The sequence below is a fragment of the Miscanthus floridulus genome, chromosome 16, assembly GCF_019320115.1.
Source record: "Miscanthus floridulus cultivar M001 chromosome 16, ASM1932011v1, whole genome shotgun sequence".
Lineage (NCBI taxonomy): Eukaryota > Viridiplantae > Streptophyta > Magnoliopsida > Poales > Poaceae > Miscanthus > Miscanthus floridulus.
In genome coordinates, this window is record NC_089595.1 from 92,723,720 (window position 1) to 92,794,274 (window position 70,555).

A 70,555-nucleotide genomic window follows, 5' to 3' on the forward strand; every position below is an offset into this window, starting at 1 on the left:
ATGAGTTGATGTGAGTAGCTTGCTCTCTATAGTTAGTGGTGTGAGGTTAGTTAAATAGCTATTGGTGTCTATGTCTTGCATAATCTTGTGTTTGTCTTGAATGTTTATGTGATGCATCTTGTGTTACAATTCATCACATTCATACACACGCATCTTGCATCTCATCTAGGTGCGCTAGATGAACCATGTGAAGAACATGATGTTGAAGCCGAACCCGAAGACGATGTATGGAGGATCTATCCTGAAGATGGAAGGACTAAGCAAGTGCTAGGACCGAAGATGTCACCATGACGGTGCAAGCTAACGGAACTGACTTGTGTCGGATCCCAGGCAAGCCCCAGAGCATTCTAAGTCTCCTACTTTATAAAAGCAATTCTTTCTATATATGAGTTATATATTGTTGCATTAAGTTGTAGGAGTTGATTAAAACCGTTGATGCATTTATTACTATCCTTGCCTACCTTATTACCTTATTACCCTGTTAGGTCAGGATCGAATAACTGCTTAGCCTTGCTTAGACCGTTAGCGATCGGTGATATCCGGTCACCTACATTATAGGTGGTTACTGGAAGAATTTAGCTATGGAAAGAATGATATCCTAGAATTAACCATGTGTGATGGATAATTGGAGACCGGACGGAAAAAGTTGGAGGCAACCAGACAGGGTTCTGGGGTTCTGTTAGTTTCCGTCTGTGTCGATTAAGGACCGACCGTTGTTGGGCCTCGAGTCATGTTGAACGCATGCCTTACATTTAGCTGGCCGGATAAAGTACCTTCCGACCGCGAAGCTGGGAGATTATTCGGGCCGAGTAGATTGCCCGCAGCGCACTGTGCCAGAGCAGGTGTGGTAGGACACGGGGGCGAGATGATAAGACCAAAGTGCAGTCGGTCGGCCCCTGGGTACATGTGGTTCCTGGCAAACTCGAGATACCTGGATAGTTGACTCGGTGATCAATACCTCACTTTAGCTGGTGAGTGAGGTTTGTGTAAGGAATAAATCACCAGCTGGTTAGGAATCGATTCGAATCGCCATCGCTCCTGGATAGTGAGCACTTGACTCGAGTTACGGCATCATAGTAATTATTATGGAACAATGATGGTTATCTGGATGGTATGGGATATGCTAAATCTAAATTGGTAACTGGATGTTATTGGTTAATCAAGTGATTGCTATAGTACAGGTGCTTACCTATATGGATAGGTCATAATAAAGATGATGCAAAGTACTTAAAATGGTTTCTTCATGATAACTTATGCTTTTCGCAAACCAGTCAGCTAGCCCACTAAAGAAAGCCGTGCATAATCCTTGGTGTCGCTTTATTTTGGTTTAAGACGGGTAAGTCTGGCTGAGTACATTCGAGTACTTAGGGTTTATCCCACCTTGTTGCAGGTGATGTTCTCGACCTGTTGATGATGGTGGCTAACCGCCGGTGGGCTCGGTGATTCTATACTTACTTCTCATCTATATGCTTTTGTCGGATGATGTCACTATGCTAGCAATATATTTGGAACTTATATTAATGTAATCATTTGAAAGCTATGTTGTTTTCACTAAGCGGTTTTGAAACCCAAACTTGTACTATTATTTGTTAACCCCTTTGTAATATTATTTCCGCTGCAACCCGATGTATGTGATGTGTATTTGCTTAATCACGCGATCTTGGTTGTGATGTTGATTTACCGAGGTCTTTCGGGACACTCGGCGGACTACCGGGTTTATATGAGTGAAAGTATGGGTGTGTCAACATATTAGCAGTGACAACCGTACTTGATCTTGTATAAATTGGGCGGTTCTGTCACAGCAACTTATGTCATTTTCGTTGGATCAGAAAGGTGCACCACACTTAAGGTTAAACAAGTTATCAGTCAGATGATAAATGGACCGAGATATTATGTGCATGCGGATCGCACAGTCGAGATCAACCATCTCTAGTGTGACCCCTTGCCTGCTGACTTTGATGGCGACCATCTGTTATGCGTCAATCACAACTATTGTTGGCAAGAGTGCAGATTTAGAACTTTTAGTGTTGAGAAACAACTAATTTGTTACCAGTAGGAAAGTTAGTCTTCAGTTAGGTAGCGACTATTTGGTAACTATGAAGGCCAGATCTCATAGAACAATGTTGATCAAGGAAACAGCAAACCTGGCCCCGCAATGCAAGTGCTACTTCTTCTCCAAATGTGCTATCAAGTCAATTCCATCTTGGACAATCACGTATATAGTACAAGACGTTGTATCGGCTAGGTAGGAGCTAGCGAAAGCACGTCCCTAGTTTTAGTCAGCATCTTTATGCCCCAAGGTGCCACTAACACATGTGTCCGGACTCTATTGGATGAAGTGCTGAAGGATATATAGGAATGGTTCCTTGTCAATGTAGAAATGCCCTACATGTGGAATAATGTTTTGTGCCCTGCAAAAACAGCCCACAAGTCCAATGCTTGTGCATAGTCAAGTTGGTGTCTAGAACGATGGTTGAAGTGTTACTTGAGAAGCATGTGAGGAAAACTCTAGCCTCCATCCTCAGCTAGAGAAAGACTGCTGCTGCTATGAGAAAGGTTAGAGAGTGCCAAACACACACCTCAACGTGTGGTGCGAAAAAAAGGGAGGACACGAAATCTGTCCAGATTTTGTGGCACTAAACCGGTTATCTTCAAGCCGGCAGTTAGTGACTCAAACGAAGTTGGATTGACCCCAAACTTGGTGATATCATTCCTTGCTTAGGGCCCTTCAATGTCTTAAGTTGGTTTGAGTATTGGTTGAGTAAAACATCGGATTTGAGAGATATCTTGTCGGCTCGGTTTGCTGCCATTTCAGAACACCACAGTTTTGGTAGATGAATTGTTTGGATGGTCAAACGGTGTCCGTTTGAGTTGAATTTTGGTGAGTATTTAGAAGACTCATGGATCTGTATGCCTACCAAAATTCATGCATAATGGAGCTGTAGATTGTGAGTTACAAACAGCAAACAAAAGGGTATAGAATCTGCAATTTCTCTGTTGACTGTGATCATCCTTTACTTTAGAAAGTTATGTTTGCAATTGACGTCAAGATTAGCAACGCAGTCAAGGTGTTCTAGAAGTCAAAATTGTGCCCTTGCAATTCGAAAGTAATTGGAAAGGTGTCTAACCATATATTTTTCTTGGATTATGGTTTTCGAGATATTGATTGGCCTAAGAATGGAAGCCTCGATGTCAAATATAGTTCAAGAAAGCTGGTTTTGCTGCGATGTAAGTCAACCTAACTTATTGTGCAACTGCACCCCGAAGGCAAATTGTGCCCAACCTGCTTGGTAGTGAACTAGTCCCTAGTTTTGTGATTACTTGCAACTTGTGTTGTCCTCCAAGCCTCGCTAACATCCTTCTACGTCAATGGTTCTCCAATGCTAACATGCCTTTGGTACCTTATATGTGTTTTTACCCAAGAGGTTGCATCAGATTCCACCCAGAATCACTGTTGCAACTTAGATCCAAAGGCTCCCTAAGGAATGATCATCGAGAATGTTGAGCCGACAGAGTCAGCTACTACGTTTACCACTCACTCAGCAGACTCAGACCATACAATATTGTTATCAAAGAAAGAGCACTGCACACATGGAATATTATGTAGCTTTCCATCAGTTGACATCTAAGTGATTGCACCGCTACAACCAGTTTGGATATTGGTTAACTAGCTTCTCATACCCTCAAAGGATGTTTACCCTGTCTATGATCACATCCTTTATGAAAAGTTGTGCTCAAGCCACTTTTGTAGAGAACTGCTTTTCAAACCTTGGGAACAAATATAGCACCGTTGCAAGGAATATCCGTCAACAGGCTGCGGTCTAGTGCAAAGTCCATATGGTCTGTGCTATATCCACTTGGGAAGTAGATGCTACAAGTATTTAGTCTACATTTGTATCGCTCTTCGTACAGCGAGGACGAAGTACGTAGGACATTGCTATCTTGGATTCCTCCCAAAGTAACAATACTTCATGAAGGTCAACGAAGGAAATTCTTCAGACAAAACTTACTACAAAGGACAAGTATCAGAAAGTGTCTTGACCAAATTAGCCTCTCTTATGCTTGAAGCTAGGTAGCCTAAAGCCATGGCTGATATTGGAAACTGGTAGCATGTCTCTCTTCCATAAAAGTCTTTCGTCCTGAATATCGGGACGCGATTCTTTTAAGGGGGGAGGGTTGTAACGCCCTAGGTGTTTGCCACCAGTTAAGCAATGGGTTTGAGCTCGAACATGGCATTTTAAGTGATGATGAAGATGTCAAGGTCCAACCTATAGAAACGAGCCCCAACCTAAACTTGGATATTGCACCCTTGCTTTACATATAGGCCCTTTTCAAGATATATGCTTGGCTAGTGTTATTGAAATATCTTCATGTGTCTCACATCAATACCCATCTATATTGATCCATGGAAAAGTTTCGTGAAGTTTGGAATCAAGAAGTCACATGAAATGACGAGTTATGTCCTTGCTTGAATTATTTTATAAAGTGAAGGGAATTCTCGATCGTCAACCAAATCTTGCAACCATGCCCAAATGACTCTAGATGAACTCTACAACAAAAGTCATGAAAGGTTCATGTTGGGCAAATGCCAAGAAAATGCTCCAATGGATCAAAAAGGATAATTTAAGCTTCATCGTGATCCTACTTTGGTCAAAGTAGAACAGCAGGTTCTATACCAGTTTTGAGGTTGGACCTTAAATGAAAGTTGTAGTCCATATCATGTAGAACAAACTTTGTTTTTGGACCAAGAGCTAGATCAACTTGGAAATAAGTCAAACAGAGGCTCGAAGTTGGAACCTGCTGCTGATTTCAGCACTTGGAAATATTCTAAGTCTAGAAATTCATCGACATCGGCATTGATGTCTCGCGTTCTCCAAATTTCGTTAAGTAACTTGACTTGAACCCAAAATAGAAGTTGGAGCTAAGTTCATGGAGAAGGGCATGTAAAAAGATGGCACCAGTTTGACCTCGTTTTCACCATCAATTTGAATGTTTGCTTGTCGCTGTCAATACGCTGACACTAGCAGTTTGTGGCTTAATTACCCACTGTTGAAGAGCTCTAATGACCTTGGTCTCTAAATGAAAAATGAAGAGCAGTTCGCGGGCTTCAAACTTCATTTTAGGCCCAATGTCCAATTCGTAGCCGAGCCAGCCCAAATTGGCTCCCCACCATGTCAAATCCGCAACGCGCTCCACACGTGCTCGACAGTTTTGTCTTCGTGACGCCATGCAACCGGACGCGTCCCGCATGGCACGCTCGAGTCCTATAACTCATGCCCGTGCGGGCTGAAAAACGCCCTAGCTCCTCCATAATCGAGCGCCAGATACTGCCACCAATCGCCTCACCCTTCCCTTCTCGCTCTCCACTCTCCTCGCTCGCATCTGGCCGCAACCAGAGCGAAAGCAACATGGACGGTCCCGGCCAGCTCTGCCGCCACAGATAACCCAACTTTCTGCCTCGCCACCCTTCCTTGGCCAGAGCCATGAGCTCAAGCGCCTCGCCTTCACCCTGCCGTGCACAGTCGAACCCCCTAGCCACCTCCCTCCCTCGCCGTGTTGCTCGTGCGCGGAGCCGCTGCCGCGCCGCCGGTTGGCTCCGTGGCCTGCACCACCACAAGCCGCTCCTCGGGCCGAGCTGTGGCAGCCCTAATGGATGCGCGCTAGGCTCCTGTGTGCTCCTCCTCCACTCCCCCGCCGCCGACGAGTCTCCTCCGGCCGACATCGACAAGCTCCAGTGCCTCCTCTGCTTTGAATTCACGTGGAGGGCTTCGCGCAACAATTAGGAGAAAGGGAGGGTCCTATATGCAATGTTATAGACTCATATGAATAGTGCAATAAAGGATCTGTTCGTTCGGGTTTTATTTGTGGAAACTTCAGGGACCCCAGTGCAAGATTTAGATTCCTTTTCTTTTGATTTTGGCAGATTTGAATGCTCCACTTTGAAAATTCGTAGTAATTTGTAGAAAAATCGTAAAATAGTAAATGAGGACTTTTTGGAATCCTTGTGAAATTCTCTATGCACTAGATCTATAATAGGGCATGTTTTAGTTTAAATATTTTGCTGTAAAAATAGATCTATGCAGCTAGGTTCCTGTTACTTGCCATGTCTTGTCTTTTTCATAACTGCAGTTTTTATGCTCAAATAAATGTGAAATTTTTGTGGAGTGCTACTAAGGTGATTGTTGTTGTCTGGTAAAAATTTCAGGAGTTTAGGATTTATAGTTTAAGAGTTATAAAAATAACAAATGCCATGTATTGCTTTGCTTATACTCTGAACAGTTCTGCATGTTTGAATTAATTGGCTCAGTTAAGTTATGAATCATGACTTGGTGAAAATACATAAGTTGTGGTACTTTTCTTAAGCTTTCCAAAAAGTTAAATATCATGATTTTTGGCTAAGTAAATCTTGAGTTATACTTGCTTAAATCTCTGTGGCTGTTTCTGCCCAAAACCAGAGAGAGTTTCCTTGTTCTTATTGTGGGGCCTTCTTGGTAGTATAATTAGCTTTAGGTGTTTACAACAAAGTTGTTTAGAATTTGCTAAGATTTCTAAAAAGTCTAGAACCACATTTATTGGACATGTATGACTCCATTTATAGCTGTTTAAAGTGGCATGTCAGTTTCTGTCTATGTTTTGGACAGAGATGTAATTATTGCATTAGTTGACCCTTCTAACTGTAAAATCATCTTAATATGAGAATAACAAAGTTGTAGATAATTCATGTATCTAGCTTCTGTTAAAATTTGGTGGTATTTGGCCTTGTGGTTTGTGAGTTATGCCTGTTTAAAGTTGGGTTTTAGAAATGGCTGCTTTCTGTCAATTGTGGACCAGTTTCTATAAATGGGTATAATTGACTTAGTTAACTTGAGAATCATGCTAAGAGGATTAAAGATGAATTGTAGAAAATTTCATAAGCTTTCCAGATTGTCTTGTTGTATGTCTTTTGGATTAGTACAACTCCTGTTATGGGTAAAATTAGCTGCTGCTGTTTGCAGCCTTGACTCTATGATTGCCGTGAATAACTGGTTTGTCTTGAATGCTTATGTGATGCATCTTGTGTTACCATTCATCACATTCATACACATGCATCTTGCATCTCATCTAGGTGCGCTAGATGAACCACGTGAAGAACATGATGTTGGAGCCGAACCCGAAGACGATGTATGGAGGATCTATCCCGAAGATGGAAGGACTAAGCAAGTGCTAGGACCGGAGATGTCACCATGACGGTGCAAGCTAATGGAACTGACTTGTATCGGATCCCAGGCAAGCCCCGGAGCATTCTAAGTCTCCTACTTTATAAAAACAATTCTTTCTATATATGAGTTATATATTATTGCATTAAGTTGTAGGAGTTGATTGAAACCGCTGATGCATTTATTACTATCCTTGCCTACCTTATTACCTTATTACCCTGTTAGGTCGGGATCGAATAACTGCTTAGCCTTGCTTAGACCGGTAGCGATCGGTGATATCCGGTCACCTACATTATAGGTGGTTACTGGAAGAATTTAGCTATGGAAAGAATGATATCCTAGAATTAACCATGTGTGATGGATAATTGGAGACCGGACGGAAAAAGTTGGAGGCAACCAGACAGGGTTTTGGGGTGCTGTTAGTTTCCGTCTGTGTCGATTAAGGACCGACCGTTGTTGGGCCTCGGGTCATGTTGAACGCATGCCTTACATTTAGCTGGCCGAATAAAGTACCTTTCGACCGCGAAGCTGGAAGATTATTCGGGCCGAGTAGATTGCCCGCAGCGCACTGTACCGGAGCAGGTGTGGTAGGACACGGGGGCACGAAGATAAGACCAAAGAGCAGTCAGTCGGCCCCCCGGGTACATGTGGTTTCTGGCAAACTCGAGATTCCTGGATAGTTGACTCGGTGACCGATACCTCACTTTAGCGGGTGAGTGAGGTTTGTGTAAGGAATAAATCACCAGCTGGTTAGGAATCGATTCGAATCGCCATCGCTCCTGGATAGTGAGCACTTGACTCGAGTTACGGCATCGTAGTAATTATTATGGAACAATGATGGTTATCTGGATGATATGGGATATGCTAAATCTAAATTGGTAACGGGATGTTATTGGTTAATCAAGTGATTGCTATAGTACATGTGCTTACCTAGATGGATAGGTCATAATAAAGATGATCCAAAGTACTTAAAATGGTTTCTTCATGATAGCTTATGCTTTTCGCAAACGAGTCAGCTAGCCCACTAAAGAAAGCCTTGCATAATCCTTGGTGTCGTTTTATTTTGGTTTAAGACGGGTAAGTCTGGCTTAGTACATTCGAGTACTCAGGGTTTATCCCACCTTGTTGCAGGTGATGTTCTCGACCTGTTGATGATGGTGGCTAACCGCCGGTGGGCTCGGTGATTCTATAGTTACTTCTCGTCTATATGCTTTTGTCGGATGATGTCACTTATGCTAGCAATATATTTGGAACTTATATTAATGTAATCATTTGAAAGCTATGATTGTTTTCACTAAGCGGTTTTGAAACCCAAACTTGTACTATTATTTGTGAACCCATTTGTAATATTATTTTCGCTGCAACTCTGCGTATATGATGTGTATTTGCTTAATCACGCGATCTTGGTTGTGATGTTGATTTACCGAGGTCTTTCGGGACACTCGGCGGACTACCGGGTTTATATGAGTGAAAGTATGGGTGTGTCAACGTGTTAGCGGGGACAATCGTACTTGATCTTGTATAAATTGGGTGGTTCTGTCACACCTGCTGAGACAACATCCCCAACCGGCTCGGCCCGAACTGCTTGGGGCTCGGGGGCTACACCCACGGGTGCGCTCGCGTGCACCCGCCGGCAAGACAAAAATCCCCCAGACGATTCTGTCTGAATCACCCGGGGGCTCAGGGGCTCCTGTCGGGTTCATTAATCCGGGGTCCCTCGGGGACCGGCTTCCACGCCAAGGCTCGGCCCAGAAGAACGTCATTTTCTTCTTTTGGACCGGCCCAAGAGTCTGAACTCAACAGACCGGAGCACTCGCTTCAGGCCCAGGCCGCCTTCGGTCCATCTCTCCGACCGGAGCGCTAGCTTAGGCTCAGGCCGGCTCCGAACGGCCTCTCCGATCAGAGCGCTGGCGTCAGGCCCTGGCCGCCTCCGCACGGCCTCCACTCGGAAAGCCTGATCCGAGGACCGCCTCCGACTCCGACCCCGTGTCTCTGACCGGGATTCATAGGAAACTCTGCTCATCGCTATTCTCCGACTGGCGCGCCAAAACCGACCGGGGACTCCCGCTCGGAAAGAACCAGAAGGCGTGCGGAGAAAGGCAAGACATGGCTCACAAGTCAACACCACTGTACTAGGGACCATACCCTGCACGAGGCAGTGCTCTGCAGCCACCCTGACACAAAGTATTGTAGGGACCGCTAGAAACTCCCATATGGTAAGCCCCCTCCGCGTGTCTCTGGACACCGATTGCGGTATGGGCTCCAAGATTTGCCATACCGGGTGAACATAGCACAGCTCCTCACATGCCACTAGGCATCCAGAAGTATTCTGCAGGTACCGGCGTCATCCTTCCTGAAGAAGATAGCTCGTCCTTCCGTACACATCTGACATCCTACAGCGACATCGACAGTATTGGGAGGCTTCAACAATTATCCAGTTTTCATCACCGTATGCAGCAAGACTTAGAAATATCTATACTCTCCTCTCTCACCTGTAAAGCCATCCCCTTCATCTATAAAAGGGGATGCGCTCCCTCCCCCGAAGGGGAGATCGATTTCTTCAAGCCCAGACTCACTAGATCGACATCAACGCTCCCAACCACAGGACCGCCAAGTTCCGACCGCGACCCTTCCGGTCGGAGCCGACCGAACCTCTTGTACACCCCCTTCTTCCTCATTCTCGTTTGTACCCCCACTATAGACTTTGAGCACCTGGGCTCAGGAATAAAGTCGCCGACCGACCCCGACTGGACGTAGGGCACGTTGTCTGAACTAGTATAAATCATGTGTCATTGAATGCTAGGCCGCCTCCAATCACAACGTACAACAAAACTACAAATATTCACTAGTTGGTCACTTTCTGCACCGACACTTATTTTTTAAGATGTCGTTTTGTGTTACGTTGTCCTTCTGCACTAGCTATTGTTTTCTTCGATAAATGTCAGATTATGAGGTACTCTTTTTAATTAATTAATTTATTTATTAGAAAACAGATATATAGATCTGGAGTGCTCTTAAGGAACATAATCAACGTTTAAGCTAGTGGGACGGGTGTTGCCTTGCTTTCTTGTTAGTTGTTAGCTAGCTATAAACACTGTTTGTATAAAAGATGTTTCTCTATTTGAAACCTGGCCCTCATATATGTATACATATGGTTCTTATCACAGACATCAACGGAAAATGTGAAACCATGGATTGGTCACCACTCTCAAGTCTCAACGCACGGCAATTAACAGTAAGTTGTTGCGTGCTCTGTCTCCCCTAGTCCACCTCTTTCAACACCACGTAACCGTCGGAGCCGGAGACCATCCCGTTTTTGCACTTGCTGGTGCAAGTGCAGTCGAATCTAAGCTGCGCCGCCAGGACCTCCTGGACGTAGTTGGCCACCTCGACCGGCGACCTCCCGCCGCCGCAGGTGAGCTCCCTTGGAAGCTGATTCAGGAACGTGACCTCGTACGTCGGCCGTGGGTTCATGAAAAAGAAGTAGGGATCCATTCTCGTGAGCCCGCGCGCCGTGGACCCGTGGAACATGCCCTCCCTAGCGTCGATGGCCACGGGCACGATGCGGTCGGTGACCTCAGCGAAGAGCGCGCCGAACCGCAGCAGGAACGGCTCGCGGCAGATGGTGCCCTCGGGGAAGATGATGACGTCGTCTCCCTCCTCGAGCAGCCGCCGGATGCGGGCAGCGGCGCCCGCGTCGTCGCTCTCGCGGCTGGGCACGGGCAGCGCCACGCCTGTCATGACAGGCGACCCGGGCTCCGAGAACCTGCTAGAGGCGCCGTCCGTGACCCATCTCACCTTGCGGCCCAGCGCGACGGCCACCGCGACAGGGTCGAGCGTGGTGCGGTGGTTGCACACGAAGAGCACCCCCGGCCGGCCGCCCTTCTTGGACGGCGGCGGCCGGTTGCCGCGCACCACCAGCTTGACGCCCATAAGCTTATAGGCGTAGGAGAGGGCGCGCACCGGGAGGAGCAGGTGGAGATGCACGCGCATCAGCGCGAGCGCGAAGCCGAGCGGCATCCACAGGAAAGTGAGAAGGGTGTTGGTCGCCGTCGGTCGCCGGGCCAGGCGGCCGTCGTGGAGGATGACCCGGCTCTGAAGCTGCTCCCGGGGCAGCGCGCGGTACTTCTGTCGTGTTACCATGTACGCCTCCTGCACTCACGCGACACCATTAGCACAACGGACAGTGCATGCATAGCGTCATACAGTAGCGATCAGCTGTGACAGCAATTACCCAATTACCCATTTCCAGAAAGTCCTGCAGGACCAGTGACAGCACAGCGTCCTTATCACGTGCATGCGGACAACCAAACCAACTACTATTTGTACGTACAATTGGTGCATGTCTCATCGATGTCTGAGATTGCAATTTGCAGAATTGAGATCTAGTGGTCGAGGCATCGCATGGTACTTACAGACAGTACTCTAAAAAAAATCGTACGATCACATCTCATAATTCCTTCGGCCGTGTGCATGATGCACTAAGCAGTCATCCAGCTTTGTACAATTTTAGCAGCAAACTGTACAGTAGAATGCATTCAATCAGAAGCTGAGAACACACGCAGCTGAAGAAGCTATACTCTACCTTGCAGATAGACATGAAGTCGAAGTCGCTCTCGCGATCCCCCATGCCGACGTCCGGCAGCGCGTCGCCGAACTCCCTGACCACCGCCCGCCTCTTGTGCTCGCCGACGAGCACCCCGGGCCCGGCGACGAACCCCGTGGCCTTCCCGGACTCGCCCACCTCCATCTCCGTCCCGATGACCACGTCCGCGCCAAGGAACGCCCTGGCGAACGGCTCCACCATCACCCGCGGGCTGGCGGTGACGACGCACCGCCTCCCGAACGAGCGGAAGACGCGCCAGCCCTCCGGGTGGACGTCGCCGGCGTAGAACCTGGGGAGCACGGTGCGGGCGACGGCCTCGATGTCGCTCGCCTCGAGCCCCGCCACGGCGACGTAGAGGAACGCGCGCACGGCCAGGGTCTCGGACACGGCGACGTAGGTGAGGTACACCAAGGGCACGGACAGGAGGAGCGCCAGGGCGCGGAGGAGGCTGCCGGCCTCCAGCGCCACGAGGAGGTAGTACGGGAACGCGCTGCGGGACAGGAGCAGCGTGCCGTCGAGGTCGGCGGCGACCGTCTGGCCCGACCGCCCCTCGGTGTCGCACTGCTCGATCGGCTCGAACCTTCGGGTTCGGGACACCATAGTTGCCTTACGTGAACAGAGATGAGTGCAGTGATTGGTGAAGGTGGAATCCTCGTCGCGGCAGGGATGGTCTATATGTATATGGAAGAGGGTTACGAGTCAATCTGGTACGGTGAATGCTGCAGATAAAAGATGGGGATGGTTGAACCATGGATCGAACTGGTGCTGATCCAGCGATCCATTTAACGTACACGGGAGCAGCGGTTACTCCTCTGTCGTCGCCTGTGCAAGACACGCCTTCACTGATAGGACCGCCCGTTGCCGCGGGTGCTGTGGCGCGTGGGGAGGATGGTGAGGTCTGGCCACCTGGGTTCGAGCCATCCAAGCATATGGCGGGTACTTCTACACCGACGCAGGATGGCCATTAGGTCGGCCAAGCCACACCCGACCCTTCTACGCCGACGAAGGACGGCCAGTCGGATAGCTAAGTCACGACCGACCCCAGCAACGCGACGCCCACGCCGCGCGAGGCCGCTCGGCGTCTCGCACGGTTTACCGAGGAGGTGCAGCTCAAGCGAAGGTCGCCCTTAATCGCCACTCCGCCACGGCAGAAGGCGGCAACCAAAAGGTCCCTGCCAATCAGGAGCAGACGGATTGCCGCGCAGCCATTGGCGCACATACCGACCTCCAAGCGGGGCGAGGTACTCCTCATGCAGAGGATGGGCATTGTGCCGCCGACAGCTCCAGTGTCGTCTGCATCTAAGGGAACATACGAAGCCATATTCGCAGGAAACTTGACGCCAAGCCACGTGGCAGCTTTGGACGAGCTGTTCCCAGCTACCAACAGTAGAGCGGGTAGAAGAGCGCCCTTCTCGGATGGTGGAGGAGGGTCGTGCAACCAGCAGCGGCGATGCCTAGCTCCTTAGGTTGCAGCGGAGCTCTTAGTTCGGTTATATATCGTTTATGTAATATCATAGTTTGTAACAGTTTGCTAGGTTGGTCCAGTATTAGCCGTGAGACCACCTAGCGCACTCTTCAGAAGCGTGTTGTTTGTACGGTTAAACTCTTCTTAATTACAATGATACCTAAATCTTTTACGTATTCGAGAAAAAAAAGAAATACAGTCGGCATTGACTTTGCATGCTTTTGATTACAGCCGGCATTTGGAGAGTCATCAGACAACAACTGAGCAAAGTTTTAATGATAACACTAGTAGGCCCCGTTCACTGGTCTGAAATTTGGCTGAAAAATACTGTTCCGGCTGGTTTGTTGTGAGAGAAAAATATTGTTCGGCTGGTTTGATAAACAGTAACGCGTGAGGAGACCAGCCGACTGGCTGAACCGTCCAGACCAGCGAACAAGCCCGTAGTATCTATGAACTCATTTATCCATCATATCTCAGACAACGTTGAGTTATATAGACTATAGAGAGACTCGTAATTTGAATGAGTGTAGTACAGGGAAATATGGCATAAATAGGGAATGTTTAAAATATTCCATATGATATTCGGCATAAATAAAATTAAAATTGATGGACCGCAGTCAAAGTTCTATCAGCTCCGTGAAATCAAGGTCTTTCAGTTCTATTTCCCCTACTTCCTCCTCTCTTATCCTCTGCAACAGAAACCTGGCCAGTGATAAATTCTTTTGACAGTTATTTCCTAGGCATGTCAAAATAAACAGTACAAAAACGAAACTACTGCATGATTGAAAAGATAAAGGCTATGGAGTATGGACCCATAATTACAAAAAAGACATTTCTTTCAGAGTTCTGCGGCTCTTGTCCTCTCAATAGGGCTGTTGTATGCGCAAGGAGGTCAAAGTCATTCTTATATACTCACCAACCCATTGGGATATTTAGGAAACACAAATTTAGTGGCACAACCCAGTTAGTCTGTAAACATGGCAGAGAGGGGATCTAGGAACTCAAGCCATGCCCATCAATAATATTTGAGCATGTGTTCAGAACTGAATCAGTGCAGGTAAAGACATCTATGGTGCGAACGAAGCTTCCCAAGGGAAATGAACTATAACGGTGAAGTTCAGTGGATGCAACATCACTGTTTTCTCTGAGATAGCAGACAACTAAGACATCGATAATCTACATGCAGTATAATATAACATTGCTTTTGGTTACACTAGCAGTGGAAAATATCTTAGATGGCCAACCTCATGTTTACTGGTAATAACAATACTGAATATCAGAAAACAGATACACTTGTATCAACCTAAACAAAAGATCAAACAACCGTAACCTAAACAGATTCACTTATTCTCAACAGATTGCAATATTGCTGCACTTAATCCAAATAGAAATGATCTTTCAGGAGTTTTCCCGTCAGCTCTTCAAATGTCCCAAGAACTAGTATTCATTTATCTTGCATATAATTAATTATCCGGAAATTTGCATCATGGTTAGCAGATAAGTTGCCATCCCTATTCGTCACATTCTTATGCACAGTTCTTATTTTGTACACTAATTACACAGGTAATACAACACATTAAGCGTGTGACCACACGGTCCTTCAAGTTGGTCCTTGAGTGACCTGGAATAGCAAGATCTGTAGAGGAGATGGCCGTGAGAAGAAGTTGCCAGACTCGTCGTAGAACTCTTCTGGCGCCGAACGTTCTTGCTTAATTCTTGATGACACCTGGCATATTAAATTCAGTGCGGTGATCCTTTTGTATCTTTTGCATTGCGCTGGTGTGTGGTGCCTGGCGGCTGGCGGGTACTGTGACCGTGAGATCCAATCGCTACATTCCTGTCCCCTTGCACTGGATTGGATCCAATCCTGATCAATTCAGGACAGAACCGCTAGAGATGCTTGGAACAATCTACACCCTGTTCGTTTGGCTGTGGCTTGCCGTAAATAATTATAAATTTTCAGCTGGAACAATATTTTTCTCTCACACAAACCAGTCAACGGTACTTCTTCACGAACCAGCAACGATACGAACCAGCCAAACGAACAGGCTGCTAAATTAGGCTGGCAGATTTAATTCAGAATGAAAACATGGTCCCGGCCTCCCGCCTCCCGGGGGACCTTACTCATGACCACCAAATTATCTTCTCGATCAGTCTCCTCGACCTGTATCCGACCTTTGTAATTGTATGGGCTTATCGGCGCTGATGAGACAGGGAGCATCTCTTAATATGAATCCTGCACCCAAACCGCGGGCACCAGCCAGGGCCACGTCACCTGTTAACTGGCAAACCGTTGGATCCGGCGGAAACACGATATGGACCATTGGATCGGGCTCGTCGCGGGTCTCCAACCCATTAAGTCACGAACCCGGAAGGTCGCGATTGTTCGCGAACCCGCTCGGCGGACAACCCGTCCCGTCCCCGGCGCCGGCGCGTCTCCCTCCTCCCGCTGCTCCATCGTCCCCTGCCCCTCCTCCCTTCTCCCCCGCAGGCACTAAGGCACAGGTTGAGCACGGTGCCGGCGCGTCTCCCTCGTCCCGCTGCTCCATCGTCTCCTGCACCTTCTCCCTTCTCCCCCGCAGGCACTGAGGCACGGGTTGAGCAGGCAACGCCGGCAGCACTTGGAGCGGGCAAATCGAGTGGGGCACGGGCGGAGAATGGAGCGTGGGGCAGCGGTGCAAGCGCCGGCTAAATGGCGGCGCGAGACACGGCGACCTCGCCCGGCCATCCAGCCATTGCCGCTGCACCCCCCGCCTGGCCAGCGAGCTGCACGACGGCGACGGCGCCACACACGCCCACCCCCTCCGCTTCTCCCTGGCTCTCTCCCTTGCGCCCTCGCCTCCTGCATGCCCGCGCTGCCTCCGGTCAGCGGCATGTCCGCTCCAGGTCGGCCAGCGTCACTGCACTAACGCCCGTCCTTCCTCTCCTCCCCCGGCCCGGCGCGTCGCGGCGTGGCAGGCTGCGCCGCCGGACCTCCACGGCGTGCGCGAAGCTTCGCAAGGGCAAGCACAAACCTGGCGGCGCAACGGTGCAGGTGGCACTGTGCGCTGGTCGCTACCACCACTTCAGTGGCCGTCGATTTCGTGGGTTCGTCTTCGTCTTCGCCTGTGCCTGCCCTGCCATCGTCTCTTCCCTGCGTTCTCCTTCCTCTCCATCACTCCATGGTCCCCAACTGCTGTCTCCTCAGCCCTTGCTGTTTTGTGCCATTGCAGTGCTCGATGAAATGTCCAAAAGGAGTATGCTTGCTAATACTGGTTGCTATGCTAATACTACCTACCCATGTTTGTAGGCTTCTGCCGCCACGACCTTGACCTGCGCCACGTATCCCATCGTGAATCAATAGTGTCAGATACCATAAAAAGGGATACCCTAAGCAAGAACCGAAAAGATTGCTTAGACCTTACAGATATCAAAGCCGAAGGACAACCACGAGGCCTCGGCCGATTCTCCGATTCGCCCCGCCGAGGCCCTCTCGCCGAGGCCTCGGCCGATTCCCCGATTCGCCCCGCCGAGGCCCTCTCGCCGAGGCCTCGGCCGGGTTACCGATTCTCCGATTCGCCCCGCCGAGGCCCTCTCGCCGAGGCCCTCTCGCCTCGGCAGTCCCTCTGGCAGGCTGTCCCATCCATTTAATGCGCCTGACTGCACCCGCTACGTCAGCCACGACCAGCAGGGTACAGCAACAGAAGCGATGGGACAACGGTCAAATCTCCTTTTTTCCATCCCTTACTGACGGTGCAGGGGTTACCATGCCCTGTGGCCACACGCCCTGCACTTTTCCACCTAAACCGGGTATGACGCTGACCACCGAGGCCCCCGCATCATACTCAGGTCACTTCCCGGGCCTCGGCAAATCAGGCCTCGGCGCGGTCAGCCACAAACACCTGCCAGGCCTCGGCGCGCCACCAAGTCAAAAATTCACAAGGCACGGCATGTCACCTACAGCGGAGGCCATGCTGACTAAACGTCAACGAGGACTCCTACGACTTCAACAGCCTCGGGCAATGGCCGGCATGACGCACTAGTGATCAAGTACCAATTGCCATTCCCGACACTGTGCTGCTACAGGAATAGGCCACAGTACTAGATCTTCCTTCCTCGCTAAGGCTCCACATGTAGCTCTCTCATGTACTCCTAGCTCCCTCCTTGCAGCTATAAAAGGAAGTAGCCAGGGCCATTTCTATAGATGGAGACCACGCCGGCCCGCACAGCGCAAACTGCACTCACTCAATTCACGCACGCTCCCCCGCTACCTGAGAGCAACGTCTCAAGCAGCCCGCACCGCTCCACGCCGAGACCTGGGACTAGCTCCCTCTCTCACCCAGCTTGTAACCCCCTACTGCAAGCACTTCGGTGCAAGGAATACAAGATCGATCTCTCAGACGGGACGTAGGGCACCGATTGCCTGAACCAGTATAAACCTTGTGTCTCTTTGCATCACCATCCGGGATTGGGAACACGCAGTATAAATTTACTAGTTGGTTGAGGACCCCCCGGTCTAAACACCGACAGTTGGCGCGCTAGGTAGGGGCCTCTGCGTGTTAGCTTCGTCATCCCAACAAGTCCCGGATGGCAGACCCTGTACGACCACTGCGTCTCGGCACGGTGATCTGGTTTGGGAGCCTAGAGTTCATGTCTCTAGGCCATGAGTACGACATGGTACTCCTCACACCCCGAGCCCCGCTAGCCGACGGCGACATCACGCACCCACAGCCCAGGCACGGGCGGCGCCCGGGCCGCCGCTCTCGTCGCGCTCGCCAGGCGCAATGTGGGCGGGACCACCCCGACACCGTGCAAGTTCAGGGCGATGATCCGCGCTCCACCTGATATCCCATGCCCGGCTGTTGGCATAGAGTCCCTGGCTAGGGACCTGTATAGCTTAAGCCTGGGCAAGGGAAAGCAGCAAGGTGGCACGCAGCGACGCCCCATCATCAAGCTCTGCCCCTACCACCTCCTGAGGAGCCGAGTTCTTTCATCACCCCATTCGACATGTACTGCTATGTGACTATGCCATTCGGTCTCAGAAACGCAGGGGCCACGTACCAGCGGTGCACCACCCAGGTCTTTGGCGAGCACATCGGGCGAACCAGTCGAGGCCGGCGTGGACAACATCGAGGACAAGTCTAGGAAGGCCAGTGACCTCGTCGATGACTTGGAAGTTGGTGGCCCGCCCAAGTACTAAAGCTCGGGACCTACAAGCTAGCCTACGAGAAGGGCGAAATCCTCACCAACACTTGGAACATAGAACAGATACGTCGCTTCTACCCTTAAATTCCCAAGCGTCATACAATTTTCCTCGAAATACAATAAAGAAGCGTTCTTTAATTGTTCTAAATTTTCGAGGAACCCCCCGAGCCCATCGGTACGGGTTCGGCGTTACGATAACGCTAGGGGGGAGACTCGACTCTGCCTCTGCAGAACCGAGCCTCCCTCGGGGGCTAGGGGGGAACCTCCCCCCCAAATCCCAAACTCTGTCACGAACTCTGACAAATCGCTTGCAAAAACCTAAGGACCAAAAGTTTGCCTCGAGGCCAAAAGGCCGGCCGAGCCGCGAGACAGCCTACGCCTCTGGGCTACGGCAACTCCCTCACCACCTTTCGCCCGAGGGGCAGCTTAGGCTCCAAGGAAGTTTTTGCAAAGGACTTGTCTAAAAACGAGACAGGGGGACACCGTTTTTTAGTCGTCTTTTCGAAAATTTCCTACGCCAAACTCTCTCACGTACTCTGACAAATCAATTGTAAAAAACCTAAGGACCGAAAGTATGCCTCGAGGCCAAAAGGCCGGCCGAGCCGCGAGACTGCCTACGCCTCTGGGCTACGGCAACTCCCTCACCACCTTTCGCCAGAGGGGCAGCTTGGGCTCCGAGGAAGTTTTTTGCAAGTGATATGTTCAGAAACGGGGCAGAGGGCAAGGGCTGGGAAACATAATAGAAAATGATTAAAAAGCATATATACACAAGTACTAAAAGGCCTCGACGGCCACAAACGTTATGGTACAATGATGTATGTCCTAATCTATTACATGACCCCTTTGGCCCAGGTCAGAATATGGGGTCGCCAGCGTCGACGGACGGCGTAGGAGGAGCCACCTCCTCTTCGAACAGCCAGGCCAGCGACGTGCCAGGGGCCTCAGCCGCCTCCACCAAGCTTCATCACCTCCTCCTCGGCCTTCTCATCGTCCTCTGCCATGACGTAAATCGTGTCCGAGACCGGCAGGGAGGTCCGAGGGTCGCACAAAAAGCCAGGGGAACTCCTGATCGCCCTCTCGCTTCGTGCAGAGGCTCGGGGGCTCTTCCTGCAACCTTGCCGAAGCCCAGCGACCCGAACTCGCACTCAGGGGCCTAGCAAACGCAATAAACTCCTCACTCAATAGGAAAAAAGCCCCTGGAGGAGTAAATCCACTCCTCCAGGGCCTCGGGGGCTACACCCGACGGGTGCGCTCGCGCGCACCCACCGGAACCTCAAAAAACAAAACACAATCCTGACGGGAGCAGCTGCAAGCCAAGTCTCGACAAACCCTCAGGGAGAGTGCTCGCACTCCCCCCGAGGCTCGGGGGCTACTATCGGATACCATAAAAAGGGGTACACTAAGCAAGAACCGAAAAGATTGCTTAGACCTTACAAATATCAAAGCCGAAGGACAACCACGAGGCCTCGGCCGATTCTCTGATTCGCCCCGCCGAGGCCCTCTCGCCGAGGCCTCGGCCGATTCCCCTGATTCGCCCCGCCGAGGCCCTCTCGCCAAGGCCTCGGCCGGGTTACCGATTCTTCGATTCGCCCCGCCGAGGCCCTCTCGCTGAGGCCCTCTCGCCTCGGCGGTCCCTCTGGCAGGCTGTCCCATCCATTTAATGCGCCTGACTGCACCCGCTACGTCAGCCACGACCGGCAGGGTACAGCAACAGGAGCGATGGGACAACTGGTCAAATCTCCTTTTTACCATCCCTTACTGACGGTGCAGGGGTTACCATGCCCTGCGGACACACGCCCTGCACTTTTCCACCTAAACCAGGGTATGACGCTGACCACCGAGGCCCCCGCATCATACTCAGGTCACCTCTCCGGGCCTCGGCAAATCAGGCCTCGGCGTGGTCAGCCACAAACACCCTGCCAGGCCTCGGCGCTGCCACCAAGTCAAAAATTCACAAGGCACGGCATGTCACCTACAGCGAAGGCCATGCTGACTAAACGTCAACGAGGACTCCTACGACTTCAATAGCCTCGGGCATGGCCTGGCATGATGCACCAGTGATCAAGTACCAATTGCCATTCCCGACACTGTGCTGCTACAAGGAATAGGCCACAGTACTAGATCTTCCTTCCTCGCTAAGGCTCCACATGTAGCTCTCTCATGTACTCCTAGGCTCCCTCCTTGCGGCTATAAAAGGAAGCAGCCAGGGCCGTTTCTATAGGATCGAGACCACGCCGGCCCTCACGCGCAAACGTACTCACTCAATTCACGCACACTCTCCCCGCGGCCTGAGAGCAACGTCTCAAGCAGCCCGCACCGCTCCACGCCGAGACCTGGGACTAGCTCCCTCTCTCACCCAGCTTGTAACCCCCTACTACAAGCACTTCAGGTGCAAGGAATACCAGATCGATCTCTCAGACTGGACGTAGGGCACCGATTGCCTGAACCAGTATAAACCTTGTGTCTCTTTGCATCACCATCTGGGATTGGGAACACGCAGTACAAATTTACTAGTTGGTTGAGGACCCCCCGGTCCGAAACACCGACAAATAGCTTCTCTCTCAGTTGCCTTTAATTTAGTGATTCCGAGTTTCCAGCCATTCTTCGCAATGCTGATTACGATTTCATTTCGATTAAATAGTATTTTTACTATCTTTGTTAGATACGAATTCTTTTCCCAATTCACAGAGCAAACATTCCATAATCTTAGCAGCATATTATTATATTAGTTTTTGGTGTTGGCACCATTCCATCAATTTTTGGGTGTTCCTCAATCCTCTAATGCAGGAGACGCCGACAAATCACTTGGCCTTGCACAGCCGCTTAAATTGTAAAGGTCGGAGGGAGGCGAATGATAGCGATTACAAGTGCCGGTGTTTCGTACCGAGGGGTCCTCAACCAACTAGTAAATTTGTACTATGTGTTCCCGATCCCGAATGGTGATGCAAAGAGACACAAGGCTTATACTGGTTCAGGCGATCGATGCCCTACATCCAGTCTGAGAGATTGATCTTGTATTCCTTGCACCGAGGTGCTTGTAGTAGGGGGTACAAGCTGGGTGAGAGAGGGAGCTGATCCTAGGTCTCGACACGGAGTGATGGGGGCTGCTTGAGACGTTGTTCTCAGACAGCGGGTGAGAATGTGTGTTACAGGGTGTTGTTTTTTTGTGTGTGTCTGTCTCCCCCCCCCCCCCAAAATGGCCCAAGTCCTCTCCTTTTATAGTCTGAAGGGAGGACAAGTACAGTACATGTGCTAACTATACGGTGTCGTGTGAACAGAGGTGGCATGTCTGAGCCCTGTAGCCCGTTCCTGTGGCGGTGTGGTCGTCAGAGTGGTCCGTCCTTGGAGCGCTAGGGCGATGTGCTGATCACATCCGATCCTATGCGTCATGGGAGCTCCTGGGCTGCCTCGGAGCGGGTGTAGCGGTCAGCGTGCGGGTCGCTGTGGATTGACTGTGCGCGAGGCCGAGGCTCGGTCGGTGCCGAGGCCGAATCGCGATGGGGGGTCTCGGCAGACGTGAATCCCGAGATAGCTGAGACCCTGGTGCAGAGTGCCGAGGCCCGGAGGGAGCGGTTGATCTGGTGTGCTGGTTCAGAGGCGATGATGACCTAGGCTAGGCTGCCCATGTCGTGTTGTTTTCGAGGTGGGGATCGCGGGGCACAGTGTAGTGCAGGCGCCGATCGTGGGCACAGCATTAGAATACAGTTGCCGGTAATCCCTGCCGTGCTCTGTCTCAGCCGGTATGGCGCTGATGTGACCTTGTGTCCCGTCAGCCACTCCGCGGTGTCGAGCCGCCGTCCGGCTGAGATTGCGGGAGTGGTTGACATATTAATGGGACGTGACATGCTATCGGTAGGACCGGTCGAGGCGAGGGCGATGGGCTATCAACAAGCCAGCCTCGAGCGATATGGAGAATAGCTTTCTCATTCAAGGTTGTATGCACGGGGCCTCGGGTGAGACGGAGATTGGGCTCCTTGCTAAGGCCTCCCGTGAGAGGCCTCGCGTGAGGCGGAGATTACGTCAGGACGCCGAGACCTCCTGTACGAGGCTCGAGGCGAGGTGGAGAGCCTGGTGGGCTCGGACGTGGCCGGTGATGAGCCCATGACTTACCCTCTAGCTTTGTTTTTTGATGGGATTTAAGTGATCCTTTTGGTGTACGCTCGGGGTAACCTGTTCTATGGTACCCGACAGTAGCCCCCGAGCCTCAGGGGGAGTGCATGCACTCTCTCTGAGGGTTTGTCGAGGCTTGGTTTGTAGCCGCTCCCGTAGGGATTATGTTTTGTTTCTTAAGGTTTCGGTGGGTGCGCGCGAGCGCACCCGCCGGGTGTAGCCCCGAGGCCCTGGAGGAGTGGAGTTACTCCTCCAGGGGCTTTTTTCGTTTTCGTGTTTGAGTGAGGAGTTTTTATCATATTTGCCGAGCCCACAAGTGTGAGTTCGGGTCGTGGGGGTCTCGGCGAGGTTGCAGGAAGAGCCCCCTAGCCTCCGCATGGAGCAAGAGGTCCATCAGGGGTTCCCCTGGCTTTTTGTATGACCCTCACGCTTCCTTTTCGCTCGGAAGGAGGGGTGGAATGTGCCAGGCTACCCTCAGTGGGCACGAGCGTTGGCACTTCCGGTGAGCTGTTATCGGGTAAGTCCGAGTGGAGGCCCGTGCCCCGTTCGCTAGGGGACGGCTAGCGGTCCAGAGACGCACTCCAAGAGTACCGAGGGTTTCTCTAGTGGGTGCCAAGGTCGTTCGCTGGGCCTCGGTGGCTCGGTGCCTCCCTACGGTGGGATCCCATTCGGAGACCTCCCTGCCAGTCTCGAACACGACTTGGGACGCCCCGAGCAACTATTTGCTCGGGCCTCATCCATTCGTAGGCTCGCCCCAAAGTCATCCCTGACTCTGTTGCCCTGGGGTGGCTGTCGAAACCTCAGGGGGCCTAGCCTTCAAACCCCTGGACCGTAACGGGCTCGGTCCCCTTTATCGTATTTGTAATGAAACTTCTAGCACGGACTTAGATCATTTGTCTTTGTCTTGGGTGCAGGAGGAGCCCCCGAGCCTCTGCTTAGAGCAAGAGGGCAGTCAGGGGTCCCCTGGCTTTTTTATTCGACCCTCACATATCCTTTTTGCTTGGACAGAGGGTTTGTTTGCCGAGCCCATTCGGGTGCAGGCCGAAGCTGCTGGGTCTCAGCAAGGTTGCAGGAAGAGCCCCCTAGCCTCTGCATGGAGCGAGAGGGCCGTCGGGAGCTCCCCTGGCTTTTTATACGCCCCTCGCGCGTGAGGGTTTGTTTGTCGAGGCCCCTTTGGGCATGAGCCTTGGTCGCGGGGTCTTGGCGAGGTTGCAGGAAGGGCTCCCTAGCCTCCGCACGGAGCAAGAGGGCCGTCAGGAGCTCCCCTGGCTTTTTGTATGACCCTCGCGCTTCCTTTTCGCTCGGCAGGAGGGGTTGTTTTGCCGAGCCCCCTCGAGTGCAAACCGGGGTCGCTAGGTCTCGGCAAGATTGCAGGAAGAGCCCCCTAGCCTCTGCACGGGGCAAGAGGTCTGTCGGGGGTTCCCCTGGCTTTTTTGTACAACCCTCACGCTTCCTTTTCGCTCGGAAGGAGGGGTGGACTGTGCCAGGCTACCCACGGTGGGCACGAGCGTTGGCACTTCCGGTGAGCTGTTATCGGGTGAGTCCAAGTGGAGGCCTGTGCCCCATTCGCTAGGGGACGGCTAGCAGTCCAGAGACACACTCCAAGAGTACTAGAGGGTTTCTCTAGTGGGTGCCGAGGCCGTTCGCTGGGCCTTGGTGGCTCGGTGCCTCCCTACGGTGGGATCCCATTCGGAGACCTCCCTGCCGGTCTCGGACACGACTTGGGATGCCCCGAGCGACTGTTCGCTCGGGCCTCGACCCCATATAGGCTCGCCCACGGTCGTCCCTGACTCTGTTGTCCTGGGGTGGCTGTCGAAACCCCTAGGGGCCCAACCTTCGAACCCCTGGACCGTAATAGGCTCAGAGCCCGAGTCCTTCATCTGAAAGGAATACGGCGGGGGGAATATCTTCCCCATCAGCTCGGCAACGGGTGGCGCGCCTTTTGAGGCGGTTTCCTAGGGAGGCGAAACGATGCCTGCTGCCGTAGTGACCGAGCGCGACGTGGTGGATGGGACATAACTGTTCCCGCAATTAATGAGAAAGAAGTGGGCGCGTGGGCGGTAAAATCGGATCATGGTTAACCGTACCGGATCGAGGGGAAACTTCCCCGATTTCATCGCCCGACCGTTTCGCCTTCACCCTGCGTAAATACTCAGAGTCTTGCCCCTCCTCACCTTACCTTGCTTGCGTTAGCTCTGCCTCCCTCGAGCCGTCGCTAGAGCAGCGGGTGCTGGGAAGAAGAAGGGAGAAGAGTGAGCTAGGGAGAAAGCGAGATAGAGTGAGAGAGTGAGAGAGAGAGAAAAACTCACCGCCGCATTCGATCCCTCCGCCGCATCCATGGCCGGTGACATCGTTGTCATCGAGGTGGACCCCTGGGATCCGTCGGACGTCACCGAGGAGATGCTTCAGTCGCTTGTCGACGGCGGACTCCTTCGTCCGGTGATGGACCCCAATAGGCTGGAGTGGATCGCTATGTCGGGCGAGCCAGAGCTGAGGCCCCACGACGGTTACGTCGTGAGCTTCATCTCCTTTCACGAGCGCGGCCTCGGCGTCCCGGCGGATCGATTCATGTGGGCGCTCCTGCACAACTATGGCGTGGAGCTCCACAACTTCAACCCCAACTCCATCGCACAGGTGGCCATCTTCGTTGCCGTCTGCGAGGGGTACTTGGGGATTGCTCCCCATTGGGAGTTGTGGCTCCATCTCTTCCGGGTGGGGCACACCACTAAGCCGACGAGCACATCGGGCACGAGGAAAGCGACGAGGGCCGGCGGCTGCACTCTCCAAGTGCGCCAGGACCGCCAGCACCTCTACATCTCGGCCTAGCTTGCGTCATCCAACCGCCGATGGTACACGAGCTGGTTCTACCTTCGCAATGACGACGGAGGACTTCCCCCCTACACTGGGCAGATTGTGGGGAGCTACCCGGAGAGGTGGAAGTACGGCATCCCGAGGGACGACCAGCCCAAGCTGCAGCCGCTTCTGGAGGGGCTGGAGAGGCTATGGGGCCGCGGCCTTACCGTGGCTGTGGTCGTGGCTGCCTTCCACCGCTGGAGGGTGCTGCCACTGATGGCTCAGCGGCGGCGGCTGTTCGAGATGCGGCCGGGTGAGCCTATTGAGGGCATCCGGATGTTCTCCTCCGCCCTTTCCGACGAGGAAATTCTTCGTCGGGTGGGGGAGACGGTAGAGGCGAAGCTGAGGGGTGGCAACCTGACCCCCATCGCGATGCGACCGTCGCGGGGGTTCCTCCCGCTGGTAAGTCATGCGCCGCTGTAGCCCCCGAGCCTCCTCTGTTTCTTCTTACTTCTTGTTCCCTTATGCGCGTTCGCCGTTCCTGCAGGGGATGAGGGACGTGCGCTCCTCTCCACCGCCCGTTCCCGAGGACGCGAGGCAGCGGGCGATCAACCGGGCGCACGCCGAGGCATAGAAGAAGAAGAAGAACACCAAGGCGGTGAAGCGTACGAAGCAGATTCTCGCGCACGAGAAACTAGATGAGCGTCGCCGGCAGCAAAGGAAGGATGGCCTCCTGTTGGAGGAGTCCCCGTCGTCGTCGTTATCGATGGATGCCTCAGACGAGGATGACGAGGGCGAGCTGGGGTGGGGTCCCCTGGACCATCTCCCTGACGTAGGGGAGACGGTGCCTAGGGCATTGGCAAGCAGCTCGGCGCCCCCAGGAGGAGGAGGAGCTGCCCCGGGGTCGGCGGTTGCCCACCTTGGGGCCGGGGCCAACACGCCAGAGGAGCGGGCATTGGGCAAATGCGCCGTCAGCCCGGTGGGCTCGGCGGCAGTGGTGGAGCAAGTGGCGGCGGGTGCAACGCTACCGCCCCCGCAGAGGATCGAGGGAGCGCCGAGGCCCATCGGGGACCGGCCGGCGCCGGCGGATGTTGAGGCCGCGCCCCTGCCGCCGCCACTGCCCTTGCAGACGAGGGTTGCAGTGCTGAAGCGGCTGCAGCCTCGCTCGTGGTAAGCGCATTTTTTGGGTAGAGCCGTAGCGCTTTCTGTTCGCTCTTTGGTCTCGTGCTGACCCTGTAGTTGATTTTTCCCTAGTCGGAAGCGACCTGCGGACGAGCTTCCCTTGGCGCCCCTCAAGGCGCTCAAGGTGAGCCCCGGCTCCTCCGCCCACTGGGTGGCGGAGGCGCAAGCCGCCATACAATGCGGCGTGGTGTCGGTGAGGGCCGACCCGAAGGAGCCGGCCACCCAAGGAGGGGCTACCGAGGCGACCCCGACTCAAACGGGGGAGGGAGCGCTTCCGCTCCGCGAGGGCGAGGCTCGTGAGTTGGATGGGGCCGAGGCACCCTCAGTTGTCGAGGCCACCGAGGTCGAGGCCCTCGGGGTCTCTGAGGCTGAGGTGACGGAGGCTGGGGTGCCCAAGACCGCCGAGGCCGCAGCGGCGGGGGTTGGTGTTTCTACGACCACCGAGGCCACGATGGCGGAGGCCGGAGCCCCCGAGACCATCGTGGCCATGATTGCGGAGGCCGGAGCCCCCGAGATCACCGAGGCTGACATGATGGCGGCGAGGCCGTCTGCCCAGGAGGCGGAGATGAAGGCGGCGGAGGCCTTGGTGGCGCCCTTGGTTCAGGGCTCGCCGTTGTTACGAGAGAGCACCCGGGAGGCGGAGGTCTATCCAATCTCCTCCGACGATACTTCCCGGGCGTGGGAGGTGGTCGATGCCAAGGAGACCGGCACCGTGGAACAACCGGCTCTGACCTTGGGCGAGGGAAGCTCGGCCCTCATGCGGGTGTGACCCGAGCCTCATGGTTAGGATCACCCGTGTGTACTGTAGCAGAGCCAGGATGACCCTGAGGGGGAGCCTCTGTTCACCCTCGAGGACGCAGCCAAGGGCGGGCGCTGGGACACCTTCGAGCAATACCGCCAGCTCGCGGAGCGGTCACTACGGACGGCGCTGTCCGTGGTAGCTGACGAACTGTCCGAAGTCGCCCAGGTTCGCGTTTTCTTTTCTTGTGCGATGTTGTCTTTTTCTGAGTTTTGTTGCAATCAATGACCCCTGTTCTGCTTCCCCAGTAGCTCGAGACCCGGTCCCTTGGGAAGTCGGTCTTTCTCCGGCGGGAGAGGGACGTCTAGGACCAGCTCTAGCGGCAAAAGGGCCTGCTTGCGGGTGCCAACGAGCTTATAGCGGCGCAGAGCGCGGAGGTGGAGGACCTTCGACTTCGTTGTGCCGACGCGAAGGTCAAGGTGGTCACGGCCCAGGAGCAGGCCGCCCGTCTGGCGGCACGGGTCAAGGAGTTGGAGGAGGAGCTTACCCGCGTCACTAGTGATCGGGATGCCTTCAAGTCCTGGGCTGAAGAAGCGACAGCCTCGAGCAAGGCCCTTGCTGGGTAGCTGGGGGCGGAGCAGAGTGCGCACCAGCTGATGAAAGGCGCCTTGGACGAGGCCCTTACGGCGATTGAGGCCTCCCAGACCAAGGCTGTGGTCTAGAGGGGAAAGGCCGAGGGTGAGTACTGTCCCCCTCATTTTCTTCGTTTTTCTTGTGTTCGCCTCCTAACTCCCTGATGTGATGTACAGCTGGGGAGAGAGGTCTCCAGGGCTATCGAGGACTCTCGGATCGAGGCCCAGCGCCTGAAGGAAAAGGCCGAGGCCTCCATGGCCGAGGCCCAACACTGGGGAGAGAAGGCCGAGGCCTCTCGGGTCGAGGCCCGTCGATGGGAGCAAAAGGCCAGGGGTGAGTTTCGTGGGCTTCCGTCCCTTTCTTGGCTCGCTTTTTCTTCACACTCAATCTCACTCCGTTTCGTTGGGCGCAGAGTTGGAGGCGGAGGTCACCCGGGCGGCCGAGGCTTCCAGCGCGGTGCAAACGGTGCTCGAGACCGAGATCGGGGAGCACGAGGCACTAAAAAGTGCCACCCTTTCTGCCTGCGAGGCCTTGGAAGTCAAAGGGGTTCAGTCAGGCAGCTCCCTTGGGAGCCATTTGATTGCGCTGAGCAGCCAGATGCGTGAGCGGCTCCGAGGAGCGCTGCACACGGGTGTCAAGCGCGCGTTGGCCATCATCTCCTCTCACTATATTGGCATCGACCTCCTGGCCATCAGTGATGGCTATGTCCTGCCTGATGATGACGAGGAGGCCGACACGGCGGTCACGAAGCTGATGGAGGCGGCAGAAGGCCCTGGCACGGCGTTGGCAACGCTGTTCGAAGAGGAGGTGGTCCCTCCCCTACCGTCTGCCGATGCTGGAGGCCCTGAGCCTTGACCTGGGCTCAAGGGGCCATGTAAAATAGAGTAGGAATTATCTTTGTATCGTAACGCTTGTGGCCATCGAGGCCTTTCTTTTTGAAGTATTTGTGTTTCTTAGTTGTTTTTCTCGTGTTTCCAAGCCTCTACACTCTGTTGCTTTTGATCAGATTTCTTTTGCAAAAAACCTCCTTGGAGCTTAAGCCGTCCCTTGGGCGAGAGGTGGTGAGGGAGTGCCGTAGCCCGGAGGCGTAGGCCGTCTCACTACTCTACCGGCCTCTTGCTTAGGAAACAAACTTTGGTCCGTGGGCTTTTTACAACCAATTCGTCAGAGCGTGCTAGAGACTTGGCGTAGGAATTTTTCAAAAAACGACTAAAGAATGGTGCTTGAAAAATGGTGCGTGGGACTCAGGGGGAGTCCCCTATCTAGCCCCCGAGGGAGGCTTGGTTCTGCAGAGGTAGAGCCAAGTCTGCCTTACAGTGTTATCGTATTGCCGAGCTCACGATGGGCTCGGGGGGGTTTCTCGAAAATTTAGAACAACTAAAGAACGCTTCTTAATTATATTCCGAGAAATAATATATACAATGCTTGAAATTTTAAGGGTAAAAGCGACGTAGCTGTTCTATGTTCCCAGCGTTGGTGAGGATTTCGCCCTTCTCGTTGGCTAGTTGGTAGGTCCCGGGCTTCAGTACTTGGGCGACGATGTACGACCCTTCCCATGGTGGGGTCAGCTTGTGGCAGCCCTTGTTGCTCTGTGTTAGCCTCAACACCAGGTCGCCTACCTTCAAGTCTCTGCTTCTAATGCGCCGAGCCTGATAGCGCCGTAGGGCTTGCTGGTACTTGGCCGAATGTAGCAGCGCAACATCTCGGGCTTCCTCCAGTTGGTCGAGGGCGTCCTCTCGGGTGGTGCGGTTGCTTCGTTCGTTATAGGCCTGTAGCCTTGGGGAACCATATTCCAAGTCAGTGGGGAGGATGGCCTTGGCCCCATAGACTAGGAAGAAAGGCATGAACCCCGTGGCTCGGCTTGGAGTGTTCCTCAGGCTCCAGATGACCGATGGGAGTTTGGCGAGCCATTTCTTACCAAACTTCTTCAACCGGTTGTAAATTCTTGGCTTGAGGCCTTGTAGGATCATGCCGTTGGCACGTTCTACTTGGCCGTTGGTCCTTGGGTGTCCTACGGCCGACCAGGCCACACGGATGTGGTGGTCGTCGCAAAACGTCAAGAATTTTTTGCCGGTGAACTGTGTCCCGTTGTCGGTGATGATAGTGTTAGGGACCCCAAACCTGTGGATAATGTCAGTGAAGAACAGCACTGCCTGCTCGGATTTGATTCGATTGATTGGACGAGCCTCGATCCATTTGGAGAACTTATTGATTGATACCAGTAGATGGGTGTAGCCCCCGAGGGCCTTTTGTAGAGGCCCGACCATGTCGAGCCCCCACACGGCGAACGACCATGTGATGGGGATGGTTTGAAGGGCCAGGGCTGGGAGATGTGTCTGCCGAGCATAGTACTGGCATCCTTCGCAGGAGCGTACTAGCTTGGTGGCGTCGGCGACCGCCGTCGACCAATAGAACCATTGACGGAAAGTGTTCCCCACGAGCGTCCGAGGCGCCGCATGGTGCCCGCAGGCCCCTACGTGCAGGTCCCAAAGCAGGGCTCGGCCTGCCTCGGTGGTGATGCATCGTTGGAGGACACCGGAGGGGCTTCGCCTGTACAATTCGTCGTTGCAGAGGACATAAGTCTTGGCTCGGCGCGTAAGCCGTCGGGCTTCGGTCCTGTCAATAGGAAGCTCCCCCCGATCAAGCCAATCAAGGAACGGGATTCGCCAATCCGCGTCTTGGTCAGTCTGGGGAGGCTCGGTGCTGACTTCCATGACTTCGGGCTTGGTTGAGAGAGTCTCAGCGGTAGGGGGGCGTCGAGCCCCGTCGTGGGTTCGATAGGTGGGCCCTCCTCTACTACCAAGGTGTAGTCAATGGAAGGTTTGTAGAGGTCCCTGGCAAAGACGTTCGGGGGGACCGGAGCCCGTGCTGAGGCCTTCTTTGCCAGTTCGTCGATGGCCTCGTTGTACTTCCGCGCAATGTGGTTTAGTTCGAGACCGTCAAACTTGTCTTCTAGACGACGTACCATCTTGCAGTAAGCCTCCATTTTGGGGTCGAGGCAGTTTGACTCCTTCATGACTTGATCGACGATGAGCTGTGAGTCGCCCCGGATGTCGAGACGCCATACTCCAAGCTCGATGGCAATCTGTAAGCCATTGACGAGGGCTTCATACTCGGCTGCGTTGTTGGAGGCGGCGAAGTGGAGCCTAACCATGTAGCGCATATGTACTCCGAGGGGCGAGATGAAGAGCAGACCCGCGCCTGCCCCGGTCTTCATCAGGGACCCGTTGAAGTACATGGTCCAACAATCCATCTGAATTTGAGCAGGTGGCAGTTGGGTGTCGGTCCACTCAGCCACAAAATTGGCCAGGACCTGAGACTTGATTGCTTTCCGAGGCGCAAAGGTCAAGGCTTCACCCATAAGTTCGATGGCCCATTTGGCTATCCTACCCGAGGCCTCCCGGTTATGGATTCTCTCCTAGGGGGAAAGATGATATTATCGTTACCGGGTGGGACTCGAAGTAGTGGCGCAATTTTCGTCGAGCCAAGACTACGGCGTAGATAAGCCTTTGGATGTGGGGGTAGCGTGCTTTGGTCTCAGAGAGCACTTCGCTGATGAAGTAGACAGGTCGTTGGATGGGTAGAGCATGCCCCTCTTCCTGCCTCTCTACCACTACGGCCGCGCTGACCACTTGAGTTGTTGCGGCGACGTATAGTAAGAGGGCCTCATCCTTCGCTGGTGGTACCAAGACAGGAGGATTGGTGAGCAACGCTTTAAGCTTGGCGAGGGCCTCTTCGGCCTCGGGGGTCCAAGAAAAAGCGTTCGGATTTTCTCAAGAGGCGGTACAGAGGCAAGCCTTTTTCGTCGAGGCGCGAGATGAAGCAGCTTAGGGCCGCAAGGCATCCCATGACCCTCTGTACTCCTTTGAGGTCTCTGATTGGTCCCATGCTAGTTACGGCCGAGACCTTTTCTGGGTTGGCTTCGATGCCACGTTCTGAGACTATGAATCCCAAGAGCATGCCTCGGGGGACCCCGAACACACACTTCTCGGGATTGAGCTTGATGCCCTTCTCTCTAAGGCATTTGAAGGCTATCTTCAAGTCGTCGACGAGATCCTCGGCCTTTCTGGATTTGACTATGATGTCGTCCACATAGGCCTCGACGGTTCGCCCGATGTGGTCGCCAAAGACCTGGGTCATGCACCACTGGTAAGTGGCCCCTGTGTTTCTGAGGCCGAAAGGCATAGTCACGTAGCAGTACATGCCGAATGGGGTGATGAAAGAAGTCGCGAGCTGGTCGGACTCTTTCATCTTGATCTGATGGTAGCCAGAATATGCATCCAGGAAAGACAAAGTCTCGCATCCCGCAGTGGAGTCAACGATTTGATCGATTCGAGGTAATGGGAAGGGGACTTTTGGACAGGCTTTGTTCAAACCGGTGTAGTCTACACACATCCTCCATTTCCCAGTTTTCTTTTTGACCAACACAGGGTTAGCTAACCACTCTGGATGGGATACTTCCCTGATGAACCCGGCCGCCAATAGTTTCTGCACCTCCTCGCCGATGGTCCTGCGCTTTTCCTCATCGAATCGGCGTAGGCGCTGCTTCACCGGTCTGGAGCTGGCCCGGATGTCTATGGCGTGCTCGGCGACCTCCCTTGGTATACCCGGCATGTCCGAGGGACTCCATGCGAACATGTCGGCGTTTGCACGGAGAAAGTCGACGAGCATGGCCTCCTATTTGATGTCGAGGGTGGCGCTTATCCTCAGCGCCTGTTCGTCGAGGCAGGCGGGGTCGACTGGGACGAGTTTGATGGCCTCCGCGGGCTCGAACGTCCTAGCTCGACGCTTGGGCTCGGGCAGCTGGCTGCCAAGCCAATCGAGGTCGACGATGAGGGTCTTGGCTTCCACGAGAGCCTCGGGGTATTCGATGCAGTCGACGTCGCAGTCGTACGCATGCTCGTACGTGGACTCGATCGTGATGACGCCGTTGGGACCCGGCATCTTGAGCTTGAGGTAGGTGTAGTTGGGGACCGCCATGAACTTGGCGTAGCACGGCCGCCCCAGGATGGCGTGGTAGGTTCCCCTGAATCCGACCACCTCGAAGGTAAGTACCTCCTTGCGGTAGTTGGACAGGGTGCCGAAACAGACGGGAAGGTCGATGCGCCCGAGGGGTCGCGTGCGTTTCCCCAGCACGATGCCATGGAAGGGCGTGGCGTCACCCCAGAGCCGCGAACGGTCGATCTCTAGGAGCTCCAGGGTGCTGGCGTAGAGGATGTTGAGGCCGCTGCCTCCGTCCATCAATACCTTGGTGAGCCGGGTGTTGCCGACGATTGGGTCGACAACAAGCGGGTACTGCCCGGGATTCGGGACATGGTCGGGGTGGTCATCTCGATCAAAGGTGATTGCTTCCCGAGACCAGTCGAGGTATCGAGGAGTGGCCACCTTGACTGAGAAGACCTCTCGGTGCTCCCTCTTCCGCTGGCATGCTGTGAGGCACGCCGAGGGCCCGCTAAAGATCATGAAGGCGTTGTGAACCTCGGGGAACCCATCGTCCTTGTCATCGTCCCGGTCGCCGGCCCCTTTTGGTTTGGTGTCATCGTCGGGGGGCCCGAGCTTGGCATAGTAATGCCAGAGCATGGAGCAATCCTCGAGGGCGTGCTTTACCGGGCCCTGATGGTATGGGCAAGGTTTCCTAAGCATGTCGTCGAAGGGCCTAGGGCCCTTGAGGCCTCAGGGATTCTTGCGTTCTGCGGCCGCGACCAGATCGGCCTCCAGGACCTCCTGCTTCCCCAGGCGGCCCTTTTTCTTTCTCTTGGGGAGGTGGGAGGCTGAGGCCTCGGGGGCCTCGTCCCTCCGCTTCCCCTTGGCGTTGCTGTCGGGGAAGATGGCTCCAACAGCTTCTTCGCCCGAGGCGAAGTTGGTGGCGATGTCGAGGAGCGCGGCAGCTGAGCGCGGCATGTTTCGACCTAACTCTTGGACCAAGTCACGGTAGGTGGTGCCGAAGAGGAAAGCCTGGACGATTTCTGAGTCGCCGACGCTGGGCAATTCGGTGCACTGTTTGGAGAAGCGCCGGATGAAGTCTCGAAGAGACTCGTCCGGTTTCTGGCGACAGCTCTTAAGATCCCAGGAGTTCCCAGGGCGCGCGTATGTGCCCTGGAAGTTCCCGACGAAGATCCTAACCAAGTCGCGCCGGTCGTGGATTTGTGAGGGAGGAAGGTGCTCGAGCCAGGCTCGTGCTGAGTCTGACAAGAGCAAGGGGAGGTTGCAGATGATGAGCAGGTCATCGTCCGCGCCACCTAGCTGACAGGCCAGGCGGTAATCGGCAAGCCAGAGTTCAGGATTGGTCTCGCCGCTATACTTCGCGAGATTGGCTGGTTGTCGAAACCGGGCTGGAAAATGTGCAGCGCGGATGGCTCTGCTGAAGACCCGAGGGCCTGGCGGCTTAGGAGAAGGACTGCGGTCCTCCTCACTGTCATAACGACCACCTCGGTGTGGGTGGTAGCCCCGGGCGGGCCCCTCATTGTCGTGGCGTCGTCGCCTGCTGACCACCTCATGGTCTCCCTGCACCTCGCGTCGATTGCCGAGGTGGTCAAGAAGCAAGGGGACCCTGTGGGCTATTGGTGCTCGAGCGGGCTCGGGACGAACCGAGGCTTCCCTATCCTGTCGAGGCGGTGCCGCGGGCAGGTTTGAGGCGCTCCCGTGCCGTCGGGAGGTGGAACTCTCGGCCTACTGTACCGCGGCGGTCTCTAGGAGATCTCGGAGCTCGCCGCGAACCCGTCGCCCCTCCGTGGTAGAAGGCTCAGGCATCGCGTGAACCAGCATTGCCGCAGCCGCGACGTTCTGGCTAGCGCGATTGAAGACTGGGGGTTGCTCACTCCCTTCGTCGTCGTGGATGCGGTGATGCACATCGCGTGCGGGTCGCTGTGGATTGACTGTGCGCGAGGCCGAGGCTCGGTCGGTGCCGAGGCCGAATCGCGGTGGGGGGTCTCGGCAGATGTGAATCCCGAGATAGCTGAGACCCTGGTGCAGAGTGCCGAGGCCCAGAGGGAGCGGTTGATCTGGTGTGCTGGTTCGGAGGCGATGATGACCCAGGGCAGGCTGCCCATGTCGTGTTGTTTTCGAGGCGGGGATCGCGGGGCACAGTGTAGTGCGGGCGCCGATCGTGGGTACAACGTCAGAATACAGTTGCCGGTAATCCCCGCCGTGCTCTGTCTCAGCCGGTATGGCGCTGATGCGACCTTGTGTCCCGTCGGCCACTCCGCAGTGTCGAGCCGCCGTCCGGCTGAGATTGCGGGAGTGGTTGACGTATTAATGGGACGTGACATGCTGTCGGGAGGACCGGTCGAGGCGGGGGCGACGGGCTATCGACAAGCCGGCCTCGAGCGATACGGAGAATAGCTATCTCATTCAAGGTTGTATGCACGGGGCCTCGGGCGAGACGGAGATTGGGCTCCTTGCCGAGGCCTCCCGTGAGAGGCCTCGCGCGAGGCGTTGATTGCGTCAGGACGCCGAGACCTCCTGTGCGAGGCTCGAGGCGAGGTGGAGAGCCTGGTGGGCTCGGACGTGGCCGGTGATGAGCCCATGACTTACCCTCTAGCTTTGTTTTTTGATGGGATTTAAGTGATCCTTTTGATGTACGCTCGGGGTACCCCGTTCTATGGTACCTGACAATAGGTAAAAAAATAGCATGCCACATACATATTTACTGGACAAATATTTATTGAAATTATCCCTTAATTAACATTCCACAAGGAGACCAGTCCATCTTTAGTTCTTCACAAGCATCGTGTGGCCTCACATACTTATCTACCATATACACATACTTCATTGCTTACTTTTATATTTATATGCTTGGTTCTATATACGGTGCAGGCTCAGTGAGCTTGTTCTACAACTCCTGGATGTCATATGTGATAATATGCAAGATTATACCTCAAAGAAGGTAGGAAATAAAGAACTATTTTTTTTTTAGAATTTGCACTTAACAATATGTTATTGATGCCGCATCCCTTCTGTATGTACCGAGCATTATAAACATGTCATAACAATGAACTAGGTTTTCCCTGTTTACTGTATATGCCTCACGTACTTTGAATATGCTAAGCATTTCGCCACCTAACATATTTTTTTATGTAGTTGGAATGAGGCAAAAAAAGGATGGGTTAAAGTAACATACTGGAATAGCTTCGAAATTGGTAATTTGTACCAACTTTTTGCCTCCTGTTTACTCTTCTGATGGGCTGTTAGTATATTCAAACTGACAGGGCGAAGTGCAATGTCAATTCATAATTTACGTCACAAAAATAGGCTTACTGCTGGCAATTCAGATTCAGTGATGTGAACACATAATCTTCAAGGATAGTACAAAAAAATCCAACACAAGGAAATGAACTTGCATTTTTCTTATGCTAAATCACAATGCTAAATGCTTGCGAAGAAGAGAACAGGAACTGCCTTTGGATTTTTTTGCTTCGCTGTAATACAGCATTTATCTGTACAACGATTGTTCCTAAATATCTAACATCTCCCAGCGAGAACAGGTATGTGGCAACCATGGTAGCAGGCGCTTGCCGACTGGCACCAGTACGTTCCGCCTAGCTCGGTCCCCGGACTCGCTCCCGTCGGCTGCCCGCTGTGGTGCCGCTATCTTCACCTCAGAGTTCTCGCTTCGTCTCCATGGAGAGTCCTGCAATAATCTATTTTCCAAAACCTTTTATAGTTCCTTGATCTGCATTTCCATTAACAGTTAAGTACACAGCTTAGGTATTTAGTTATATCAGTTAGATAGTTCAGTTTGTTGTACAAATGGCTAGAAACCAGGTGCAGATTAGTTTCCATATGCAAAATCAAAAAATTTCATTTTCTTATTATTGTGGTACTAATGCCCTTTGTGCTTTACATGTCATCATGTGCTAAAAAAGCATTGCTTGTTACTATACTATTCATATATTCATATTGAGTCAAGTTCTTAGGACCCTACTATTCAAATTGAAATGTCAGAGCATCAGGCAATTCGTTATGCACCTGCTTGCTGTATATTAAACAAATCAGTTCTGTGTATGTATAATTACCTCCTAACCTGCTGTATCTCATTTATAATTTTTTAAAAAAAATAATTTGATTGCATTTCAATCATATTATACTTCATTACCATTTTTTTGTTATTTTTAATCTGCATACTGGGTTGTTCGTTTCTAGAACCAGGTCAATTTTTTTTTCGCGCGTATTTAGCTCCAAAAGGTGTCGCAGGTACTATCCAAACCGAACAAACCTGTGTATGGGTAAAATATAGTGCTCAAAACACTTGTACTGTGCTCTTCTATGCAGCACTCTTTATCTGAGATGGGCATTACTTCTATCCAATTTTTTGAGCGAATATGGTAGGAGTTCTGTCGTTTTATTAAGTTGAAAGCAAAGGTAGATATTTACAATGAATTGAGAGTTATTGACTTCCTACACTACCCTGCTAAAAACGACGACAAAAGTAAATCACAAAATTTCCATTGACTTTCACGGTTTCACCTACATATGTTTACGTATATAATAGAATTTGTAGGTGCCTCCAAGAAGCCAATGAAGGTACATGTACTAGGAGCCTGGAATGTTATTTTTCTTATCTTCCTAATTTCTCATTCAGATTGAAGCCTGGCTTAGTGGCAGTCTAAATTTCTGACTATAGTACAGCAAAATGTCATATAGTAGTGCGAGGAAAATCATAAGTAATCCCAAAATGAGTATGGCAATTCCACCATTGTACAAAGTGTGTCATTTTAACCCTTGATTGTCAAGTGGGTAATTCTAGAAAAACAGTGGAATTGCTTTGGAAAATATAATCCTTCATCTTGCTCTATTTAGCTACTTTGGTAATTATAATATATAACCTTTATGCAGTGTGCTATTTCGCACCATCGTGCAATTTATTGTTAAATCCATGATTTTTTATGATAAAAAATAATTTTTATTTTGTATTTATTTGGAGCTCATTTCCATTTGAGATATGTTGTTTATTATTATTGACAATGAAGAGCAAAAGCGAACTATCAGCACGGGATGTAGCACCAAAGACACAACATAGCTTATCAGTGATGACATCTCAACCTTTTGCTATAAGTTATTATGATGGACTCCAGTAACTGGACGATCTAGTAGGGCACGGCAAAGCCGCGCCTGGGTTTCTAGTTGTATTGTAACGTACGTCCTAGTTCGGAGTTCAGACAACTTACAAGCAGGGTACCGGAATCGTCAGGAGCGGTGGAAGGGAGAGGAGTAGGAGAGAGCGCCGTTGCCGTACGAAGATCAGCCGGGGAGAGGCGGAGGGGAGGTGGCGCCGTGGTGGGCCAGCGTCCGAGACAAGGGGGCAGGGGGACTCCACGGCCTAGCGGGATTCTTCGGGCTTTCCGACGTGGGGCCGTTCGCCGCTAAGCACGTTGGGCTGGGAAGCTCCGTGGGCTCTTCGTTAGATCTTGCGGCGTCTCCATGAGTCCACGGTAACGACGCTGGGCTTTCTGGACGATCGTGAACAGAGGGCCGTGATGCCGTGTGCTTTTTGTGCGCTGGACAGCCTGAGTATAACTATGGTGGAAAAAGTCCACATTACATTCTTTACCTCCCTAAACTCTAAAACCAGGTAAGCCACCTCCCTAAACTTTTAAAACCGTTCGTTTTACCAACCTGACCGGTTATAAGCGGTTTCCAAATACGGTTTTATCTTTCTAATTTTTATTTATTTCGGCTGAATCTTTGAAAAATCATAGTAAACAAAAAAAAATCATAAAATAGAAAATCCATTTTTTTGACTGCACATGAGTAGATCTACACATTAAACATATAATATGGTATGCTTAAGTACAATTTTTTTTTGCTGTAGCTTTAGATCTATGCTTTTGTATAATTGATTCATAGCTGCAGTTTTTATGGTCCAGTTATGGTGGGCCAATTATTGTATGTTTGAATTATAGTAAAAATTTGATACTCATTGGATCATGTATAACTTAGTTATAGATTTATTTAGGTGTATGCTTGTTATAAAGTATTTATAAATCTATAACTAAGTTATATATGATCCAATGAGTATACAATTTTTATTATAATTTAAGCATACAATAATTAGCCCACCATAAAAATTTCACCACAATTGGACCATAGAAACTGCAGTTATGAATTAATTACAGAAAAGCATAGATCTAAAGCTATAACAAAAAATTTGTACTAAATCATACCATATTATATGTTCACTGTGTAGATTTACATATATGGAGTCCAACAAAATTAAAATTTCTATTTTATGATTTTTCTATGATTTACTATGATTTTTTAAAAATTCAGCCGAAATAAATAAAAAAGAAAAAGACAAAACCGCCTTTGAAAACCGCTTATAACCGGTCAGGGAGGTAAAACGAATAGTTCTAAAAGTTCAGGAAGGTGGTTTAGCCGGTTTTAGAGTTCAGAGAGGAAAAATAAAATTTTACAAAAGTTGAGGGAGGTAATATAGACTTTTTTCAAAAGTCTGTTTTTCTCCCTGAACTCTAAAACCGGGTAAACCACCTCCCTGAACTTTTAAAACCGTTCGTTTTACCTCCCTGACCGGTTATAAACGGTTTTTAAAGGCGGTTTTGTCTTTCCAATTTTTATTTATTTTGGCTAAATCTTTGAAAAATCATAGTAAACAAAAAAAAATCATATTTTTGGACTGCATATGAGTAGATCTACACATTGAACATATAATATGGTATGCTTAAGTACAATTTTTTTGGCTCTAGCTTTATATCTATGCTTTTGTATAATTGAACATATAATATACGCATTTGTCATTTGATTAAGTATTAGTAACATGGGTTATGTTTATATTTCAACTTAAAGTTGCACTTTGTTGATGATGAGAGTGGTATGTAATGACCATCAACAATTGGATAGATGGATACTCAATCAGCCGTGATCCTCTCATATAAATTGAGTTGGACGGTCTTATTCGAGTAGGAAACTTTTTTACATGCAATCTACAAATTTCCCACGAGATCGAATAAGTTTTCAAAGGAAATACATGAAATTAGGCTCAGACTACCAAAACCTGCCTAGACTAGTTTACACAGGGTCACAGAAGCACTTAGGCAAAACTGGCTAGGCCGATTTAGTCTGCACAAACTGGCATAGGTCGGTTTTTCTAGGATGGTGCCAATTGTGTCCAAATTCTCCAAATTTGATCGTTTCTTGTTTGGACGTGTTTCTTAATCCATCTTTAACTTTTCGATCATATTTTAAACGTCAACACTCTCCAAGACTCCAACCTAGTCGGGTTTGAATGATCAAGGCTTATAACACTCAGGCAGAACACTCTCCGGTCATATTTATGATAGGACGAGTAGGGTGCTCCACTTGACTCTAGAATGCAAACCGACAGATGCAGTCTCGCAAGGCAACTGAAAGCATCTAGGCCCCTAGTTGGGTTTCAGTGATTAATGACAATACGTGATTACTATAACTAACGTGTGTTTTGCAGAGGCAATTAAGTTAGATCATGATAATGGAGATCGATTGGGCTATCATGGTGGTCATGCCCCTAGATGGAAATCGTTTCTGCTTTCAAAGGATGGACGACAAGGTTAATGATAGACTAGTTCTAAGTGTCGTTTGGTGTTGAAGAGACACTTAGAGTAGTTTATGACTTTGTTTTTCCTGTGGCCATACTATTAAGGGGGTATGGACGGGTAGCTTGACCTAGGTGAGTCTAGTGGGTTTGGTGTGATGCACACTTGCTAAAACTAGCACTAGGTAGCTCCTAAAAAGCCCTTAGATCCATTGGAGCAAACTTCATTCATGTGCGTTCAAAAGTTGGAAGTGAATGGATGGTCAAATACTGACCGGACGCTGGCTTCGGTGTGACCGAACGCTGGCGCAGAGTCCAGTCAGTTCATTTGATCAAGGTGAAGTCGCCTAGAAGTGACCGGACGCTAAGAGGTCAAGTGACCGGACGCTGAGGGCCAGCGTCCGGTCGACTCCAGTAAGGTTCCAGAGAGGGGAAATCACGACCGGACGCTGGCCAGTGTCCGGTCACACTTTAGACACTGGAGTTTGGGGTGAACTGATCGGCGCGTTCGGTCACCCCGCAGAGGCACATAACAGTTCGTTTTTCAGCCCATGCTATAAATACTTCCTCCATTCGTGTGTGGAGGCACTTTTGCTCATTTCATCAGCTGAGAAACACCTTTGAGAGTGCCAAGAAGAGCAAGGTCCTAGTGAGGTGATTGAGATTTGAGAATCCTAAACAGAGCCCTCATTAGTGAGAACAAGAGTAGCAAAGTGTGCATCCACCCTTCTCATTAGGCTTGTTGTAGTCAAGTGAGAGTTCGTGCTTGTTACTCTTGGTGATCGCCATCACCTAGACAGCTCGGTGGTGATTAGGAGCTTGATGATCATCCGGCGGAGCTTATGGATGACACAACTCAAGTTGTGAGCGGTTGTGGGTGATTCACCGCGACGGAGTGTCGAAGAATCTACCCGTAGAGAGCACTTGATCCTTGCGCGGATCAAGGGGGAGCTACACCCTTGCGTGGGTGCTCCAACGAGGACTAGTGGGGAGTGGCGACTCTCCGATACCTCAGCAAAACATCGCCGTGTTCCTCCTTCTCTATTTACTTTGAGCATTTACTTTGAGCAATTCAATACTTGTCTTTACATTCATATAATTGCCATGCTAGAGTAGGATTGGAACTTAGGTTGCAAGACTTTTTGTGCGATAGAATATTACAAACACTTTCTAGGCACAAGGGGTTAATTGGGCTAACAATAGGATTTAATTATTGCAAAGAAATTTAGAATTAGCCCAATTCACCCCCCCCCCCCCTCTTGGGCATCTTGATCCTTTCAATTGGTATCGGAGCCTCGTGCTCACGTATTTATGCTTAATCGCCTAGAGAAAGATGTCTCATGGGGATGGACCTCCTTCTATCTTTGAGGGGGATGATTTTTCATATTAGAAAATTCGCATAGAGGCATACTTAGAAGCTCTAGATGTTGGAATACTTAGAGCCGCCTCACAAGGTTTCCCAAAACCTCGGGATGCTACTAACCTACAAGGCGATGAGGTGAATTACGAGAAATGGAATGCAAAGGCTCGAAACACCATCTTTAGAGGTCTTTGCAAAGATGTGTTCAACCGGATGAGGAACCACAAAGACGCCCATGCACTATGGTTGGACGTCTATGCGCTCCATGAGGGAACAAAGGGTGAGCGTGAGAAACGCTATCACCTTGTCATGAAAAAGCTTAACTCTTTTGAGATGCTTCCTAAAGAATGTGCAAATGAGATGTACTCACGTTTGAATGTTCTTATAGAGGAAGTCAATGGGCTTGGACTCACTCAAATGCAACCATCCGATGTTGTAAGAAAGATTTTGAGTGTCCTCCCCATTGATAAATATGGGCATATTGTTTTCATGCTTTATCAAGGTGATCTTTCCACCGCTACACCGACATAAATCTTGGGAAAGATCAATGCTCATGAGATGTATATGCTAAGATGCTAGTCTAAGATGTTGTCCTAGATGCTAAGATGCTGTCATCTAGATGCTAGTCTAAGATGCTGTCCTAGATGCTGTTCTCTAGTCTAAGATATTGTCCTATGCTGTCCTAAAAACACAAAGACCACAACAGCCCCACAAAGACCACAGCAGTCAGACTTATCCATCACTCTTTTATCTCACTCAAACTCAGCTGATTAACAAGCATTAAGGTAAGAAATTGTATTAATAGGATGTCAATAGACATATTTTTACATAATGTAATTATTGTTGGAGAAGACAAAGAAAAAGCATAAAAATATCTCATAGAAATTCTTTAAACTATCAACATGTGTAATCTATGTTCAGATGTATTTAACTAAATACACCAGCCAAAGTTTGAGTTCAACAGTTAATAAACAACAGACAGAGTGGTTGCTCATGAGAAGAGAACCTACATATTTACATATCAATATCCTAAATATGTAACTAATGCATAAACCAAAAAACAGTCAGCATAGACAAACTTCTAAATATAGTATGACAAGAAACTCAAGTATGCATGAGCTAGTCTTGCAAGTTGGATGCAACCGTTTGAGAAAAGAATGGATAAAACAATGAAGTTTGAGATCAACAGACAACCGCTGTCAGACAATCTATCACATTGTGTGAGCCTAAATGTTTACATATGAATTAACCCAATAATAATGGCGTAAACCAGACAACATCAAAAACAAGGCTAACAAACTTCTCAATATATATCTTGTAAAGGAACTAAAGCATGCATATTTATTTAAGTAGAGAGCATATTACCCTCTGCCGCCCAAAGAAGCAACCATCTGGTTCAATAGAGCCGAAGAAATCAAGCTTGAGAAGACACCCTTTAAGTCTGTCATAGTACAGACCCCTGATGGGGAAGGTGCGGTCATACTCGTACTGCAAGCAACTCTCAGGATACTTCAACTGCAGAAAACATCAGGTCCGCTCAGAAACCACAAGCGCAGCATTCTGTCATCCATGCAAATGATGCGATGACACCCAAGGAAAAGAGAGGAAGCAAACCTCATTGACCAAGTGCATTTTGGCAAGATCGTAGATGAGGCACTGCAGGTGGTCGGAGTAGTGCGACAGCGTGTAGTTGTAGTCGAAGCCGTAGACCTGGAGGTCGTCCAACTTGACGTTCTTGTTGACGTAAATGCCTGAAACCAGCGACAGCGTCCCAGGCCAGCAATGTAAGGCCAGCAATGTTAATACTCTGAAGAACCGATCTGTTAAGCAAGACGGATAGGAGGATAGGGAAGCGAATGCGCAATCGAAATTGGTTTTCCCAACCTTGCGGGTTCATCTTGGGCATGTCCTTGATGGCGGCGGGGATGCTGAGGTAATTGCGCTTGGCGTCCTCGAACTCGCGGCGGATGCGCTCGATCTCATCCTCGCCGGCGCCGGACTGCAGCGTGGTGGAGAGCGTGCAGAGCGCGCGCAGGCCTGTAGGAAGAAAACCACACCCCCAAAGTCAAGAGAGACGCAGTCAGCAGTCAACCCCACCCCCGCAGCGGCATTCCGTCGAACGGCTCAAGTGCAACAACCTCGCGAGGACCGCAGCGCCGTCGCAGAGAGCGCCGGCGACAGGAGACCGTAGCGGTCGAGGAGGCGGAGGCGAAGGCGAGCCAACGCCATCGGGGGACCTGCCTCCATCAAGGACATGGGGAAGAGACGGTCAAATCGAATCGTACCTAGAGTCGAGAGTCGCAACCGCTAGATCAATGTGGGCCGTTCCAAATCTCGGACTCCAGGCAGCGATGGTGCCAGCCATCGTCCGTCACGCGTTGAGGCCATGGCGGCACCCACCCCCTTGGCCACCGTGTCTCCAGGCGACGGCACGCCCCTGGGCCGCCCGCGCGCTGAGGCCGCAGCGGCGGCGCTAACCCCTGGGTCGAGTCCCGTGCATCGAGGTGGGAGTGGGACTGCAACTTCCCCTCCGATGCAGATCCGAAGGAGGAAGGCAGGGCAGGCTGCAGGTGGAACGCTCAGTCCACGATGGCGGAGGCCGGCGAGTCTACGGGCTCCTCGTCCTCCATGGCCACACCGCCGTCGCGAGCTCCTCCAGCGTGAGGCCGCGCAGGGCGGGCGGCAGCGGCCGTGTCCTCCCCCACGGGCAGAGATGCGGTCGGCAGGTAGAGCGACATTTTTTTCGGAAGAAAAGAAAATAGGGCGCGGGGAATGGGAATTGACCCCCGGCTGCCCGAGAGCGTGGTGCGGGGGCGCGGACGTGGGACCGCAGGCTTGGCAGGGCGTGGGACATGGGATCGCAGCAGGACGATAGACGCACCGTAAAATGTCGTAAAGAAAGTGTTCACGATTACTTAATTACGTGGTTCGTAGAGGACAAAGAAGTTAAAAATAGCTTCGTTCGTAGCATTTCGTGCGTACGAAGAGGCGAAGACAGACAACTGAGGCTTCCTTTGGATCAAAGGAACTTCAAAGGAAAAGTAGAGGATTCTCATTCCTATGGATTTGAGCACTGTAGCATCATTTGGAATACAGGATTGAGGCATAGGAAAAGTAAGGGCATGTTCGGTTCCCGGGATTGACGTCCCGGAACCGTTTCGGCCAGAAATGTTTATTTAAATTGTACGCAGCACACTTCAGCAGGAATTGTTCCGGGCTCCCAACGAACGAGCCCTAAAGGATTTTTTCCTATGCTGTTGGTTTCACAGGGAAAACAAAGGATTCGTAACATCAGCTCTAAGCTCTTTTTTTCATTCCTTCGCGTAGGATCGAGGCAAAGCCTAGCTTCACGAGGATAGACTGAGGCTAATGTACAGTCATTTGTGTAGAACGTTGATGATTACCATTCATGATCATCTTTTAATACCATATCTCTCCTATGTTTCCAGTGTTTTTCCTAGGGCTCATCCAAATGACTTTTCCTATTCAATTCCTATGTTTTGAATCCTTTGTTTTACACATGCATTCCTATATTATTCCTCTGTTTTTTCTATTCCTACATTTTTTCAATCCTGCGTTCCAAAGGAGCCCTGACTGTGCACTGGATCGCAGGATCAGCAGCCTCAGTCGCTTCCCCGTTGGCGTTTTCGTAGTGCTGGACACGGTCACACGGCCGTCGTTGTCGCGGTGAGGTCCGGCTTCCCCCACTCGTCACGCGAGATGCAGACTCCTACGCAACTTTTGTACGCTAGCCCTTTAAAAGTTTAAAAACTAGTGGCCAAATCATCGTGCCGTGTGGTGTGGTGTGGCGCTATGCGATTGCGCCTCTTCTTTCGCACGGCCCTTTTGGTCTTCATAACAGGAGGTCGCCTTCTTGCTTGGAGACACGTCCGCGATAGCGCCCTTGATGCGGATTGCGGAGAGCTGCAGCAAACACACCAGAGGAGATGCCAATTGCCAATCATAGCTACGGCAAATGCAATCAAATTGGTGTTCGTGTTCGCTTGAACTTATTAGCCATGTTACAGTGTTTTTCTCTTATAACAAATCAGCATCAGCTGGCTTATGAGCCGTATAAACCATTAGCCGAACATAAAAAATCAGTCTTGGTTTTGTATGGATCTCCCCTGCAAAATATCATTTATCATAAAGAGAAATTTCATGGCCCTGGTATAGTAACTTTATATACTCAGCAAGCACATATTATAATAACATACAAAACCAGTCTTGGTTTTGTCTCATCGTCAACTCTGGAGCAACCACACACATCTCAATGCTCAAAGTAGGCGGCCAAAACCCAGGTATTCCTATACCTCCAATAGTACAAATCAGGGCGAGCAAGCAAGACTCACATCTTCCACCGTTACTTATTACTAGTATACATCTTCCTAGGATTAGATAGCAGTACAGGCGAAAATAGCAAGGGCTTATTCCAGGACATCTCAGCTACTAGTAGCTTATTACAGTACGTAGCAGCTAGCCATCTAGACCTATACAATAACCACATATCAAGTTATCAACATCGTTCTTGTTGACCAGGAGGAGGCTAAGGAAGCAAGGACGTGGGAGAAAGCAGGCACCAGCTTAGTCTATTTACACTCACGCAGGATACAAAGGGACCACAGATTGTGGGCAGTCCAACCTCTTACCGGCGAGGGAGTGGTATGCAAGTATCTGAGCATGACTATCTACACAAGGTTGCCCATCTTCCATCAACCGACCTGCGTTCTCGGAATTGGGAGGTGTAAACTCTATGTTCCAGAAGGGCCTCGCCATGAGCATGAGGTCTTGGCCGGTTTGAGACGCTTTGTAGCCCTGAACCCATACGTACCTCAGGGAAGGCATACGTAGTATTGCGAGGGCCAGAGCTTGCTCGCTGAAGCAACAGCTCCTGAGTTCAAGCTTTCGCAGGTTTACGCATCCCAATGCGAAACTGAGCAATCCATCATCTGTTTCCCCAACATTACCGAGAAGCATGTATTGGATGTTCCCACTGCACTGTCCAATGTAGCCGAGACCTGCATCTGAGAGCCCTCCTGGCCTCAAGTACAGAGCAAACCTCCGAAGTTTGGTGCAGCCCCTCAACAAAGCTCGGACACCAATGTCCAGTGGCAATTCTGTTATCCTCTCTTCTCTATCAAGAAGAACAAGCCGGAAGTCGTAGAGCTTTTTGCAGAATGTCCCGATAGATTCCAGGGCCCCATTGGTTATATCAGACACATAGGCAGCTATGTATTCCAGTTCACGGCAACCTACAGCTATAGCCGTCAAGCCCACTTGAGAGACCCCTCCTTGCTCTTCTTGCACACCTCCTTCATCGTCTCCTCGCTCAATTCTGAGCCTTTGGAGCTTCTTGCACGTATCTGCAACAACACCTAATCCTCTATCTCCAATCACATTCCTCACCTATTGAAAACAAGAATATATAATGTCAATTACGATAAAAAAGATCGTCAATTGAGTATCTTCATAATTTACACGAGCAGGAGATATTACCGCGAGAACTAGTAAGTTCGGACATTTTGCAATAAGCTGGCAATGGTCTTCAGTGGTGAGGAAAGTGTACTGCAAATCCAGCTTCTTCAGTATTGCAGAAAAAGGAAATATAATAGGCATTTCATTTGTTCCCATGAAAGTAAGTCCCAAGGAGCATAGTCTTGATGGAAATCTGACATTCCCATACATGGTGAGTTCCCCTTGCTCATTGAATGCCCCTCCAGCAAATTCTTCCAGTGCTGTGACAAATTGGAAGAACCCTATCAAATCTGAAAGATCACAGTCACTAATCTTCAAGGAAATCAGTGACTTGCAGCTCTTTGCAAGAAGCTCTAGGTCAGCTGACATCACTTGAAGCTCAGTCATGTGGAAATTCAATGTTGTCAGAACAGGACAGCTGACTGCAAGATCGTGGATCCATTCCCTGCCTTTATCGTTAATTTGACATTCTTCCAGAAACAAAGTTCTCAGTGATCTGATGAAATTTAGCACCACAAGTTAGTGTGATGATTTCGTCACAATATTAGCAGCTAAAAGAATACTAAAGGGGAAAACCAAATAACAAAAGGATGCACTACAGCCTACAGGCAAATAAATGTAACCCCTTTAAGCAATCAACGAATAACAATCCCTGTCCTGACACCTAAAACAGTATGTCACGGGGGTGATCAGGAAACACCAAAAGCTCCTAGCAGCATACAGAAAATGAAAGACCTACGCCACTGTTTACATGTTGCTTGGGCATTTTGTTAGAATTTTAGAACCAAGAGAATCACAGAAGTTCAACTCAGCCAGTGGATATTATCCTTGTTTTAATTTAACTGGACTTGCATTAAATATTCCCAACAATCATGCTACACGTAAATTTGGGGTCATTTAAAGACTCCTTTTCTGGTAGATCTATCCAAAGACACTTCCATGTTCCCAGTGGTTTGCTCGATGACTCAACTTTTCTTTATATATAATATATATCGAATAAGGCATCCCATAATCAAATTATTCACAATTAACACCATCAATTAAACTTTCTTTTTTGGAGAAATCTACAGCAGAAGCCACGAACTGTAATGATACAGGTTTGAAGATGCACTCCTAAGACTTCTGCGGATCTTCTATGATTAGGAGTTAGGATCTCTAATCATTTGAGGGCAGTCCACCCAATTTTTAGCGCTAGATCTCAAACCTGCTTTTTGGTAAAAACTCTCCGTAAGGTAGCACAAGTTTCTACTTGCAGAAAGTGATGGGTGCTATGACTCCACAACCGTTTCGGGGAATCAACGACTAGACAGTAGCTACGCCCCCTCATTGTCACCATCTCAGTAAACCCCAATTCGATCTTACTTCCTCCAGCACCCAGATCGGAGCTAACAAGAGCAAGAGAATCGAGGAGTACGAGTACCTGCAGGAGTGGGCAACGAGGCGGAGTCCCTCCGTGGAGAAGCCGGTGCACTTGTCGAGCTTGAGCTCCTGCAGCATGTGGCCCCTGGCACGGACGAGCTCGGCGAGGTCGTTGTCCGTGACGACCATGCGGCGGAGGTGGAGCGCCTTGAGGCACTCGAGCGGCGCGGCGAGCTCGGTGACCCAGGGGCGGGCGTAGGCGCCCCAGTCGTCGGGTATGAGGCCGTACATGGCCGCGCGGGGCTTCCCCTTCACGGCCAGCGACTCGAGCCGCGGGAACTGCGCGAGCAGGCGCGCCGGGGACACGGCGTAGCAGAAGGGCACCGTGACGTGCTTCCGCGAGAGCGCTTCGACGCGGTGCCACCGGCGGCACACCAGCGACGCGGCCTCCCGGTCGCGCGGGTCCTCGACGAACCCAATCACCAGGTCCTGCATCTCCTCGGGGATCAGCCACCAGGGCTCTGGCGCCTCCCCGCCCATCGATCCCGATCGCGCTGCGGCCTGCGGGCGGATCAGGCGCTCGCAGGCTCAGCTGGCTTTTTTCTACCGCAGCAGCTCCACGCCGGCTCACCGAGGATCTGCTCCAGAGAGGGGCGGAGACATGGGATTCCCTCTCTCCTCTGCTCCACACACTGATTCGGTGGTGCTTGGAGGTGGAGCAAGCAGCGAGGAGGAGAGAATTATTGGAGGGAGAAGAGAGAGTGGAGAGGAGGACGAGGTGGGGTCGGGCTTGGGGGAAGCGGCGTTTGGGCCTGTTTGGTTCTGACCCTGGTGAAGGCGCCTGAGCCAGGCAGCTCCCCAGGCCGTCGATTTTGAGCGCCTGACGCTGCCTGGGCGAGCACCCCAGGCAACGTTTTTTTTAGTTTCCAAAAAGTTGTCTAAAAAGTGCTACAGTAATCATCACATCGAATCTTAGATATATGTATGGAGCATTAAATGTAGATGAAAAAAACTAATTATACAGTTTGATTGAAAATGACGAGACGAACATTTTGAGCTTAATTAATTCATAATTAAACATTAATTATCAAATAAAAACAAAAATAACACGATAACCAAATTTCCAAAATTCACGAACTAAACACGCACGCACGCACGCACGATACGGACACGCACCCTGTCGCCGCCGGCGGGCTGGTGTCCCGTGTCTTTTTTGCTCCTCTCCTGTGTCCTCGTGTGTGTGGTGGGTCAGGTGAACTGGTGATGAATAGGACGGTAGATTTGAACCGGCGGTCGGCATGCCACAGCAGCTGCACTGGTCTGGAGGCTAGTAACTTTAGTCCTTCTTAATTATGCGTTAACATGATAAGTCATAGGTGATGTAAAGTGAACTCCCTCTGCTACAGGAATCTACTTTGTTTAGTCAAGCGACTAGTATAAGAGTCAGAATTACGATGCATAGACATTTTAGTTGAAAATATTTTCAGATAAACGTTTTTTCTTCAAGAAATGATGTGATCAATTTAGACCCTGTTTGGATCCATAAATCTAATAGTTAACTGCTAGTAATTAGCTCCTTTGTATCTAAATAGAACTAACAGTTTAGCTAATCATTAACTATACCCGACTAACAACTATTTTTCTCGTTGGGTCAAACCAGCTAATATTAGCTATGAATTATTAACTAGTTAATATTAGTTATGAGCTATTAACTAGTTAATTATTAGCAGCTAAAAGATCTAAACATGTCTTTTGTTTGTTACGAAAAATGGTTTGTATATTTTAATGTCAAAGTTCTATGGTAAAGTTTGTATATTTTTGTTATTCGTTAGTAACAGTGTCAACATATGTCAAAAACATAAAATATATGGTAATAAATTGTTACTTAATATTACATATTGTCATGAAACATAGTTGGACCTACAAAGTAATGCTCGTTGCTGCGGGAAATGCAGATGATTTAGAATAAAATTAGACTATATATAATTACTTATATAAAGAAATAAACTATTATCATTCAATGTTAGTGTATTGCGTGGCATGCTGACGTGGATAACTAAATGCTTACGTGGTTCGTTGACGTGGATATCATAATTGCATATGCTGGTGGATTGCTTGTGATAGTGCATTGCTGAGGTGAACAACTTGCATTTTGAGATACAACGCTAATGAGGTTAGGATTATAAGATATATATATATTGTTTGCAACTAATAGATGTTTTCGACACAATGACAAGATCTCCAAATAAAGATTTAACCACTATTTTCTATTAGAATATAAATGAACATCTTAAAAATTATGTTTTATGGAAGTACTTTTCAAGACAAATCTATACATGTGAACATAGAGTTTGACTAAATAAGCTAAAAAGCTTCTACAATCAAAGTTCTAAAAAATTAACGCAGCCCTTGTTCAAAATGTCACTGATTTACAATCTTGAGGGAGTAGTTGCTTTGCTTGCAAAGTCAGTATAAGCTATGAATAATCGTAGAAAATGGTTTTTTGTACAATACGCTTGGGAGAAAAGGAATGGTGCCTTTTTTGCACCATCACATGTATTAGGCTGTTAGATAAATGTAAATTTATTGTATATAGTGTTTTTCTTTTTGGTTTACTCACCAGCGATCACTAGTAGAGAAACGACCTTTGATCTCACCTCGAAATTTGGCTTTAGTCCCGGTATTTTTCGCGTCCGAGAATAGAGAGACCTTTAGTCCCGGTTTGTAGCTCCAACCGGGACTAAAGGACCCTGTCCAACGGCTACTGCGGCAGGCTTTTGCTGCAGGGGACCTTTAGTCCCGGTTGGAGCTACAAACCGGGACTAAATGTTCACTTTTACTTCCGGTTTGTACCTCCAACCGGGAGTAAAAGTCTACTCCCGGCTGGAGGCTCTGTCCGAGACTAGAAAGGGACATTTAGTCCTGGTTTCTGTCTACAACCGGGACTACAGGTCCCCTCCTATATACCCCTTGTTCCTTCCCGAGCTCGAGCCACTTCGAGCTCAGTGTTCTTGCTTCATCGCCGGCCTCTCATCTTCCTCATCACCGGTGATCACAAGATTTCTTCCATTCCTCCATCAATTCTTCGGTTGTAAAGGTTATCAACTTTATACTCTCTTGTTTCATCAGTAGCTTATTTCATTTTGTGGACTAGATATATGTGGTTTTTTATGGTAGATTTTTTTATTTGTAAGCCATTTAAGCTCAAAATCATTTTAAAGTTTACATATTTGGATGAAGGAAGATTAAAGTAGTTATTCAAAACTAGTATTGAGCTTTCATTTCTAGCATGCATAGCCCACTTCATGCTTTAGAGATATAGAGAATTTTAGAGTTTTTTTTAATTTTATTTGTTTATAAAATGAGAAATTTATATTATATTAAAAATGAGTATAGAGAGTAGATGGCAACTGCTTCCGGGTCCTCGGCCTCTCATCGGGTTACAAAGCAACTGAGGCCGGACCTCCCTCTCATTGCATGCGGCAAGTGTGAGGAGAAGATTGTGATGGAGTACCGGGTGAGAAAGGAGTGTCCCAACAAGGGCCGTATCTTCTACAAGTGTCCGGATCGCAATATGAGTTATTTTGTCGCATTTGATGATTATGGTTAATTTATACTTATTTTCATGATGATTGTGATTAAAGTTCTAATTTTTTGTTTTAATTTCAGTGGGATGGCACTGGATGTTCAGGCTGGTGCTAGGAGGAAGAGTATGTTGAACACGTGCAAAACTCTCTTGCACAGGCGACTATGGTGGCTAATGAGGCAGTGATCCTATGGAAGAAGCCCATAGATGTTGAACAAACGCATAATCTGTCTGTTTTAGTTGGGGTTGGTCGTGAAATCCTTATGTTGCTGAAGTGTATTTTAGCTTTAGTATTTTTAGTGGTAGTTGGGATTGTCTACATTGTAGCGAGACTTTCATAAATTAATACCTTATGTGGTGGCATGCATATCGTATAATTAACTAATTATGTTCTAGGTTTTAATATGGTATGTATGTCATGTAATGCAGATGAGCCGGCATTGGATGTACAATGCTGATCGCCGCTCCCAAGAGTTCATTGAGGGCGTGCATTCTTTCTTACGTGTGGCCGAGGTAAAGAAACACGATGGTTTCATGTGCTGCCCATGTGCCATATGTAAGAATTTGAAGGAATATGCTAGCTCAAGGAGTCTTCATTAACACTTGTTGAAGTCGGGTTTTATGCCAAACTATATTTGTTGGACGAAGCACGGAGAAACCGGGGTTGTAATGGAAGAAGGTGAAGAAGAACAATGGGACGATGATGACATTATTGCTGAATATGGGGCATTCAATGATACTGCAATGGGGGAAGCTGAAGAAGAGGTAGGGGCAGAAGATGAGCCCGCTGATGATCTTGGTCAGGCCATTCATGACGCACAAAGAGAATGCGAAAGTGAAAAGGAGAAGATCAAGTTTGAGCGCATGCTAGAGGATCACAAGAAATTGCTATACCCAACTTGTTATGCGGGGCAGAAAAAGTTGGGTACCACACTGGAATTGCTGCAATGGAAGGCAAAGAATGGTGTATCTGACAAGGGATTTGGGGAGTTACTGAAAATCCAAAAGAAGATGCTTCCGAAGGATAACGAATTGTCCGCCACTACGTACGAAGCAAAAACAGGTAGTCTACCCTTTGGGATTAGAAATCCAGAAGATACATGCATGTCCTAATGACTGCATTCTCTACCATGGCGAGGAGTACGAGAAGTTAGATGCATGCCCGGTATGTCATGCATCGCGGTATAAGATCAGGCGAGATGACCCTGGTGATGTTGAGGGCGAACGTCCCACGAAGAAAATCCCTACCAAGATTATGTGGTATGCTCCTATAATACCACGCTTGAAACGTCTGTTCAGAAACAAAGACCATGCAAAGTTGTTGCGATGGCACAAAGAAGACCGTAAGGTAGATAATATGTGGAGACACCCTGCTGATGGGTCGTAGTAGAGAGCAATCGATAGAGAATTCCCGGAGTTTGCAAATGACGTAAGGAACTTAAGGTTTGTTTTAAGTACAGATGGTATGAATCCTTTCGAGGAGCAGAGTAGTAGTCATAGCACTTGGCTTGTTACTCTATGTATCTACAACCTTCCTCCCTGGTTATGTATGAAGCGTAAGTTTATTATGATGCCAGTGCTCATCCAAGGCCCAAGGCAACCTGGCAACGACGTCGATGTGTACCTGAGGCCACTAGTTGAAGAACTTCTACTTTTGTGGAACAGACCAGGTGTACGTGTGTGGGATGAGCACAAACAGGAGCACTTTGACCTGTGAGCATTGTTGTTTGTAACAATCAATGATTGGCCTGCTCTAAGTAATCTTTTAGGACAATCAAATAAGGGATATAATACGTGCACGCACTGTTTCGATGATATTAAAGGTATATTCTTGAAAAAATGTCGAAAGGTCGTGTACCTTGGCCATCGTCGATTTCTTCCTGCGAATCACCCCCTAAGAAAGAAAGGCAAGCATTTTAAAGGTAAGGCAGACCACCAGACCAAGTCGGGCAACCGAACTGGTGAGGATGTACTCAATATGGTCAAGGATGTGAAAGTAGTATTTGGAAAGGCACATGGCAGCGAACCTGTTCCGAACAACGCCGACGGTCACGCACCCATGTGGAAGAAGAAGTCCATATTTTGGGAGCTACCCTATTGGCAAGTCCTAGAGGTCTATAGCACGATCGACGTGATGCACCTGACGAAGAATCTCTGTGTGAACCTGCTAGGCTTCATGGGTGTGTATGGGAAGCCTAAGGACACACTTGAAGCACGACAGGACCTGCGGTGTTTGAAAGAACGAGACAACCTGCATCCAGAGAAGACAGATGATGGACGCCATTACTTAAGTCCTGCCAGCTACACTCTTAGCAAAGAAGAGAAGGAAATCATGTTTGAATGCCTACCAAGCATCAAGGTACCATCTGGATTCTCCTCGAATATAAAGGGTATAATAAATGTGCCAGAGAAGAAATTCCTAAACTTAAAGTCCCATGACTGCCACGTGCTCATGACACAATTGCTTCCCGTTGCATTAAGAGGAATTCTACCTCCAAATGTACGTCTAGCCACCGTGAAGCTATGTGCATTCCTAAATGCAATCTCTCAGAAGGCAATCGATCTAATGGATCTAGCTAAACTACAGAATGATGTGGTTCAATGCCTTGTCAGCTTTGAGTTGGTGTTCCCTCCTTCCTTCTTTAATATCATGACACACCTCCTAGTTCACCTGGTCAAGGAGATTAGCATTCTCGGTCCTATGTTCCTGCACAACATGTTCCCCTTTGAGAGGTTCATGGGAGTCCTAAAGAAATATGTTCACAACCGTGCTCGACCAGAAAGAAGCATCGCCAAGGGCTATGGAACAGAGGAGGTCATTGAGTTTTGTGTTGACTTTATTCCCGACCTTGACCCGATTGGTGTTCCTGAATCGCGACACGAGGGGAGACTAAGTGGAAAGGGGACACTAGGGAAGAAACCATATATTGGTATGCAGGACAATTATTTTAATAAAGCACACTACATAGTTCTGCAAAACTCCTCTTTGGTGGATCCGTATATCGAGACACATAAAGAGTTGCTCCGATCCGAGTTGCAAGGGAAGTCTGAAGCTTGGATTACGCGTCAGCACATAGAAACTTTCAGCGACTGTTGCGAAAAGAATGTCAGGGTGATGAGAGTATTGATGAGCAACTTTATTTGTTGGCTAGGCAGTCATCGTGGCATATTCTCACATACAAAGGGTATGAGATAAATGGGAATACATTTTATACAGTAGCCCAAGATAAAAGGAGCACCAACCAAAATAGTGGTGTTCGCATAGATGCCACCGACCCTAATGGAAATAAGCAAACATATTATGGCCGCATAGAGGAGATATGGGAACTAAACTATGCACCTACTTTTAAGGTACCTTTGTTCAAGTGCCAATGGGTAAAGGCGACTGGAGGCAGGGTAGCAGTCGACAACCAGTATGGAATGACAACCGTGGACCTCAACAATATTGGGTACAAAGATGAACCATTCGTCCTTGCCAAGGATGTGAATCAGGTGTTCTATGTCAAGGACATGGCTATAAAACCGAAGAGAGGGAAAAACAACAACGACCCAATCAATGAGCCAAAGCGCCACATAGTTCTTTCAGGGAGAAGAAACATCGTCGGAATTGAAGACAAGTCAGACATATCAGAAGATTATGAAAAGGATGACCGAATTCCACCCTTCACAGTGAACAAAGACCTAAGCATCCAGCTAAATGATGAGGACACTCTATGGTTACGGCGCGATCATAACCAAGGGATATATGTTAAGAAGAAGTTCATTATTGTGCTCGCTTGATATATATAGTGATGTATTAGACCTATTATGTAATAATTATGACTTCAGATTTTATTGTTGTGTTTTCATATTTTCTATGGTTTAAATGAATTTTCTGCTAGACGGTGGATTTCTCATGGAGAATGTGTGATGAAAAACCAAATGATGAACGTTAATAAGATGTGAAAACCAATTTCTTGTCGAAAAACAATAGTTTTAATGATTTTAATTAAGTAGTATATTTTTGCATGGTGTAAATTGTAATTATTATTTACACTATGTTAAATATTTATACAGTAAAACCAAAGAGTTTAGTTTATAAATTTTTGCTGCGTATAATAATGCAAAACCAAGTCCAAGATTTTTTTTATAAGTTTTTTGGATAATATTTTATTTATTAGGCAATTAATAACTCTCTGCATATTTATATAAAAGAAATATATAAAAAAGGGAAAAAACTTATGGTAATTGGAGAAAGCCAACTGCAGCTTTCCCTTTACTCCCGGGTGGATCAACCACCCGGGACTAAAGGTGGAGCTTTAGTCCTGGGTGTATCCACTAGCCGGGATAGATCTCCCTTTACTCCCGGGTGAATCAACCACCCAAGACTAAAGGTAGAGCTGCAGTTTTTGCGGCCTGCCCAAATGCCATTTACTCCCGGGTCGTGGGTACACCCGGGACTAAAGCTCAGACCTTTAGTCTCGGTTCTAATAATAGCCCGGTACTAAATATTCTTTAGTCCCGGTTGGTATCTCCAACCGGGACTAAAGGTATCCCTTTATAAACCACGTCCTAGTTCTCTTCCTCTCTGTCTCCGCCACACCGTCGCCTCATCTTCTCCACCAGATTGATCCAGCAGTGCCGCCGCTCCTAGGCGACCACCCTAGCCTCACCTCGTCAGCGCGCCTCTTCTCCGGCCAGCCAGCGCGCCTCGCTCGTCCTTGCTGGAGCACGCGCCGTCCTCGTCCCTAGCCCACCATCCTCGCTCGTGCTCACCGGAGCGCACGAGCCTTCACCGCGCTGCCTCACTGGAGCTCACCCGAGCCTTCCCCGCGCGCGCTGCCTCACCGGAGGGCGACCGATCCTTCCCCGCTGCTGCCTCACCGGAGCTCGCCCGAGCCTTCCCCGAGCGTGCTTGCCTCACCGGAGCACGGCTGAGCTCCCTTGTAATTAGTTTCTCTTGTATGTGCCTGTCAGTAGCATTGTATGTTTGAGCGGTTTGAGTTTTTGTAAAACACGACATGCGGGACGGCGGAGAACTCGTGCTGCCGACTCCACGTGGCTGCGGTGCCCAGCGGTGCGGCTTGTTTCGTCGTTCGTCGTTTGGCTCTGCCGGTCATGGTTTTGCGGTTGCGTTGCTCGTTTCCATCGGTTGCGGTGCCGGTCATGGTTCAGCTCTTCGTTCGTAGAATCGGAGCCCAAACAGTTGCATTAGTTCGTGTTGTTTTTTAAAGATCGGTATAAACACAGACAACTATATGTATGTAACTGCACACGTCCAATGAATAAGTACATAGAAACCATGACCAGTTGAACTATAACATGTTTCACCACAAAGATTCTGACCAATTGAACTATGACCTAGTATTTTTGAGCCTGCGTGATAGGTTGTTCCTAAAGCCTAATATTTGCCTTATATAACACCATACAATTCTAATTTATAATATGCAGTGGAAGACTGTGTTCCCTTCCTCGTACTCATAGAATCGGAGCTCTTCCTTGGCCAAGTACGGTGTCGTCCGGTGGAGAAATGCTCGCCGAGATGATCACGTAAGCAAGGTCAACTAGTACGGATGGTTATTTATTAAAACATGTTTTATTTTTTATAGATATATCTAGTGGAGTAAAAGCTAGATGGCTGCCCCGAGAGACAACATAGACGAAGAAATGATGAATATTATCAACACCGGCACTCAATTTGCCGATGGTGACCAGCAGGATGTAGATGACGGGAGTCAATACCTGGCTGTTGAAGAAAACCAAGAAAATATTGTGCAAGAAAATACTGGCGAGGTATATATATTTATATATATATTTGAATATTGTATATATATATATTTGAATATCTATCATCTATTATGTGTACACATGATATTTATTTATTCTTTTTTTATACGTAGCCCTCTGGATCGACGACCACAACGGCAAAAAGCAAAAATATTTGAGGCCCAAAAAAGCCATTTGAGGGGCGCTACATAATATCAGAATTCAATATCGAGACAGGCGAACCACTTGGTCCACATGCAAGGAAATTCATGCAACACTGTGGGTACCTTGTAAGTACAGACCTCCGATCAGTGCCCGTGAATGGAAGCAAAAGATCAACGAGCCTCATGTTAGTTTTGTCTCAGATCTTGATAAGAATTTAATTTGGGATGATATCCTTCAACATTTCACGTTGCAAGCGGATGATTATGATGATATCAACGATAATGAATTGAAGGAGCTAGTTCGAAAGTGGGCTATGAAGAAGATGGCCACACAATTCTAGACTTGGAAGAAATCCCTATACACGAAATACGTCAAGAAGAATCTAACGCCGAATTTCAATACTAGTGGTCCGCTCGCGAAGTTGAGGCCCTATTGGAATGATTTTGTACAGTACAAGACATCGGAAGAGGGTGAGGAACGGGTGAGAAGGAACTAAGAGAATGCCCGACAGAAGGTATACCACCATGGCATGGGATCAGGTGGCTACGCAATAGCCATTCCCAAGTGGGAAAAAATGGAAGCGGACATTCTTGCCAAGGGTATCACACCAGAATCACTCAATTGGCCCAAACACGCGAAGAATTGGTTTTTCGCTCATGGGGGAAGACTGGACCTAGAGACCAGGAAGCTGGTTCATGGCCCAAAACTCGAAAGAGCAACACAAAGATTATCTTATGCTCTACAAGCGAAAGCTATTGGTGCGTTCATGCCAAATAGAGAGAAGGATGAACTGATGTATGCCATCGGGACTGCTGAACACAGTGGCCGAACAAGAGGTTTAGGACGGAACATTTCTTGGGAGCATGGTTTCCCTAACGATAGAGATACCTACAGAAGCCGGCAGAGAAGGAAGGATGAGGAAGCAGCGCGGATTAGCAGGGTGGAGGAATATGTTCGTGAGTCACGGGAGGCATTGCTTCAAGCACAAGATCGCGAAAAAAACATGCAAGCTAGAATGCAAGACGAAATCATAAAGCAAGTGCAAATAGCAATGAGTGCCCAAAGGCAGGCATCAGATGCAGGAATCAACATTAATATTAGCCCCCCTGATCAGTTGAAAAGCAGCTACGCTTCCATGGAGTTACCAAATCAAGATGACGCAATGCTACGTTTCCCTATAGATAATGTCACTGCACCGTTTACATCATGTGAGCTACATATTCCAAAAGAGAATGCCACAATCATGGTGGCTCTCGGTGTTTTTTCTCCTCCAGATTCTACCTAAGACACCAAGAATCCATGGGGCAATAATACCACCTGGATATGTTAGCGTCTCAGTGGATAGAGTTAACAAAGGTTTTAGTGATCTGGCTCTTGATATTCCAGGAGGTGATGGGGAGAAGACTCTAGGAGAAGCAGAGAAGACATTCATACTATGGTGCAAGCGCTACATCATTATTCCCGGGGTCTCTAGTCCACCGCCGCTTCCTCAATTGCCAGACAATTAGGTGCGGACAAAAGTGAACAAAAAATTTTCACTAATTTTCTATTGACATGCATGATTAAAAATAATAATGTCTTATACCTAATTATTCTTTTTTGTACTCACACAGCAGGGTCTCCGTCAACATAAGTCCAATTATCCAATCTCCATATCATCATAGTGCTCCGGAAAATCAGGTGGCAATGCCGCCACCGCCGCCACCTCCAAGGAGGTCTCCAACGCCTCCAAGAAGGTCTCCAACACCTCCAAGGAGGTCTCCAATGCCTTCCCCGCCTCCCTTGATGACTAAGAAGAAGCCAGCTCCTAAGATGTCCGCCCCGCAAACAAAGCCATTGGCCCATCAGCCAGCAAAGAAGAAAGCCACATCTAATCCAGTTATTCCCCAAAAACTGTCTTATGAGAAAAGTGAAAAGGAATTAAATGCTGCAGTACAAAAAGATGTGGACAGTTTCTTCGAAAAAGTGAAAAAGCAACGAGAAGCGAGGGAGAACCCGGAGAAACCGTACTTCTACCTACCTCCAGATCTTCTAAGAAAGAAGGTGGACCAGAAAAAGCGGGAATCTAAAAAGACCCTGCCAAAATCGAACTACGACCGCTCTCTCACCAAGTCATTTGAGGCGGCGCAGAAAAAGACTAGACTAGGGAAAGGTATTGCACAACTCAGACAACAATCGCAATAATCAGTCCCCCCTCTTGTTGTTCGTAATGAATATGGTTCGAACTTAGACTTAGACGTCGATTTTGAGGAGCTGGCTCGGTTTTATGAGGAAACTGGTTTGGACCTTGCCCAAGTGCTCGCTAAAGGACCATCTGCTTCAAAAGTGGATCCTTGAAAAAACTTTGAACATGGAAAGAATCTATACAACCCTGAGGCCTTAGGTGAACTGGGTACGCAAATATACCTGCTAAACAAAGTGGTACATGGCGGCGTGTGAACGGGGAGAGGCCTTTGTTCCTGGAAGAGTAAGAAACCAATATTACTTCCGTGGCGATGACGTTATATATGTCGAGTTTGTAGAATTACACCAACTATGCTACCTAGACTCTCTCGGCAAAAGTCTCATTAGCTGCTATTGTCTGTAAGTGTGATTATTTTCTACTATTAAAGTATATATATATAAAGCTACATGTATATATATAAATTATATATCCTCACACTATATTTTTATATATGCAGATATGAGATGACAGAACTCAGAAAGAGAAATGATAATGGTGTTGATTTCATTGATCCAAATGTCGTATTCAAACACCCTAACCCCTGCCTCAATGGAAAGCTGAACTCGAGAAAAATCCCATGAGGTTCTTAGTGAACCAACAAAACAAGAACATACTCTTCCCCTACAACTTCAAGTGAGTGTTAAATAATTAATGTCGATCATATGGACATTTGTTCAATTATTTGCTTACTAGCTAAGCTATCTCCCATATATATATATATATATATATATATATATATATATATATATATATATATATATATATATATATATATATATATATGTTGACTCTAGTTAATGTCGATCATATTTGTGTATAAAAATATATGCAGCAATCACTGGATATTGATGGTCATCGATATGACCAATAGTCGGTTGAGCATCTTAGACTCGTTAATAAAAGAGTAAACAGAGTACCAAGACATGATAGATATTATCCAATGGTAATTTAGTCTCTCTAGCAACTATATATACCCTGATCTCTTAACTGCAACAATTATTAAAGGCCAAATTAATTTTTTATTTTATTGGGCACAATGTTTGGAAAAGTTTCATTGAGGAACACCACATGAAACATTGCAAAGCGCCACTGGATGTAATCGCACACAAAGTAAGTACTAGCTACATTTATATATATATATATATATAATTCAATTAACACCATGCATGCTTTCAATTCACCGGATCTTTTTTCTCGTAAAAGTGGGTTCTGAGGCAAGAACAGAGAACAACTACTGCAGATACTATGTTTGCGAGTTCATCATGGCGTACGCAAAAAGAACTCCTGAAGAGATCCTCAAAGTACGTTATATAAATATATTTATATATTCACAATTTCTTTTGTTGTTCATATATATAAGTAATCACGTGACCAACATATATATATATATATATTAATACTTTTTCTTTAACTTTTATTGAAGACTCTATGGTTGAAGGAAAAAGTCATACGACGTGACCAACTGAAAGCAATTCAAGAGACCATAGCAGGATTTCTTAATGACCAGGTCCTCAACCCCGCCGGCGAGTTCTACAATGACATCAACGAAACATGGAAGCCAAACCAGATGGAGTGAATTTGTTATCCCAAGGATATGATAGAATATACAATGCAAGCTTTATTTGTAATATATATATATATATATATATATATATATATATATATTATGTACATAAAATAACGTACAATATATGTATATGCATGTAATATATACGTTAGTTTCATACTTTAGTTTGTACAAAATGTTCGAACATTATAAACGTGTAGAATACATATATTACTAGCAGCGTAGAATGCGTATTCGAAAACCTATTCAAAAACCAAAACGAATCACCAATTGAAAATAGAAAAAAAGGAAACCTTTAATCCCGGTTGGTAATACCAACCGGGACTAAAGGGCCACCCCACGTGGCCAGGCCGGGAGGCCTCTTTAGTCCCGGTTGGTCTTACCAACCGGGACTAAATGTGCATCTTTAGTCCTGGACGAGAAGCCGGGACTAAAGGAGGGGCTCTTTAGTCCCGGATTCGTGCTTCCGGTTGGGAAACCGGGACTGAAGGGGTTTTCCAACCGGAAGTAAAGCCCGTTTATATACTAGTGGATGTAGCATGCATTCACGTCATGCTTAGAGATTAAATATTATAATAAACATAGTTAGAAGTAGCTGCCTTAGTGAATGCAATGGTTTTTAAGATACAAATACCACATCACATGGAAATAAAACTGTAAATTTCTGAAGCAACATTTACTTTTTAGTTCAATTCAATATTTTAAATCGTGGTTATGTAACAACAAAAGCATTATGCAACATGAACTTCTAACATGATTTTAGTGGATACATTAGAATTTTTATTATACAACACATTCTAGATCATTAAGTGCATAACCATGAATTGCCTTCGTAGTTGTTATTTTTGCACCTAAGAAAGTCTTACGGCATCCATCTAAGTGTCATGCTCACAAGCAAAACCATTGAAAAAATACAGTAGCCTCAGTTGTTCTAGACACGCCATGATTTTATAGGATATGCATAACCTATCATACAGATACGCAACGGTACAACCAAATCTTAGGACCCGTTTGGAGGAGCTCCCGGCTGCTCCGGCTCCGGCACTGTTCATGTACTGTAGCACGGAGCCGGCGGAGCTCGAAATCGTGGCTTCGCCGGCTCCTCCTCTTTTCGGCTTCTTTTCAGTTCATTTTGCGCCTCGATTTCCGAAACGGCTCCTGCTACAGTGTTGCTACAGTGCCCGAGGTGAGGAGCCGGAGCCGCCTGGAGCAGCGCCAAACGCGTCCTTAGAAAGAGATTCTACATCTGGTGCTATTGAAAAAAAGGTCACTGGTTTTGGTACATTTAGTAGACGTGTCACAACATCAAAATATATACATAGCTTATCACCCACGTACGCAACTATAGATTGCTTACCTATAAGATACTATTTTCTCGCATAATCATCTATTATGGTGCATTGTCTTAGTATGGCCGACTTAAAATTATTAGTACATTTTAAGTACAGACTCGTGCGATTGGTACATTTTCTTGACAAACAATCGTTGGGTGCGCTTTGAGCATGGAGCTAAGTAACTAGTTTTCATTCTTCTAACTATCTTCCTATCACCAAAAGTTCAAGATAATGGCATAATTTATGAAATTTGATTTTTTTTTAAAAAAAATCATGTTGAAGTGCCCAATACATTTTTATTTATCAATGCATAGCAAGGGAACAAGCATGGCATAGTGATATGGAAATAAATGAGTAAAAGGTAGATGAATACTATTGCATAAATGAATTAGAGAACTGCAAAAGGATGTTCTTGTCAAAGGGGAAAAACACAAATTTGATTTTTTTTGAAGAGAAAAATGACCTGATGGATAGAAGGTTTACATCATAGCATTATACTCCAGAGAATCATGACATTTTTTTATCTGTTTTTACTCTAGCTAGAACAGGTAGCTGCAAGTCACGCCTCACGGTCTACCACTTCATTTATTGGGGGTGTGTCCAGAGCCGCGCACAATTTATAGACCTTAGTAGGCCAACGATTTGGCCCCGGTTATTTCGTACTGGAGATCGCTTCCGGTTTCAAAAAAAGAAGAAATTAGAAAAACGCTCTACTCCACAAAACCAAACCAAAAGCCCGGGTGCACGTAGCATGGCACGGCTTTGGCATCACCATTCACCAGCAATCATGCCATTTTCTTAAGTTTTTTTCCCCCTGCGGCCGGGAAAAGCAGGTCGGCGATTGGCCCAAACGAGCGGGGCCGGCGGGCGGGATATGATGCATCCCCTCCCCGATCTGAGCCTCACATCCCCTCCCCGATCTGAGCCTCAGGCCCTGTTTAGTTGCACCCCAAATGTTAAATTTTTCAAGATTCTTTGTCACATCGAATCTTTGGACGCATGCATGAAGCATTAAATATAAATAAAAAATAAAACTAATTACACAGTTTAGACGAAATCTACGAGACGAATCTTTTAAGCCTAATTAGACTATGATTAGACACTAATTGCCAAATAACAACGAAAACGCTACAGTAGCATTTTGCCAAAAATTTTGGCATCCAAACTGGCCCTCAGCTCGGCTCGCTAGTGGGCATCTCTGGACAAACCGTACGTCATTAGACTGACTCCAACGAAGAGGACCCAAATACAAATCTTTGGTCATGCACAGTGAAAGCGTGGCCACCCAAATTTATCCGTCTCCAACAGCGCGAGGGGAAGCGGGGCGTGGACGAGGCCGCCGCTGCCGGAGGGGATGGCGGCCGCGAGCGCGAGCGCGAGGCCGGGCGTGGACGAAGCTGCCGCTGCCGGAGGGGAGCGGACGCGAGCGCGGGCGCGAGCTCCGCCGAGCGGGGCTCTGCCGGCCGCAAGCGCGAGCACGAGCTCCGCCGGCCTCGGACCATCACTTCGCCTGCTTGCCCGTCGTCCGGCCAGAGCAACGCCATTCATGGTGAGCCGGTAGCCGATGGCCCAGCTCCCGCTTCGCCGGCCTATAAAAGGCGACGCCCACAGCCTCTTTCATGACGCCGTCACGCGCCACCGTTGTCTTCTTCTTAAGTTCACAAATCCTCTCTCTCAACTTCTCTCTCCCGAGGTGAAGTTCGCGGAGTCGATCTCCTCCTTGAAGCAGCAATAGACCGAGGTGGGTAGCCTCCATGCATCCCCTACCTCTCCTCTTCCTTCCCATACTCTTGGATTCAAGATTGGTGGCTGAAATCGCCGTCCCGGCGGAGCTCAGGCAGCGTCCATGGCGGACGAGCAAGAGGACGCACGAGCATGCGCTCTCGCAGTAGCACGCCTGGGTGGAGACGCAGAACGACGAAGAGAGGACGCATGTTTGCGTCGCGCGTCGGTACCAACCCAAAATGCGTCGCTCATTTGGGTACTCCGTTGGAGGTTGTTTTTGCCGGTAAAAGCAATGTAAACAACCCATTTTTAAGTTTGGGTCACGCCGTTGGAGTCAGTCTTAGTGCATAAAAAATGCCTCTCATTCGCCGCTACGCGAGCGTGAGTGTCTATCATCGTCATGTTCGGCAGGCCGTAAACGATCGTACATTATTTACTGCTAGCTGATTTAGTGTAAAAGAAAAACATTATTCCAATTTATAATCCACGATTGTATACGAACAAGCGAACATGTGCCTATCATATTCCTCCTCCTCCTCCCCGCCTCACTGACGCGGCTGAGATTTCCCCGCCCCCACACCCCCTGGCCGGCCCGCTTGATCTGACGAGTGCGTGTCTTCGGTGCGCCGCTGCTGCGCTCACCGGGACACCGGTCGCCAAATAAATAAATAAAACTCTCCAACTGCCAATACGGAAATCCGACATGGTACTGTAGATTGCATCTACCACACCGATCGCCAAATAGTAGTAGATTTGCGTACACAGTACTACCAACCTCGCCCTGTTCGTTTGGGCGTGTTTGGCTTGTTTTCAGCCAACGAACAGTATTTTTCTCTCACACCACATCAGCCAACAATATTTTCGGCCATGGCTTATAAGCCAAATACGCTGTACTACTTGCATGTACGGTTTGCACTTTTTTATAATAAGAGTACAGTTTGTAGTTCTCTGTATTATGGGGAAGATAAGAAGATGACCCGTCCGTGTTTGTTCCATTAAAAATGCCAGCACGCAGAACAGAAGGCGCGCAACCATCCATCAGTAGCGTGAAAGGTGAGCGCACTGTTTGCCTAGCTTAGCTAGCCAGCGCCAGAAACGGAAAGGGAAGTGTGACCACCATTACCTAAAAAGATGGCAGTTTACTTTCTTCTTAATCATAAGCTTCATTCAAGCCAGCAGAAGGCCAGAACCGAACTGTGTGTGTGCCCTGTTCGTTCATCTGTGGAGTTACTAGTATCGAGAAAATGGTCTGTGCTTCTGCCTAACAGAAAGTCATCTTAGCTTTGCTTTGCTTTGCTTCAAACTGAAAGAAACAATGAAAAGAAAACGATTTCAGTTTTTTTTTTCCAAATCTAGCAACTGTGTCCGTGTTGCTTGCCACCTGATTGCTCAGTAGCGTAGACCAATGACGAGTCGAATTAAGCGCTGGCAGGCAGCGTTGGATGTCAACAACCCTACCCTTTTGTGGCAACCTATCTATACCGGTAGCCTACTGGTCTACGGACCAGCTTTTCAAGTAGTACTAATCTGCAACAGTCAGCACACGATATATATCCACTTGCTCGGAAATTGTTTTTCCTGGCTGCCTTGCCGCGAGGCGTCCGTGCAAGTCCACAGATCACACGATCTTCTGGTGCCCATACCTACCATGGAGCTGTTGGAGACAGGAGACTACTGGTAGACGGACGCATCCGAGGCGGAGGCCGGTGCAGACGCGCAGGCAGTCCAGGCAGCATGCATGCAACTGCAAGCGCAGTCACGCACGCAGGCAGGGGCAGCTGCTGCCGCGTGCGGCGTGCCGGAGCCGCGGATCTCTAGGGAGGGGGAGAATCTGCCTGATCCGGCGCGGCGCCCACGCACCCCTGTCCGGCTGTCCGTCGCGCAGGTGGCAACGGCCGGCGCTCCACGCTCCCCCAGCTCGGTCACTAGTCCGCACTCCCGCAGCCCCAGCTAAAGATGCAAGGGCCACAAAATATCCGCGTGCCCGCATATAGAAAACCCGATAGACATGAATATGGGTTTAAGTTTGTGCCCACGGGCACGGACATGGGTGTGATTCTAAACCCGATGGATATTTACTCGTGGGCATGGAAACATGATATCTGCACCCGCAAACCCGCTAGATCCGCGCCAATGACCCTATAAGTCTATATACGGTTGTATGTCTTTATTCATGTTAATTTGTGATGACTTGAGATACACTAATGTAGACGTACTTTTGATTACTCTTGTATGGTCAATGTGTCATACTTTATCTAATGTTGAGATATAGACGTTTATTTTTTGATATATTGTTTCTTACTTGCTATTAAGATATGGTTGGGTGCTTTGTTGCTTCATTTTTGCGGGTATACGGGTGTGCCCGCGGGCATGTGATATCCGCGGATAGCGGGCACAGACATGGTTTTCTACCCGTGACGGTTAACGGGCACGGATTTTTGCTCGCGGGTATGGATATCTAGGGCTAGTATCCGCGCGGATTTTACCCGTTGCCATCTTTAGCCCCAGCCTCCCGTTTCTCACTCGGAGACGAAAGAGGATGGTATTTACTCCATTCTAAATTATAAAGTATTTTATATGTGTTTAGATATACACCATGCCTAGATACATAATAAATAGCAATATATTAAAAACTAAATACTTTATTATTTAAAATATAGAGAGCATTATACTAGTTTTTTTAGTTGTATAAAACTAGTTATGGTCTAAATTGAATTGCGGTAGGCGATTACAGCCCCTTACTAAAATACTCGGAGCACGCCGTTGGCGGGTGAGGCCGTGCTGTAACGGTGCCGTCAGAAAGCTAGTTAACAAACCAGCAGGTCGTTGAGGCTGCTGCACGAATTTATGCGTAGTTTCAATTACTCTCAAAATAACTATGTATATTGTTTTTTTATTTATGTTTAAAAAATCGAATATGTTTAGAAAATATTATCAACATGCATGTCTTCTAATATATTTATTATGAAAACATATTACACTGTCAGTTTAGACGCACTTCTTATACATCAAAACTACTATTATATTTTCATATATATATTTCGTCAAATTTAAAATTTTGAATGCTTCAAAAACAAGATGTGTAATTATTTTGAAATGGAGGGAATACTAAAAGTAGCATACACAACAGCACCATCTCCAAGAATCCTTCTAAATTTAATTTGCCTGCATTTTCATATAGATGCATCCCAACAGAAAGTTCTCCCTAATATTTCTCTCCCAACAGTTTCTTTATCTCAAATAACATATATTTTGGAAAACATGACATCCAAATTTCATGGAAATAGAAAGTGATTGAGAGAAAAAGAGGGCGATTTAGAATACCACTTAGTATAAATGTCAATAGCGCTGCCTAAACGTTAATTTAGCATCTCCTAATAATCTTCAACTTGTTAGGGTCTGTTTGGATGAGCAACTTCAAGAGATTTGATAAAATTAAATGCTAAATTATAAGATTTAGCCATTATGTAAAATAGAAAGCCCATCTAAAATGTAGAGTTTTACAACAACCTAGCTAAATTGGAAAACACATATAGCAAGCAGGGCTCGCTAGGGAAATATGACCAGCGAGAACAGTGGGATAGCCAGCTTGAAAAAATAAAAAACAATATAGACGAGCTGTTAGAATGTTTTTTTGGAGCACAATAGTTATAAAATGGCTTCATGAGTACATTTACCCAGTCTGTTGGAGTTGCTCTAACTAAATTTTAGTCGCCTAAATTTAGTCTTATATCATGTACGTGTAGATTAAAAGGTTAAATGAGTCTAGCTCCAACATATTGTTAGTTTACTAGTTAACCAAAACGAACTAATTCGGACTAAAAGTTGACACACAACATGAAATCGTATCAATGCCCTACTACCTACCTCTTTCTATCTCCCCCAAATTAAAGCAAGGGGACTCTGGTCTGGTTTCAAGAATATTAGTACATATTAGTCTACGTATCAAAGTGCAGGACTAAATTTTAGTTACCTAAACTTTGATTCTAGAAACTAGTGCACTAATAATTAGCTCTCTAGACGATCTAAACATGGCCTAAAATGTAAGAATGGTTAGCACACCCCGTTGCTACTACTAATGACTATGGCATGTATGGATCATCTCGATTACTAGTTGTTAGTCTAACTAACATTTAGATAACTAAGTTTAGTTGACTAAAATTTAGTCCTGTATTATTCGGATACATGCTAATAACTAGCTAGAGTGGACTAAAAACATAAAATCAGTCCACCTTTTAGTTCATCTAAAGTTTAGCCAGGTGATCAAATACGCCTTTAGCACAATGTGGATACGGCCTAGTTGGCGTCTGGCCGGCGCCGGCGGACCGGCAGCAACTTGCGGGCACGGTGGCCAATAGCTAATCCACCTACATTTAAGTTGTACTTCACGAGAATTAAAATATGAATCAATCTCTTGTATGCAAGTGGCTCTATCAAAAAGTCTGAGAGAGACAACCTAACCCAGGGTTCAATCAAGACAACATAAGCTTCGACACTTTCTTCTTCACGCAATGCTGAATTTTTCTAAAATCTGCTTATCGTGGCTCGATGTCTCTGCCTCTCCCTTTCTGGCCTCTTGGGAGAGAGCTGCAGTTTTCCTCCCAGGGTGCCAGATGTCTCCATCGATCCATCGATCATCACCGCAATTCGTCTAGTCTGTTTCAAAACATCCAAATTTTTTTTGCATGGTCAAGCTACAAATGGTCAGTCAATTTATTAGACGATGAACATCTTAAGCATATCAAGCAACATGTCCATTTTTATCCATAGGGCATGTACAACACACAGACAGGGTCTGTCTGTAAGTTATTGGAATCCATAACATAGACAGACTCTCCCTCACGAGACGACGGGTGCACTCTCTCTCCTAATTCAAGTCGAAATGGTGGGGTGTTTTTCGCAAAATAAACAGTTTACAGTCGAGACATATGGATAGGCTGTACATGCCCTTAGGACACCCGTAACCGTAATAGTTGCTCTCTATAATTTGACTTGTTTACTTCCAACTCACATGTGGAGAGCACAAAAATATACTCATTGAAAGGATCAAGATGCCTAAGAGGGGGGTGAATTGGGCTAATTCTAAATTCTCTCGCAATAATCAAATCCTACAGATAGCCCAATTAACCCCTTGTGCCTAGAAAAGTGTTTCTATCAAACTAATGCACAACGAACTCGCAACCTATGTTCCAAACTTACTCTAGCAAGCAATTCTATGGATGTAAAACAAGTATTTAATTGCTCAAAGTAAATACTCAAAGTAAGTGCTCAAAGTAAATAGAGAGAGAAAGGAACACGGCGATGTTTTGCCGAGGTATCGGAGAGTCGCCATTCCCCACTAGTCCTCGTTGGAGCACCCGCGCAAGGGTTTAGCTCCCCCTTGATCCGCGCAAGGATCAAGTGCTCTCTACGGGTTGATTCTTCGACACTCCGTCACGGCAAATCACCCAAAGCCGCTCACAACTTGAGTTGGGTCACCCACAAGCTCCGCTGGGTGATCACCAAACTCCCAATCACCACCAAGCCGTTTAGGTGATGGCGATCACCAAGAGTAACAAGCACGAACTTTCACTTGACCACG

The 70,555-nt window shown here is 48.6% G+C and overlaps 4 protein-coding genes across 6 annotated transcripts; 1 reads left to right on the forward strand and 3 right to left on the reverse strand.

The window, feature by feature from the left end:
• Positions 1-10,317: 10,317 nt before the first annotated feature.
• On the reverse strand, positions 10,318-12,673 carry LOC136513960 (glycerol-3-phosphate 2-O-acyltransferase 6-like). Of its 2 annotated transcripts, XM_066507937.1 has the most exons (3): positions 12,594-12,671; positions 11,782-12,473; positions 10,318-11,348 (listed from the first exon to the last, which is right to left on the reverse strand). In XM_066507937.1, exons 2-3 carry the CDS (start codon positions 12,400-12,402, stop codon positions 10,458-10,460), a joined length of 1,512 nt encoding a protein of 503 aa, XP_066364034.1. In that variant the 5' UTR covers positions 12,403-12,473; positions 12,594-12,671; the 3' UTR covers positions 10,318-10,457. The 2 variants fall into 2 exon arrangements, with proteins under 2 accessions (XP_066364034.1, XP_066364033.1); XM_066507936.1 differs by having other exon boundaries at positions 11,782-12,673.
• Positions 12,674-26,120: 13,447 nt separating this feature from the next.
• Positions 26,121-28,999, forward strand: LOC136511026 (uncharacterized). Its single transcript, XM_066505272.1, has 6 exons — positions 26,121-26,524; positions 26,609-27,134; positions 27,345-27,503; positions 28,085-28,241; positions 28,321-28,459; positions 28,915-28,999. The coding sequence occupies exons 1-6, from the start codon at positions 26,121-26,123 to the stop codon at positions 28,997-28,999; spliced, it is 1,470 nt and encodes a 489-aa protein (XP_066361369.1).
• A 7,156-nt stretch (positions 29,000-36,155) lies between these two features.
• Positions 36,156-44,533, reverse strand: LOC136513999 (uncharacterized). Of its 2 annotated transcripts, none has more exons than XM_066507977.1 (5): positions 43,933-44,533; positions 43,679-43,831; positions 43,409-43,545; positions 43,160-43,309; positions 36,156-36,547 (listed from the first exon to the last, which is right to left on the reverse strand). In XM_066507977.1, exons 1-5 carry the CDS (start codon positions 44,048-44,050, stop codon positions 36,506-36,508), a joined length of 600 nt encoding a protein of 199 aa, XP_066364074.1. In that variant the 5' UTR covers positions 44,051-44,533; the 3' UTR covers positions 36,156-36,505. The 2 variants fall into 2 exon arrangements, with proteins under 2 accessions (XP_066364074.1, XP_066364075.1); XM_066507978.1 differs by having other exon boundaries at positions 36,156-36,579.
• Positions 44,534-46,079: 1,546 nt separating this feature from the next.
• LOC136512886 (coronatine-insensitive protein homolog 1b-like) lies at positions 46,080-49,469 on the reverse strand. The gene is made up of 3 exons (XM_066506895.1): positions 48,690-49,469; positions 47,291-47,765; positions 46,080-47,200 (listed from the first exon to the last, which is right to left on the reverse strand). Exons 1-3 carry the CDS (start codon positions 49,166-49,168, stop codon positions 46,394-46,396), a joined length of 1,761 nt encoding a protein of 586 aa, XP_066362992.1. The 5' UTR covers positions 49,169-49,469; the 3' UTR covers positions 46,080-46,393.
• Between the last annotated feature and the right edge of the window lie 21,086 nt (positions 49,470-70,555).

Bases quoted from the DNA above. Each gene is read 5' to 3' on its own strand.
- LOC136513960 (XM_066507936.1), bottom strand. From the start codon at position 12,402: ATGGTGTCCCGAACCCGAAGGTTCGAGCCGATCGAGCAGTGCGACACC. The intron at 11,349-11,781 runs GTAGAGTATAGC...GCGTGAGTGCAG, and splicing joins ACTTCATGTCTATCTGCAAG to GAGGCGTACATGGTAACACG.
- LOC136511026 (XM_066505272.1), top strand. From the start codon at position 26,121: ATGGATGCCTCAGACGAGGATGACGAGGGCGAGCTGGGGTGGGGTCCC. The intron at 26,525-26,608 runs GTAAGCGCATTT...ATTTTTCCCTAG, and splicing joins CGGCTGCAGCCTCGCTCGTG to TCGGAAGCGACCTGCGGACG. The intron at 27,135-27,344 runs GTTCAGGGCTCG...TGTGTACTGTAG, and splicing joins AGGCCTTGGTGGCGCCCTTG to CAGAGCCAGGATGACCCTGA.
- LOC136513999 (XM_066507977.1), bottom strand. From the start codon at position 44,050: ATGTCCTTGATGGAGGCAGGTCCCCCGATGGCGTTGGCTCGCCTTCGC. The intron at 43,546-43,678 runs GTTGGGAAAACC...CGCTGGTTTCAG, and splicing joins GCCCAAGATGAACCCGCAAG to GCATTTACGTCAACAAGAAC. The intron at 36,548-43,159 runs GTAATATGCTCT...TTTGGAAAATAG, and splicing joins GCTTCTTTGGGCGGCAGAGG to ATTATTGCAGGACTCTCCAT.
- LOC136512886 (XM_066506895.1), bottom strand. From the start codon at position 49,168: ATGGGCGGGGAGGCGCCAGAGCCCTGGTGGCTGATCCCCGAGGAGATG. The intron at 47,766-48,689 runs GTACTCGTACTC...AAATTTCATCAG, and splicing joins CTCGTTGCCCACTCCTGCAG to ATCACTGAGAACTTTGTTTC. The intron at 47,201-47,290 runs GTAATATCTCCT...TGTTTTCAATAG, and splicing joins CGAACTTACTAGTTCTCGCG to GTGAGGAATGTGATTGGAGA.